At 40.6% G+C, this 54,193-nt stretch overlaps 4 protein-coding genes across 4 annotated transcripts; 3 read left to right on the forward strand and 1 right to left on the reverse strand.

The window, feature by feature from the left end:
• Positions 1–451: 451 nt before the first annotated feature.
• tubb1 (tubulin, beta 1 class VI) lies at positions 452–3,991 on the forward strand. Its single transcript, XM_085354684.1, has 4 exons — positions 452–533; positions 1,870–1,978; positions 2,119–2,229; positions 2,700–3,991. Exons 1-4 carry the CDS (start codon positions 477–479, stop codon positions 3,842–3,844), a joined length of 1,422 nt encoding a protein of 473 aa, XP_085210810.1. The 5' UTR covers positions 452–476; the 3' UTR covers positions 3,845–3,991.
• Positions 3,992–5,773: 1,782 nt separating this feature from the next.
• prelid3b (PRELI domain containing 3) lies at positions 5,774–11,223 on the forward strand. Its single transcript, XM_085354685.1, has 6 exons — positions 5,774–5,899; positions 7,009–7,177; positions 8,302–8,391; positions 9,115–9,185; positions 9,295–9,397; positions 9,796–11,223. The coding sequence occupies exons 1-6, from the start codon at positions 5,868–5,870 to the stop codon at positions 9,910–9,912; spliced, it is 582 nt and encodes a 193-aa protein (XP_085210811.1). The 5' UTR covers positions 5,774–5,867; the 3' UTR covers positions 9,913–11,223.
• A 4,016-nt stretch (positions 11,224–15,239) lies between these two features.
• On the forward strand, positions 15,240–21,422 carry aurka (aurora kinase A). Its single transcript, XM_085354687.1, has 8 exons — positions 15,240–15,302; positions 17,542–17,881; positions 17,968–18,010; positions 18,111–18,302; positions 20,365–20,503; positions 20,687–20,835; positions 20,964–21,138; positions 21,225–21,422. The coding sequence occupies exons 1-8, from the start codon at positions 15,240–15,242 to the stop codon at positions 21,405–21,407; spliced, it is 1,284 nt and encodes a 427-aa protein (XP_085210813.1). The 3' UTR covers positions 21,408–21,422.
• Positions 21,423–26,425: 5,003 nt separating this feature from the next.
• slc32a1 (solute carrier family 32 member 1) lies at positions 26,426–29,150 on the reverse strand. The gene is made up of 2 exons (XM_085354688.1): positions 28,758–29,150; positions 26,426–27,613 (listed from the first exon to the last, which is right to left on the reverse strand). The coding sequence occupies exons 1-2, from the start codon at positions 29,148–29,150 to the stop codon at positions 26,426–26,428; spliced, it is 1,581 nt and encodes a 526-aa protein (XP_085210814.1).
• Between the last annotated feature and the right edge of the window lie 25,043 nt (positions 29,151–54,193).

Below are 54,193 nucleotides of genomic sequence, written 5' to 3' on the forward strand. Positions count from 1 at the left end.
TGCCTTTTATCAACACAAAATGCACAGGTTTATTGAATATGAACAAGTTGTGTTGATTTAACTCAGTTGTTTAAGTTTCTGCCAATGTCCACTATTGAAATAAATAAATCCAACTTGGCCTTTTTTTCAGTGTAGAGGTGTTTTGCAAGTCTACAAAGTTTTATACAAAAGGAAATATGCCATGCCTTTTTCATAATTAGCTATTTATATTTGCATATGTGAAACATACAGATATAAAAACAAATCTAAAGCAGACATGCTATGTCTACTTACTAATGGAAGCATAAACAATGAATGGTAAACGCTGCTATTCTGTGCACAGTTTCCATTGTGTATCATGGGTCTCTCACATATTATCAGCAGGGGTGACTCCCCGACACTGCTGGTGACATCATTTCTTGTCCTATAAAAGCTGACAGGAGGACTGAAGACTATCACAGACCACCAGCTGTTCTGCGTACTGTAGCCCGACCATCATGCGTGAAATTGTACATCTGCAAATTGGACAGTGTGGCAACCAGATCGGCTCAAAGGTAAAATAAATAAAATATATAGACAAATGCATTAGCATCGTTAAAACTTCTTATGTAATTCTTAAAAAGATTATTTAAAGATGCGTCAGTTTGACTATAAACCACTTTTTACTCTAATTGTGGTTGAGATAAAATGACAGAAAATACTTTTCTTTACTGGCCGCATTATTTTGCTTTTTTCTATTTCGGTGTATATTGTCACATGCAATTTTTCTTTGCATATCAAAAACAGTTTTGAGTGACACAGGGTGTTCCCTGTCAGGCATTCAGGCTAAAGATAAGAGCTAAAATGAGAACTGCAGTGCGAGCACTGGGTGTGACATTTTTATCGTCGCTGACACAAAAAAGAGAGTGAAACTACAAGATAATAAAGCTGAAAACATAACACTTTTAGATACTTTTAAAGTTGACTCAAGATGCTGACTTTAAATAACTTTACCATTTGTACAACTCGAGATCTGAGCTTGAGGAATCTGTTATTAATTCTGTATTGTTTATGTAAAGATTTCCATTTGTACAACCTGATGTGTCTAATACGTAAAACTAAAAAAATGTTAAAAGATAAAGTCAATTATTGTAGCAGTCAGCGCAACTTAATTAAAGTCATTTCGAATATATTGCATACGTGGGAAGTTAAACAAACTTGTTGATTTTTGCAGTTGAGACAATTTTTAAAAAAAATCTAATTTTATGTCCAATAGCAAATTCTGCACATCGTGTGTGTAAATAAACTCCAGTTTAATCCAATTTACATGCAACAGAAGAAAGCTTTAAAAATCATAAATGAACCAACCACTTCCTTATTTGTTAAACTACACACCCTAAATTTTTTTATTAATCTTAATGCTATACTCACAAAACACAAAGCACAAAATAATCTAAATCTAAAGTGTATTCAGAGGCTGTTTGAAATTAGAGAGTAACAGTTTGAACTCAGGGCGGAAAAGTAGGGGTCCGGACAAATATTGAGGGATTAACTGGTGGAACATTCAATATGAAAATGTAAAATAAATGTTTAAAAGTAATGTGGTAACCAACTTTAGTGCTGATGTATGGTTTTCATTTTTTTTATTATCTATTAATTTGGTGAGATGTTATAAATTTCTTGTTATTTAGAAAAAAACAGTAGATTTAACAGCCTGATATTTTAGCCTACACCTTTTTGTTTTAATGGTCATTAGGGTTGTAAATACTGCAAACAGTGATCAAAATATATTTTTAAAGAAACCATTTAAAGACCTTAACATCAAAAGTGTTAAATGAAGTATTAATTTTCTGCATCTGCAAACATTTTTGCTTCTGCTTATGTTATACTGATGCTTTTATTTCTTGGCAGTTTTGGGAAGTGATAAGTGAAGAACATGGGATCAACGCAACAGGCATTTATGAAGGAGACAGCAACATCCAACTGGAGAGGGTCAACGTCTACTTCAACGAGGCGCACGGTGCGTTATTAACTTGAGCTGCTTTATCTGGCTTGATAAATTTCAAATTTTTATTTATAAATTCCAGCTGTTTACAAATTTACAAATAAACAATATTAAAATTAATTAAGTCTTTTTTAAAACTTCAACTGTGTTTGCAGGTGGTAAATATGTCCCCAGGGCCCTACTGGTGGACCTGGAGCCTGGCACCATGGACAGTGTAAGAGGAAGCCGCATTGGGGCCCTTTTTAGACCAGACAACTTCATCCATGGTGAGATAATCAATAATATGCAAACTCTGAAACTCTGAAACTTTCTGTCTCACATTTCACTGCTTTTGATTTTCATGACTTTTTGAGAAAGGAGGCTATATGCAGTTTACTATATTATACACTACATGTTGTGCTTTGGATTTAGAAAGCTCTTGGATAGAGTTGTACAGTGTAAATGCTATATTATTTTTATAATATTAGCCTTGCAGTAAGAAAATAATAAGGTTTCCATCTTGGCTTTATTAAAAAAAAAAAACCCAACTGAATTTGACTTATTGAATTTCAAAAAGTAAAACTGGTAAAACTGATAAAAAATTATTGCAAAATAGCTGTGCTAAGCATTTAACCTGTGAAAAGTTGATACATTTACTGCCCTAGAACTGAAAAATGTCACAATTTCTTTTCTTTTTAAAATTGTGATGCATGTTATCAGTATCCTTGACCTACATACATTTATTCTGGCATTACAGGAAACTCAGGAGCTGGGAACAACTGGGCAAAAGGCCACTATACAGAGGGCGCAGAGCTGGTGGAGCAGGTGATCGACAGGGTGAGGCACGAGAGTGAAAGCTGCGACTGCCTGCAGGGATTCCAGCTGGTTCACTCACTCGGGGGCGGCACTGGTTCTGGAATGGGAACCCTCATCATCAACAAAATCCGTGAGGAGTACCCCGACCGCATCATGAACAGCTTCAGTGTCATGCCGTCGCCTAAAGTCTCTGACACGGTGGTGGAGCCCTACAACGCTACGCTGTCAGTCCACCAACTTCTGGAGAACACTGACGAGACCTACTGCATTGACAACGAGGCCCTCTATGACATCTGTTTCCGCACGTTAAAACTGACCACGCCGACTTACGGGGACCTCAACCACTTGGTTTCCATGACCATGAGCGGGGTCACGACTTCTCTGAGATTCCCTGGACAGCTCAACGCCGACTTGAGGAAGCTCGCCGTCAACATGGTGCCCTTCCCTCGCCTTCATTTCTTCATGCCAGGCTTTGCCCCTCTGACGCCACGTGGCAGCCAACAGTACAGAGCTCTCACTGTACCGGAGCTCACCCAGCAGATGTTTGACGCCCGCAACATGATGACAGCGTGCGACCCGAGGAGAGGCCGCTACCTCACGGTCGCTGGCGTCTTCCGTGGTAGGATGTCCACCAAAGAAGTGGATGAGCAAATGCTTGCCATCCAGCAGAAAAACAGCAACTACTTTGTGGATTGGATCCCCCATAACGTGAAGGTCGCCGTGTGTGACATCCCACCTAGAGGCCTCAGAATGGCCTCCACGTTCATTGGCAACAACACAGCCATTCAGGAAGTGTTTCGAAGAGTGGGCGAGCAGTTCGTCATGATGTTCAGACGGAAGGCGTTTCTCCACTGGTATACGGGGGAAGGTATGGATGAATTGGAGTTTACGGAGGCAGAGAGCAACCTCAATGATCTGGTCTCAGAGTACCAGCAGTACCAAGATGCCACTGCTGATCTAGATTGGGAACCAGAAGAGGAAGAAGAGGAGGGACCCTCACCATCAGCAACAAGAAAGGCACAGTCTAAGGTGGAGGTTACGTTGGAAACAGTGACTGAAATGAGCAAAGAAGCCAAAGATGAGTAGAAGATAGAAGAAATGTTGGAATATTGGTATTAAAATGAACTCTTACTCTGTAGTTTGCCGCATCTGTTGTTGGTGTAAGTGATAAAAGGTGCTGCAACATATTTGCAACAATAATGGTGATTGTCTGCTTTGTATTCTTAAACTGATCATGTGCTTGAATGTGCGTTTTCGATTTTTTTTTAATTTCACAGTAAATTTGTTAAATACTATTTTTGCATGTATATATGAAAAGTAATGTTTTGGCAGCAATATATATCCATCAGCTTTAAACATGAAGTGTCACCTTTACACTGCTTGACCAGTATCGTTTGCATTTTGCATAAGTTGTGATAGCAATTAAAAACAGTAAAACAAGAGTGAAATTTTGTTCCAACAATGAAAAAGGAAAACCATATTTTTACTTTTAATTCAGTGACACAATTTTAAGCTAAACTGGACTAAACTCAGCTCTACTGATGGACGTTCCTCTGACAGCACACTGACACTGATACCGGCTAAGGCTGTCGCACAGTTTCCTCCCACTTTCACGAGCCTGGGGTATAGAGATTACTCATAACTCGAACAAACTAGCTGCACTCTGAGATAAGTACACATGCTGCCAAGATGTCCAAGTTCAACCGCAATAAAGCCACACTGCACTGGGATTAAAGAAAAGCCTGTAAATCACACGGGGGTATAGGTTATGGTGACAAGTGCAGTATTGCCCCACAGAGGACAAATTCTACAATGTAGCAACAAAGCTAGGAAGGAAAAACAGCTGTCATGTTTACCAAAAAGCAAGCAGGGTTAATATCACTCAAAAAAGAAAAGGACTGACTAAAGAGAGATATTACTTCTCATTCTCAATAGTTTGAGTATTCAGTAATAACTCAAAAGCTATGTAAATGTTAAAAAAATAACTTTATTTCACATAATCCTGTCCAGCAGCATTAACATTTATTGTAATTTTATTGAATAATTATGTAATTAACCACAAGATATCACACTCAGCTTGAAAAAATTACTTGGAACTGTCTTGCACTGGAAGAGATAAGGACACCAGTTTTTACTTGACACAGCACTCACAGTACTAGCAGTTCCCAAACTCGTCCAGTAGCTCATCTTCCCATTGACAAGGACGACCATTTACCCCAAGGTTGTTACTCTGAGCCAGAACTAGGTATGACAAAACACTTTCAAAGAACACTTTTGAAGAAGCAAAACTTGACTGAAAAAACACTGCACACAAAAAAACTAAAATATATTTTTTAAAGGAAATGTGAGTATTGCTGTTTTCTTTGTAACGCATATTGCAAATTTTCTAAAATATTGCTCCTGAAAAATACCGCCCACAGTTGTATATATATTAAAACAATTTTTTAAAGATCTGCCAATAAAGATTTGTTTTTTGAGGGGTGGGGGTAACTTTTTTTTGCTATATAAACTAAACTAAACCTAACTGAAAACTGAGCAAAAGGGGGGGAAAGTGAAAATAAATCCTGTTTTCACTCAGTAAAACAAGTCTGTCACTTCATAATTGCGCAGAGAAAATTAAGAACGTAATAAAGACTCGGGATCTACAGAGCCTGCACACTTATAACCAAGTGCTGAACCATTACATGAAGATTTGATCTGTGACTCCGTCCTGTTGCATCAGCTGAGTAGGTCTTAACCTTCAGCTGAGTTGTGTAACAGACAAGGGCGATATTCACAGAGCCTGCCAAGCCTGATGGGAAAAAACGTATTATGCATACTTAAGGTGATATGTTATAATCACGCTTTTGTTACATCGGTTAAGTGAATTGTCCATGGACATTTACGATAAACTATTTCTTATCCTTCTATTCCAGGGTCAGCGGACTTGTACGGCATGTGCCACAGTAGCGGAAGTGCGTCACGCACCCGTGACTTGCTCTGGTATGAAGGGAGGAGACATGCGGTTGTCTTTGAACGTGGTTCACCCCGGTCTGTCAGTGCGTCTGTGCCAGTCTACCGGCTCTTTAAATTACCCCCCTTTCACCAGCAGCGATCAGCTACCTAAACCATGAAGATCTGGACCTCAGAGCACATATTCAAGTGAGTAAATTACCCCTGCAAAGCGTTTTTATGTCCGGCCTGCAGGAACTCGGTGTGTGGTTCAGCACTTAAGTAACGCTAGTTTTAATCCGCTGAACAACACACGTAGGGTTTATAACACAAAACTGTAACCAGACGATGTTCCTAACTATAACTAACGGACTATGTAAGTGAAATATAACCTGTCTACGGTATAACTTTACTGTCGCTAGCTTGTATGCTAAAATGACATGCTAAGGAGAAGTACCAGACGTATTCTATTCGTTGTCAGTCTGTGTGTAATTTTAAAAACAATGTAATGCTTAAAAGAAGTCACGCAAGTTCATAGGTGATTGTAAAAGTATTAACATAGCCATGGTGTGTGCGGAACTGCCGGTTTCTGGTTACAGATGCTTTTGTCATTGCATAATCAGCCAGCCAGGTCAAGCCCTTGGTGCGTAACCTTTCCCCTACATCTCCGTGTGCGTCACTACGCAACGGGCCAGTGCATGGCAACCACTCAAAACAACATTTTTACTCAATGAGCGCTCTTTACTGATGTTTTGTTCAAACATTATATATCTACTTAACTAACTTTGGATGGATATTTTGAAAAATTGGAAAGTGGGAAATTGTTTAGACTCATTAAAATATTTTGACACATTAAATGCTTTAAACACAAGTTCGAATCTTTTTTTTTTTTTAAATGAGCACATAACAAAACATTTTTTTTTGTTACTAAGTAGTGGTTAATTCACTAGTCATTTAATTGTTAAATGTGTGTATTGTTAGCAAACTCGCTTTAGCAGTGTTGGAAAATATATTCATACAGCCAAAAAAGAAGAAAAACATGACACAAATTGCTTAAATGAAATAGAATAGCTACCAAAATGTAACGCAAAGGACTAGTTTGAGATATTATACAAAGGAAAGAGAATAAATTAATAGATGTGAGATAAAATGAGTGCTGATATTGGATTTAATGTTGATAGCCAACATAAAATGGTAATTTATAAAGAATTATTTTAGCTCTGTATTCAGTTTGTGTAAATATAATGTATAAGACATAAAAATGTGTATTTGGCAGTTTTTATTTGTTACAATATTAATATTTTTCTTTGCTTCAACAGCCACCCTTGGGAGATGGTGATTAAAGCTGCTATGCAGAAGTACCCAAACCCCATGAACCCCAGTGTGGTTGGGGTGGATGTTCTGGACAGAAAAATTGACACACAAGGATGCCTCCACAGTAAAAGACTGCTCAGCACAGAGTGGGGGCTTCCATCTATAGTGAAATCTGTGAGTATCAAAACCCAGCTGTGCATCACTGACAAACGCACAATCTTATCAAATGATAGAAAAAGCAGATAGAAGCGTGGCAATGGTGAGAGGTTAAGGCTTTCCGTTCAACAAGTGCAGCGATAACCTAACAGGTTATCAGGCTATTTCTGTCCAGGAATAGTAGCAACAGCTGACCTGTCTGCCCAGGCGGGTTCATGGCTGCGTGCCATGACTCGTGCTGTACAGGACACCGTAGTGACATTTCTGTCATTGCTCAGATGTAACCCTTTACGCCATGTGATGTAACTTTCCGTCTTTGTATGTCAGCCCAGTTAAAACTAGCAGTCTCCTGAATCGGAGCAGTGACGGAAGCCTCTGAATATCTGTCATGTCATTGAACTTTTCCTTCTGACCCTCACTTTTTGAAGCCAGTAATGATAAGACTGCAGAAAGCTGATATGCTACATACTGTTTAACTGTTTAAATATTAGGAAATCAGGTGCTGTTCGTCAGCACTGACCTTTGCTTGGATTTCTTCGGGTGAAGGAATGCTCACTCACTACATCTATGACTAGCCTCTGTAATTCCAAGGACAGACTATGACCCGGTGATTGATAGTGTATTAATGTAATCTTTAATCAGATTGCCTCAGTCTCTGCGTATGAACTAGATCCATCTTATGGATGATGCCCTGTGACAAAGGTCTCCTAGGAGAGTTGTAGTTGTGGCAAACTAAATCATCAATTTGAAGCTCAAGCAAGTGGAATCAGCCTTTTCTTACTGCAGTCTATTTTGCCTCTTGTACTCTGGAAAATATGGCATATGAGTTACAAGAAGTTAAATTATCACATGGTGCAAATGTTAACTCGCATTAAGGTGTCGTGGTATCAAAAAGCCTCTTTTGGAAGTAATCCATGGAAGTAGTAATTTAGTGAAAACACAAAGTGTTTACTCAGCTGCAGCCTTCATGTTTCTACTTAAAACACAGATTAAGTAACACTTCTTCACATGAACTTTAGAGTCATTAGAAGGTCAATTATGATTTCTAACCTCACTTTTTTGAATTATCTTTGAATTATCTGCTCCATTTCTGAAATATCTTTTAAGGTTTGTGTAAAATGTATCTCTCTCTTTGTCCTCAGCTCGTTGGTAACGCACGAACATACACTTATGTTCAGGAACAATCAGTTATTGATCCCAAAGAGCAGACTTTTGAACTTCAGTCTTCAAATGTGAGTACTAAAAAGTTTTAAAAAATTACAAATATTGTATAAACACCTCCTGTTTTTTGGCTCACAGTGGGTGAAAAACCAGATTACCGAGCACGGATCAAAGCACACTTTTACAGTCGTACCTCGTTGTGCTGCCAGCTGAATATAGACCATGATGCTGGCAAGCAGGAGCAAATCTGATTTCATTTCTGACTGCTAAGAATGGGAGAATTTTTCTTACATGTTCTTATGAGACCTGTTTGACATGCACACATCTGAAGAGTTTCTGTGACTTAATCCTGGAATCAAGTCCAACTTGTTAAACTGCGTGAGAAGTCACTTCTTAGCAGAGTGCATTTTAACTTTAGAGGCACATGTAGAGTATTTTGGAACTAAAAAAGAACTTCAACTTTGTGATTCAATCAACTCGTTAAGAGCATGAAAATCTTCAAGTCTGATACGTTTTTGATTTAGTTCAGTCTCTTACTGTTCTTATTGTCTTGGAGACACCATATAATCTGCACATAATTTTTTTTAATGGATTAATAAGTATTCTGATTTGTAACTAGTCTGTTGTGAACTTGCTTCACCGCACCTGCAATAATGGAAGAATTTGAGTTCTTTCTTTTTTTCTTTTTGTTAATGCCTTTTCTGGTGTTTTAACAATTGACTTATGGTTATTGTCCTATTGCTGTAAGGCATGATCTCTCCATAATCTCACAATTTGCATTTCCCTCTCTCCAGATCACATTCACAAACATGGTATCTGTGGATGAAAAATTAACATATAAACCACACCCTGAAGATCCAGAAAAGTAAGTTTTAACACTGTTACACTGATGTAACATGTGTTATAAACACTCTGAGCTTGAAGTGTCAGATTGTTCAATGCACACCATAACTTTGATTTCACGATTTTTTTAGAACAATATTGACCCAGGAGGCTATCATCTCTGTGAAAGGGGTCAGTCTCAGCAGCTACCTGGAGGGAGTTATGGCCAGCACCATCTCTACTAATGCTGGAAAGGTAAGAGGTTCCTTCAAACTGTACTGAGATTGGTAAAGTTTTAAGTAGTTTTGCATGTGACTAGTGTTGGTTAAATAACTAAAACCTAGCTGTAATTACATATAGGCAGAAGTGTTTATAGCCATTGCAAATCGCAAGAAAAGAAGGGAGATGATAACTGTTATGCTAGGGCAGTAGCAGCAGGTTTGTGGCATTTCACTTGTACGTCCAAAAGTACTTGTGTGGAAAAATCTTTAAAAACTACGAGATGACTAGTCAACAGCTTAACGTTCTCTCCAGACCAGTCGCTGCATGAAGTGGGTTTACGTGTTTCAGGCACGCCGTCTCTTCTGTTCTTGTATTCTACTTGATGCAACTCATTTTCCCGTGAACTAACATTTCACTTTGTTCTCGAACAGGGCCGTGAGGCCGTGGAGTGGGTTATCAGGCGGCTGAATACAGAAATCGAGGAGCTGGCAGCCACAGCACGTGGGACCATACGCACCCCGATGGCTGCTGCAGTCACAGAGAAATGACACCCAACTCTGGTGTTCAGCTAAGTTTCAGATTGGACTGCACAGCAGAACAGCCAGCCTCCTTCTATGATACTCTGGTCCTGTTTGGTGCTTTGGGGATTTTTGTATTATTTAAGGGTACAATTTGGCATGTTGTGTACTTTTACCAGTTATATTCTAAGCCGGAGACTGCTGCCTAAAGGAGGTCTGAGTGGTTTCTAGTGATGCGGCCTGGCGAGACTGCTTTGATAGGGCGCTGAAAAGTTGGTGGCTCACTCAGGGACATTTAAACACTACTGCCATTTGTGTCTTTGAAAAAAGGTGCAATGTGGAAGGACTGGAAACACAAGAAATGTGCCAATGCAGACGCTGCTGTTTGTCTTTACAAATGCCTTCTCCAGGTGTGTATTCATCTGGCAGAAATGTGTCAGAATGCCAGCATATCGTCTCTGGTCCGAGCTTCACGTTTACAGCAGAAAAACAGGTCATGGTGAGACGTATAGGAGTGACTGTAACAAATGCGTACACTGAGAAATGATGGCTGATATTAGCCATGGAGGCGGCATGTCAAGCGCACTGAATGTCACAAATGCATGCAAGCAGGTCAGATTAAACGGTTTGGGTTATCCACAGTGACCACAGTAAGGTTTATTTGTGTAAGAGAGCCACCTCAACAGTGTTTTCGTATGGGACCTCAGTTACAACAACAGACTGTACTAGGTACGAATGCAAGCCTGATACTAAACTGTACTGATGTAATGTAATAACTTATGTCATTGAGGTATTTAAGTGAAATGAAGGGATCAAAGTACTTGCCATATTTATACTTTTAAAAAGGTATAGTAGACCTTCTCAAATGCTGCTTTAATGTAACATAAACATGAATCTGTTTACTGTGTAGAAACAAGGGTCAGACTTCTTTTTACATACTAAACATGAGGTCGTTTCAACTGAAGTAGTTTTATCAGCACGTGCATAATCCTGTAAGCATGATCACTGAATGCCGGGGCCGAAAGCTTCACAATTATTACCAGTAAAAGCTGCTACATGTGCTAAGCAAGCTTTTTGATAAAACTGTTTCAGTGGATACTCTGTGTTTGAGATAGTCTCATAGTGGGAATCTGTGTGGCGATGGTAAACGCACAACTTTCTGTCTATAACATATTTATAAATATTTTTTATCTATGTCAGGGATATTTATTTTTGGAAAAAGAACAATTTGGAAGAGCAAACTATGAGTTTGGTTGATTTTTAAAGGAAAACAACATGTTCACGTAATAATTTTTGTTTTCTGAATGGGTTATTGTGTAAAAGATTCTCACCAAATGCAGAATGTGTGAATAAAATATTTGAACCCTTTTTATTTAAGAGCTTTTGTCAGATATTCTTTCTTTTCTGGTTTCTTGCTGGAGGCAATGGTTGTATATTTTAAACACAGAGGGAGTTACCTGACATAAACGGGAAACGCTGCACATTTGACAGGATGATTGAAGTTCTGACTTCATCATGCAGGCGCCACATGCTGCCACGTAGTGGACAAATGTCACAGTTACAATTTCTGGGAAAAAATGAAGGAAATGAAATGATGCTAATTAAAAAGAATTATTTAAAATGTTTGTGGAAGAGGAAATGATTCATATTTTATATATTTTGGGTGACATATTTCTACAGGACTATTGAAATTTAAAAAATACTGAACCCCAAGTCAGACTGATTTATTTTGAACCAGTGTATGAGCAGCTGTGTTACATATCTGCAGTGTTGGGAAGGTTACTTTTAAAATGTATTCCATTACAGAATACATGCCCCAAAATGTATTTTGTAACGTATTCCGTGAGTAACGTATTCTGAATACTTTGGATTACTTAATATATTATCATGCTGCTTATAACTACATGAATGTGATTTATTACTATTACTGAAGGTCCGCGGCTCATAGCCGAAAACTAGCTTTACTTTGTTGTCTGGGTCAGGTTTGCTAGCGAGAGACCAAGAAAGGCTGCTCCAAGGAACTTATTGTTTCAGAGGAAAACACGAACACAGTGTACAGTCGAGTCTTAATCGCTTACGTACAACTGGGCTCATCAGGCACTCTTCTTGGCTGCAGTGGTTATTATTATATTAACATGCTTCCAGCTCCCGTTTCTGCTCGGTGACAGCTCGCACTTTTTTTCTCCCTCCTCGCGCTCACAGACACATAACGGATATGGCAGTCCATTCTCCCCGCAGCACGGACTACACTGCCCATGAGGCTACATTCTGTAGCATTCAGCTTAGCACAACAACAACAACAACAACAACAACAACAACAAAAAGGCGCTCTCTCACCCAGGAAACACACAGTCGCAGAGAGAGCGACACCCTGTAACCATGGCAACCGTAACGCTGCCACCATAACGCTGGAACAACAGAACATAGCTGTCAAACAAAACCGTCCTGACCCGTGACAATATGAATCAGGCAAATACCACCGTGTAATCCATTTATTTCAACACAGTATCTGTATTCTAAATACCACCTTTTTAAACGGTAACTGTAACGGAATACAGTTACTCATATTTTGTATTTTAAATACGTAACGGCGGTACATGTATTCCGTTACTCCCCTTCCAACACTGTATATCTGGTATGGAAAAAGTACACAATAATAAAAAAGCAAATACACTTCAAAGAAGCATGGGCCTTATGGTTTGCCAGGTAGGATGGATTCCCAGAACACCTGCTCTCAAACTTAGCTGAGATCTCTTACAGGTGTTGAAATTTTCAAAAATTACTTGAGCTCCCCTTGGCTATGGGTCACACACTCATGTGGTTTGAGAAATACTGTTCTAAGGAACAGTTTTACACCATCATACACACATTTTTATACCAAACCAGTTTGAACAGTGTGAATGGAAACGTATGCAAGTCACTGAAATTGTTTAATTAAGTACTGTTTTATTACGTTTTTAGTATTTTTTTCTCAACATGGTGCAATTTTTTTGATAGATTTTTACATATTATTTTTCAGTATACATTGTTTTCTTGTAGTTGTTCTTCTTTTATAATGTATTACTTTTTATTCTAATTAAGCATATAAATACATAAATAGCATATAAAAAGCTCTTCAGTTCAAACGGAATAAACAGATAGTTTATTCTCAGTGTTATCCTTACAAAAGGTGATGCACACCAAAAATGGCATCACCACTGCAGGTGCATGGTGCACTTTGGTGTCACTTGTCTTGCAGCCCTGATTACTGCAATAAATCATATTTAACCTCGGCTGATCTAACCTCACACCCATCACATCTGCATGCCCCTGCTCTCTTATTTACATATACTTCCAGGGACATAATGAGATTTCTTTCAATACATTTTCTGGCCAGTTAGCTGCTAATGGTTAGATAGTTAATGGTCACTGAAGTGCAACAGTGATATTGAAGAATGTAAGCTGCCCTTGCACAACATAAAATTCTCATAGTATCTTTGAAAACAGAGAAAATGTCCTTATCGTCTGTGTCTGAGTCATTAGCACAATTCAATAAAACACCACAAATGGGATATAAGTTCTTTTCTTAATCCACAAAAATCATAACAGTATCCTATGATTATTCTGAATCTCTTGGAAGCCTGTTTTGCTGGATATATCTGACCCTACGGTACTGATAAAACTGGATTCATCACCACGTAATTAGATTAATTACCCACCAAGAGATGCCCAAAGATATCTTGCAAAGGAAATCACTTAATTAATGTTTATTTCTCCCTGGATGTAGTTTCTCATATATTAGTAATACACATCTTAGCAAAGGTTTGAAGACATGTAATTAAAAAAAATTCCACGTAGTTTTCTAATAAATCATTTGCTGTTCGGTTATATAAGCCTTTCGGTTATATAAGCCTTTAGTTTGTGTAATAATTATCTGTGAGGGGGTCAGAAGTTGTTTTTCTTACATTTTCCAGCCAAAGTTTTAAAACTAGCAAAAACAAAAAGAAACATAAAATAAATAAAAGGCTTTATTTGTTTGTGTTATTTAGACAACACAAACAAATAAAAGGAGGGCTCTAAACTCGCTTTATAATTTGCAGTTGATTATGTAATTTGCATTTTTTATTTACTTAAGCATTGCATTTATTCCTTATATTTGTTGCTGATTTAACTTTTTTTCTTTTTAAAGAAAGTCGTCCAATAATAATTATAATAATATAAAGACAAATAAATGCGTTTTGTAATTTCTGATCTACTGGGAATCAAAAATAATAAATTTAAATAGATTTCAAAAGCGATATCATTGATAGTAATAAAAAGAAAGAAAATACTATGAAACTATGATTAACTCTTGTTTTTCTGAGTTTATATTTGGGAAGAAACTTTTTTTTCAAGCAGCTGAAGTAATAATAAAATCATTAAGTGTAATAGCATGTGGTATGGAAGAGTTCCTGTACTGACAGTGTCTGTGGACTGCCCCCTAGTGTTTTGGAAGATTCACTTCGACGTTAGTACGTCACTCTCCACCGGCCGCCGCGATAGCCTCAGCCAATGGAGAGTGAGTACTGAGCATTCCCTCAGCCAATAGCAGCCTGTGTTGTATTTAAAGGTTTTAAACCGAGGGCCGTTTGAAATTAAACGAGCAGTGTTCGGAGAGTTAGCCAATCTCAGTACTGCTACAGCTTTGTGTTTCGACTTTATTGTTTTATTAGCACTCATGTAGTATTTTTCAGAAAAAAGAAGTGATACTAAGGTAGACTCGTCGTAACGTCTTCGTGGATAGTCCTTATGTTTGTAGCGAGCCACAAACGCCAGCTGTGGTCTACTGGCCGATGTAGCTGTTAGCTAGCCTCCCTTGGAGCTGTTTTCGACCTGTTTATGTTCTAGAAAAATTATCGTTTAGCGCTGAATCGGGTCATTGCAATAATATATTTAGGTAAGTGGTTTTATACAACTAGCTTGTTGCAAAAAGGTGATGTTTAACGTGGTGTTATGGTGTGGATGCTAATTTAACTTTACCTGATCGGCAACAACGTGACGATGATGGCTACTGTTAATCTTCCTGACAGAATAAACATTGTAAATTGTATATACATTTTTAAACAGTTATTTCAGACATGAATACAAGAGCGTCTATATCCAAACAGGATTGTTATTGGGTTTGTTTGGTTTTTTTAAGCTAGAAGAAATGTCTTGAAGGTTCTCGGTCATCGTAGTCTAAGGAGGTTGAAAAGAAAAGCGTCTCTTCCAACCTCCTTAGCTAGAAGAAATGTGACAGACTAAAGAGTTAAACAAACTGCATGTTTTTCTTAATTCCAATCACGTTTTTAACAATTTCTTTGAATAAAACCTGTCTCCGTTTACTTCTTTATTAGATTATGGACTCTACTGCTATGCACAAGATGCCAAAAGGCACGAAACTTCAAAGGCCTGAAATTAAGGTAACTCATCATAAACCCGGGGCTGGTTAAAAATTTTATTAAATGTGTGTTTTTGTTTCTTGTTTTGTTTTGGTAAATATCCTTGATTACTGTGTATGGCATTAGATTTGCGCTTCCAAGCATACCAGTGTCTTTGGACACTTTTCTATATGGCTTATTAAGAAGATCTAGTGTATATAGAGACTCGGCATATGCATCACCAAAAACGGACCTAAGAGAGAATTTACCCACAAAGCTGGATGGGTGAAAATGAACATGGCCAGAACTAAGCACTTGTATGTGATCATAGGAGTATTGATCCACTGATTAAAATAGAATTGGTGTTTGTTAATTTAGATAACCTTGTCTTTTGAGGTAAAAGATAAATGCTGTTGTTAAAACTTGTTTGTTTGGGGTTTTTTTTTCTTCTTCAGATTAGGGAACTCACAAAGGTAAACAGATTTCAAAGTTTCAGATTTTTAGAGTCCTGACTTTTCAGGTGACAGTCTGTCACTATTACCCTGACTGCAACTGGTCCAAAATGCTGCAGCTTGACTTTTAACTGGCATGTGCAAGACAGACCACATATCATTTTTAAGGCATTGCATGCGTTTGCACCTTCTTGCTTCCATATAACTTTGCCTACTTCCATTAGATCACTGAGATCTGCTTAGCAGGTTCTCCTAGATTAAAACAGCTGATCAGGGTTTTTGCTCCTAAATAGTGGAACAAACTGCATCTGCACATCTGGACCCCTCCAGCATTAGACATTTTCAAAACCTGTTTTCATCATTGGCTTTTAACTCTAATTGGATTACTTTTTCTCAATCTTGCTTTACTCATGTTCTCATTTTTTCTTTTTAAAATCTATTTTATTTTTATTACCTATGTATTTTACCCGTCCAGTTGTACGGGATGGTAGCCAGCAGTTATTTTTTTTAAATGAGCTTATAAATAAACTAAACTGACCATATTGACTACACCACAAAAAGCATTGTTAATCTTGATAATATGAGCAGAATTGATGACCTTAAATTGGACGTTGGCAAGAGCATATGGTTGTCTCCGTCTCTGTTAGCCATGTGACACACCAGCGACCTGTCCAGGATGTGCTCAGTGAGAGACTAGGTTGAATAGATGGTTAAGAAAATTTAGAAATGAAATGAATTTCAAATTACAATTTTTTTTTTAATTTTTTTTTTCAAGGTAAAGCTAATTTATAATACCGTATTTCCCGGACTACAAAGCGCACCTGAATATTAGCCGCACAAGCTAAAATCAGGGGAAAATCCTGTTTTGTACATACATTAGCCGCACCTGACTAAAAGCCGCAGGTGTTTCAATGTTGACTTATCATATGTAAGAGAATATGCACAAAGGGAATTGTCAGGAAAGAGATGGCTGTTTGGAGACACACCCCTTTTATTAATATTTTGAAAATCAAGTTATGGGTACATATTTGCACATGTAGTACATAACAGTAACCTACAGCACACCAGAAAAATAGATTCGGACTACCTTTTAGGCTCAGGTGCAGTGACACGGCTGTAACAAGAAGAAAAGTCAGTCATTCACCATCTTTCTCTTCTTCCTGCGCTCTAAAACCACCAAAGTCCTCTTCTCCAATGTCGGATACAAACAGGCTCAGGATGGCTTCGTCATCCACTCTCCGCTTCTCTCCTTCGTTATCACTTTCAAAACCAAAGAAATCCTCGTTGTCAGTGTCAGAGTCGAACACCCTCAGAAGGGCCGTGGCGGTGTCCTCCTCTCCATCATGCAGCAGTCCAGCCCTTCAAAATCCGTTGGTGATCGTGGATGTTTTCGCACTTTTCCACGCTGTCAGAATCCACCGGTGGAGTTGGGCATAACTTGCTTTTCGCAAGTTTATCGCCGCTCGTCATCCACGCCTCCCGCTGAATGCGTAGCGCTACTTTGAAGTTTGTTTTTCGCGCTACTTCGTACGGCACTACGTTGCCTGGCGGACGGACATGTGACTAACATACCACTCTTGAACCCCGATCCTTCCGCCAGGCAACGTAGTGCCGTACAACAGCGGAACAAACAAAACAAATCGTCTTACGATATCACAAAAATCATGGACAATCCATAGAAAAGCCGCACCTGACTAAAAGCCGCAGGGTTCAAAGCTTGTGCAAAAAGTAGTGGCTTATAGCCCGACAATTACGGTACTTTAAAAAAAAAAGTAAAAAGCTTGAAGCTTTTTTCAATTATTATTATTGTTTATCTTGTTTGTTTGCAGTCAACCAGTGATGGGCCCAAGCGGATTCCTGTATTGCAGCAGTCACAGCCCATTCAGAAGGCTGTAGTCACACCAACCCCGCATCAGCGAGTTCTAGGTGTATCAAATGGACCTCAGCGCGTTCAGAGGCCTATGAGTCACCAGAAACCAGTGTCAAACCTGCCCGCTACTGTCAAGTCGACACACCCTGCTGATCAGAATGTGAACCCCGCTACTCAGAATGTAAATGCAGCAACACAGCTCAAACCCAGCACCCAGCAAAAGCAGCTGAAAACGCAAGCTCCTAAACCAAACCTGACCAAACCCCAGTTGGAACCACAAAAGCCAGAGAAGCCACAGGGTAAGTGTAATACTAAACTGGGAAAACAATGGTGTTTGTGTCTGTGTTTTGGGTGCTAAAATGTATCCTCCTCTTTCTTTGTCCAGACAAACCTGCCAAGAACGATCATGCACAAACCTCTACATCAAAGTACGTTTAAGAGTAGTTCCTTGTCTCATCCATATACTTTTATGACAGGTTAAAGTTTATGTCGCTCTTGCTGTAACCGTGTGCTGGTTTGCTCACACAGGACACGATGGAGTCTGGAAAATTTTGACATTGGTCGTCCTTTGGGAAAGGGGAAGTTCGGGAATGTCTACCTCGCCAGGGAGCGACAGACTAAGTTCATCCTGGCCCTGAAGGTGCTCTTCAAAAAGCAGCTGGAGAAGGCTGGGGTGGAGCACCAGCTGAGGAGAGAAGTGGAGATCCAGTCTCACCTCAGGTAACATCTGTCGAATTATATTTTACTGTTAATTGTAATTAACTACTCCCCAGACTAGCGTTTCTCAAACTGTGGTGAGTAGACAATATAAAGCGCCTTGAGGTGACTTTTGTTGTGATTTGGCGCTATATAAATAAAATTGAATTGAAAAAATTGAATAGACCCACTGCAGGCGAGCTACAGATGAGGGAAAAGAGATGGGGTCAAACTGAAGTGACTGATTATTGTAGGGAAAGTAAGCAAAAATGACTTTGGTAGTCAGCACAACAGCATTATTCTACTGAAATTATCTTGGATCCTTGTCTGATTTTTCAAAACTGTCTTGAGTAGGAGTGAGTTTTAAAAAATCTATTTTCTGGTCCAAAATATTTTAATATGTTCCCTCTTACTTTGGCTGTTTTGCTTCCACCACAACAAAATCACACCACAAAATCAGCCAGCAGTGGCTTTCTGCTATAAAAAGCCAGGCCAGGAAATTCTCCTTCATATTTTTCTGTGATTAATCATTAGCTACTTTGACACAAAGGCATCAGCTGTGAGGCTTGCACTTCTGATGAAGTTTCACAGGTGTCAGCTTTGTTTTTATGCCTAGATAATTTACACTGAGTTTGTAATTGCAGAGAAATTTTCAAGTAATTTGAAATGAAATATTTTTAATTTACCATTTTTAGAGCATTCTTTGGACAGTACGAATCAAAGATAAATGATTATAATATTTCTGACTCTTAAGTTGAATTGAATGGAATGGAGTCGGGACCTTGCGAATCAGAATAGAATCAGTTGTAGATGTTGGTGACGATGCCCAGTCCTGGTCTTGAGTCTCATACAAATGGTATAAAACAGTCATAGATTCCAGGTCAGAAAAATTAAGCAGATGTAGAAGTACCTACAAACCCTGCACTCCTGAAGGCCAGCAGACTGTGATGGATGTGGTTGCAAAAAGTCCTTTAGAAGTCTATGGAAAAACAGCTTTCTGACTCCAACTCTTTAAATGCTGCTTCTGAGTTTGTGCACGGGCTCAGACACTCGTTTTGGGTCAAAAATAATAAAGTCTGTTTTTTAAGTCTAGGACACATGTTCCAAAATGGAAGATTATCTGTGGCTTGTGCTCATTGTTCATATTAGATATAACTGCATTGAATTAGTTTCTTCGTAATTGTAATGACTGTAAATGTGTCTGTGGGGTTCTTGCTCAAATATTCAGACCTTTAAATTTTAAATTTGGGAAAATAAAGTATTAAAATGTCGTTTGAATCTCAATTGCAGGAATTTTTTTTTTTTTTTTTTTACGACTGGTAAAAATGCAAATAAGTGAGCCAAGAAGAAGTGGGCAGATGAGGTGAACACCTCAAAGTAAACATTATTAGCCCATAACTAATATCTGCTTGGTTTTATGTTGCTGATTGATGATTTTAAGTCTTTACGAGCAACAGCGTATGGTTTTAGAGTTTAACCTGTGAATGCCTTTTGTCTCTTGTATGAATGGGTCCATCGCTTTAATGTGGCTCATCACATATGAAAGTGTGTAAATGTGGTTTGTGTTCTGTTTGGCTGTGTTGGTATGCTCCTGCTGTACGGCTGGGAAGACCTGTGTTAGTATGATAACTTATTTTTTTGATTATTATATATTTTTTATTTATTTTAATCTGTGGAAATCAGACTCTTCTTCATGTCACTGTCAGACAAATGTTCAGATGCTGTGGGGTTTTCACGTTTATCTAAATGTTAACACTGTCAGGTTTAAAACCTTTTCCCTCAGTGATTGGATTTTACTTCAGATATGGAGAACGTCACAGGCACGCTATGGTTTCTGAATCTCAACAAATCTGATCATCAGACAGCGAGTGTGAGACTCTGTGGACTTCCATATGCCCAACTTTTTTTTTTAATATGACCACATGGATTCATTTACAGAAAAATGGCACTAAAATATGCCAACTACACATTCCCTTCAGTAAAATTACCCCTTACCATAGTAATGAATAGCAGTTTAGTTTGGGGAGTCCATACATATTGGAAATGATGATTGTCAAAATATCTAATGGTCCTGATTTTCCTACAGGCATCCGAACATCCTGCGACTCTATGGCTACTTCCACGATGCCTCTCGTGTGTACCTCATCCTGGAGTTTGCACCCAGGGGAGAGCTGTACAGTGAGCTCCAGCGCTGTGGGCATTTTCCCGAGAACATAAGCGCCACGGTAAGAGTGCAGAGTTAAGACCTTTTCGGCACTCTTGTTGTTCTATAATCTAAGGAGCTTCCCTAGTTTTACCCTTTATTTGTAGAGAATCCTGTTTCCAGGATGTTTTACGTTCACTTAAAGCATCTCTTCTGTGATGCGTGTTGTGTGCTTAATACTTGTGTGCTTAATGTGTTGTTCTAGTACATCATGGAGTTAGCAGATGCCCTCAACTATTGCCACACCAAAAAGGTGATCCACAGGGACATCAAACCAGAGAACCTGTTACTGGGGGCCAATGGGGAGCTCAAGATCGCGGATTTCGGCTGGTCTGTTCACACCCCGTCCTCCAGGTATGTTCATGCAACTTTTTCGCTTTTAATCATGTTGAAGGTGAAACTATGGAAATGATTTAGCCTACACAGGTAAGAAATTGTATATCATTAAAGAGAACAAACATTTTTTTTTCTCTTTTCTTCAGGAGGTCCACTCTGTGTGGGACACTGGACTACTTACCTCCAGAGATGATTGAGGGGAAAACTCATGACGAGAAAGTGGACCTGTGGAGTCTCGGGGTCCTTTGCTACGAGTTCCTGGTTGGAAAACCCCCATTTGAAGCAAAAACCCACGAGGAGACCTACCGCAGGATTTCAAGGGTATGACACCACCACAGTACAGAAATGCTCTACGGCTTCTCTCAAAAGTTGAATATTTATTCCCATTTTCTGTCTTTGACCTCCAGGTGGAGTACTCTTACCCACCACAGGCCACTATCAGTGCTGGAGCTAAAGACTTGGTTGCCAGGCTGCTGAAGCACAACCCTATGCACAGACTGCCCATCCAGGGAGTCCTGTCCCACCCCTGGGTGGTCGAGTACTCGACCAAGAAGCCAACAACCTTAAACAGTGAAGAGCCCAGCCAGTGACTGGTCTCTATGTACGACCGCACGTCTGATGGAGACTGTACAAGATAAACACGAGGGTGTAGCTGATGTATGAAAATCTGCTTCTATCTCTGACTTTAAAACCACTTGGTGGAACAGTATTTTGGTTTGCAAATATTTTGAGCCACTTAGCTATATTTGTTATCTTTTTTTTTTTTTTAAACTTAATGTTTTCTGTCTTACCTGAACTTTCTTTCTGTGGCATTCTGTTTCCTGTAAATATTTTACTGTCTGCAGAATTATGAGAGTTTTACTGAGCTTTTCTAAAACGTCGTTACTTGAAATTGAAAAATAAATTATCATCAAAGACTCTCACTCTGGAATTTGTCCAGTGTGTATTTAACAGTTTTTGTGTTTCAGGCTCAGTTATTTTACTCAGTAACCTGTCTTCACACTGACGTTTGAGTGAGGCGCTCTCATCGACTTCATACACCTCCAGCTGTGTCCAGGCTGCACAGGGAGCTGGTAGAAGAATTTGTCATTTATGAAAAGTTCCTGTTTCATTTATTTGTAATGTAAGTGTGACTTGTGGGTCTGTGGTAACTGGATTGGTTAGATATTTGTTTTGAGGGAGTGTGTGTGAGTCCTAAATAAGTGGAATTGACTTTAATTTCAATAAGTCACAGATTAAAACTGCATGTGCCAAATATGAAAAACATGTTAAAGGTTTGCTGACCTGTCTTGACCATGATGTTTTGTTCTTTCCTGTTGTGAAATTCACACTTTTATTTAGGATTCTCTGACACAGTCTGTAGAGCTTTTCTACTCAATAAGCAACCAACTTTTTACTACATGCTGCCTTCAGTGGGCCTGCAAGCAATTTGGAATTCAGTTATACAGTGGGGCAAAAAAGTATTTAGTCAGCCACCGATTGTGCAAGTTCCCCCACCTAAAATGATGACAGAGGTCAGTAATTTGCACCAGAGGTACACTTCAACTGTGAGAGACAGAATGTGAAAAAACAATCCATGAATCCACATGGTAGGATTTGTAAAGAATTTATTCGTAAATCAGGGTGGAAAATAAGTATTTGGTCACCTCAAACAAGGAAAATCTCTGGCTCTCACAGACCTGTAACGTCTTCTGTAAGAAGCTTTTCTGTCCCCCACTCGTTACCTGTATGAATGGCACCTGTTTGAACTCATCATCTGTATAAAAGACACCTGTCCACAGCCTCAAACAGTCAGACTCCAAACTCCGCCATGGCCAAGACCAAAGAGCCTTCGAAGGACACCAGGAAAAGTATTGTAGACCTGCACCAGACTGGGAAGAGTGAATCTACAATAGGCAAGCAGCTTGGTGTGAAAAAATCAACTGTGGGAGCAATCATCAGAAAATGGAAGACATACAAGACCACTGATAATCTCCCTCGATCTGGGGCTCCACGCAAGATCTCATCCCGTGGGGTCAAAATGATCATGAGAACGGTGAGCAAAGATCCCAGAACCACACGGGGGGACCTGGTGAATGACCTGCAGAGAGCTGGGACCAAAGTAACAAAGGTCACCATCAGTAACACACTACAACGGCAGGGAATCAAATCCCGCAGTGCCAGACGTGTTCCGCTGCTGAAGCCAGTGCATGTCCAGGCCCGTCTGAAGTTTGCCAGAGAGCACATGGATGATACAGCAGAGGATTGGGAGAATGTCATGTGGTCAGATGAAACCAAAGTAGAACTTTTTGGTATAAACTCAACTCGTCGTGTTTGGAGGAAGAAGAATACGGAGTTGCATCCCAAGAACACCATACCTACTGTGAAGCATGGGGGTGGAAACATCATGCTATGGGGCTGTTTTTCTGCCAAGGGGACAGGACGACTGATCCGTGTTAAGGACAGAATGAATGGGGCCATGTATCGTGAGATTTTGAGCCAAAACCTCCTTCCATCAGTGAGAACTTTGAAGATGAAACGAGGCTGGGTCTTCCAACATGACAATGATCCAAAACACACCGCCCGGGCAACAAAGGAGTGGCTCCGTAAGAAGCATTTGAAAGTCCTGGAGTGGCCTAGCCAGTCTCCAGACCTCAACCCCATAGAAAATCTGTGGCGGGAGTTGAAAGTCCGTGTTGCTCGGCGACAGCCCCAAAACATCACTGCTCTCGAGAAGATCTGCATGGAGGAATGGGCCAAAATACCAGCTACTGTGTGTGCAAACCTGGTAAAGACCTATAGTAAACATTTGACCTCTGTTATTGCCAACAAAGGTTATGTTACAAAGTATTGAGTTGTATTTTTGTTATTGACCAAATACTTATTTTCCACCCTGATTTACGAATAAATTCTTTACAAATCCTACCATGTGGATTCATGGATTTTTTTTTTTCACATTCTGTCTCTCACAGTTGAAGTGTACCTCTGGTGCAAATTACTGACCTCTGTCATCATTTTAGGTGGGGGAACTTGCACAATCGGTGGCTGACTAAATACTTTTTTGCCCCACTGTACTTTTGGCCAAAGACCATCTGACAAGCATAATGTAAGAGCTGGGACTGAATCTGTAGATAATTTGCCTCCTGAGCCACAGCTGTGGATGGAGTGCCTCAGCATGGTTATACAGCTTATTTCAAAGTTGTATTTAATAAAGCATCAAGAACAACTGTGACCTGCTGTCTTTTAATGTTTACAGTAAAAATAATGTAGTTTTGTCCCGGAATGGTCACGAAAGAACTCGTGCTATTGTGAAAAGATTTTAAGAAATGGAGTCAATAAGTCTCTCTGCTTCCAGCTAGTATTTTCAGTTTGTGTCCACTAGGGGGCTCCCCTGCCATGTGTCACTGAGATCATCACGGGACGATCAGACTCATTTTTAGTAACAAAATTCGTTGTTTTCGTTAATATTTTCAACCCATACATTCCGTAAATTCTGGTTCTATAATGTCATGCTCTCTAGGGTGGCTCACTTAAAATACTGATGCGTGATGGAGTTTTGTTTGTTTTCTATTACACCTTGAAACCAAACTAAGCCTTTTTTTTTCATTTTTGTTTTTGTCTGCAGTTAAACCTGTGAAGCATCTCCACCTTTTGAGAGCCGTAAATCACATTCAAGCTAGTGAGCTTTGTAAAACCTGTTTTCTGCAGTAACCCCGCCTTTAAATGCGCACTCATTTTGATGGGTTCCGCGCTATAAGGAAAACCTGACTGACTAGTATGGCGCACTTGGTAAAGTTGAAACTTGACAGCTTGAGAGGAGGCGGGATAAAATCAACAGAGTGGATAAACAGGTCGGCCATGAGGCCCTGATGAGTGCCTGCAGCAGAAAATCTGTCGACATTTTATGTGAACACGCAGGAATGTGAGGCCTGGTGGAAAACGTGCGCGCTGTGGATGTCTCTGCAGACTCAGGTCTATGACGGGTGGAGCTGAAACGGTAATCGGATTGTGTAGTAGTAGTAGTATGACCACATACCCTCCTCTCACTCACTCGCACACACATTATATGGTTATTTTTCTAAGTCACGGGCCTGCGCAGTCTTAACTCTGCGCGTTGAACCTCAGTTTGAATTTAACAAATATGAATGCGACTAACCATCGTTTTCTATCTTTTATTATAGAGAAAAAAAATACATGTTCTGACCGATTCTCGTTTTACATAAAACCACACACATTTTTACAATATAATTTCACTTATTTCTTTATTCTTTAATATTAATTTTCACGATATATGATAACGACTTTGAGATATACATTCCATCTTTTTGAAACCACAATAACACACTACACATACGGTTTTATAACATTTCCACAGGACCCATTGGATTGCACAGAATGAAAAATGTCTGTATGCACATTTTCCTCTTTAACGATCTCTCTCTTTTAGATTTTCAGACACCGAATTTTTTTTTCCGAGACATGAGATTTTCAAAATTAATTAGAAATAAAAAACGAACAGGCCGCGTGTGTGTGCGTGCATGTGCGTGTTTTCGTTCTATTTCTTATGTGTGTGTATTATTTCATTTAATACTCCCCGTGTTGCTGAGATCTGTGGGGCTGGACGTTATTGCCGATTGAAAAGTGAATTAAAGTAAATATCGAAGAAAAAAAACAAACCAGGCCTATCAACAAAGCGTTACTATTACACGAGGATGAACCGAAAATTAAAGGATTCTTAAATTTCCACTTCCCAGTTTCAATGTATTTGTGTCTAAAATATCATACATTCAATGCATAGTTTGTTTAGCTGCTGTGTACTCTCTGATATTTTGCATTGCCAGAATATTAAATAATCGGGGAAAGTCAATTTTTGCGTATTTCTCAGGAAACTTCACAATTACTTTTTATCGTCTTTACGCCGTCGTGTGTTTCTATCTCTTATTGCCGTTGTCTTATTTTATCTTTTAGATGCACAGGCGTTCGATTTTGGGTTTAATGCCACACTCAAAGCCCGCAGTCAAATTGCGAATCACCTAAAAAAAAGAAGTGGTGTTGCGTGTGTGCGCGCGCGTGTGTTTTAATCCCTTTAAAACATCTTAAACATCATTAAATCATAACAAGTCCGTCCATCACAAACTCGAGCGTTACATGAAGTGAAGTCTCGTGTGGGGAAGCACCACAAGAGCGACGAAAAGGCGAACTGCCCTTTTTGCAATTTTGTTTTAAGGTCGATATTGTAAACGTTCACTCCACTGGAAAATATGTATATGTACTCTTGTTGGCATATTTATACAACATGTATTGTCCGTAGGCTAAAGTGTGTCGTGGATGCATTAGATTCCCTCACTGCCACCAACTGTGTGTGTGTGTGTGTGTGTGTGTGTGTGTGTGTGTGTGTGTGTGTGTGTGTGTGTGTGTGTGTGTGTGTGTGTGTGTAGACTGATGCAAGCACTGTATGAGTGCGAAAATGTCCGCGTGTGCTCTGTGCGCACTTTTACGCATGAATTAAGCAGAAGGGACTGCGCTCGCCAGGAAGTCATGTGTTTTTTAAATTTTATTTTATTTTATTTTATTTTTTTCACTAAATGGAGACTTGCAGTTAACATCTAGTTCCAGCAATGGCTTGCAATTATTCTTGTATGTTATATCTAAAAGCCTCTATGAGCCCCTCCATTGAGTGGATGAAACCAGATATGCTGCATATACCTCCTATTACAAAGATGGCGACATCAAAGAAAACCTGGTGCCATAGCAGCTTTCTCCATAAAAGCTTGAGGTGGAAGAGACTGGGAAGCAGAAAGCAAAGGCCTGCGCCCGTCAGGCTGCCGGTGAGGCCCATGAGGAGGGCGAAATGTGGCACATAGATCGCCATGAGCAGGGTGAACACAACAAGGCTACATCGGAGAGTGAGTCCCCAGGACTTTAGGCGTCCATCGCCTCCGTAGCAATCTGGAAAGTAGGCGCGTCCCCCTTCGTTGAAAAATGTTTTCTCTAATACCTCGACAGCAGCGAAAAACGGCAGCGGATACGACAGCAAAGCTTTGGACACGAGGAAGAGGTTGACGACAGCTCGGATGGTTGGGGGCAGGTTGTCTGTGATGACCTCCTTGGTTTCATCAGCCCAGGTCAGGTAGGCCACCAGGGCGAATAGACCCTTGAGGATGCAGGCAGCGATGTGAGTCCAGTTCATCATGCAGTGAAACTCGCTCGGTTTCTGCATGTTCCCCTCCAGAGACGGCAAGAAGATCTGCGAGGTGTAGCTGAACACAATAATCCCAATGGAGATGGGGAATTTCTTGACATCGATGTAAAACTTCACCTTGTCCCAGGCCCAGTCCCTCGCTCTGGAGAGGCAGTACGCTATAACGAGGACGTTAATGACAAAGTGGGCTAACGTGCAAAGCAAGCTGAACTTGGAGACGGCTTTCAGGTTCTTGAGAAAGGCGCAGGGGAGGAGAGCAGCGGTGGCGATGATGGCCCAGGACTTCTGGGAAATTGGCATGTTGGGGAAGCTGTTGTACATGAGATTACCGCTGACCACCACGTACAGGATGCAAGTCATCACTAGCTCTATGATTTGGGCTACATTCACGATATGGCCACCTAGAGACGGGAATCTGGGCGCGCAGCAAGCGTTGGCAATGTCCACATAAGAATCCCTCACACGGACGAGCTGTCCGTCTTCGTCCTCCTCGTACAGGCAGGCAATGAGGATTTTCCCCGTGTAGCAGCACACCACAGCGGCGAAAATAATGAGAAAGAGTCCGAGGTATCCTCCGTGCAGGATGGCGTAGGGCAGGCCCAGAACGAACATCCCCTACAAACACAGACAAATAAAGCATCGCTAATATTAGGCTGTGCGCTATATTAAGTTGTTAAATGAAAAGTATTAATTTAATCATTAATTATTTTTCTTATCATAGTATTTTTTATTCGTGTAACTAGATGATGTTTTAATGTGTGCTTTGAGGCTGCTCTGCCCGACCCTTCAGTGAATCTCACTCCCCTTTTCATGTTGTGGGTTTTCCACTTGGCTTTGAGCGCATCTGCCCGCTTCTGACGTCATCACGAGCTGGAGGAGACACACTCTGACGTCAGGGTGACTGCCGCGACCACAGCCCCGATAAAGCATAAAAAGGATTGCGTCTAGAGGGATTTTTGTCGCATAGCCTCCACACACACGCGCGCACGCGTACACACAGGCTCTCTCGAGTAAATGCTCCACTTTAAAGTGGTGATTTTTTTCCCCACATGAAAAGATAAAATAAAAAATAAATACTTTTTCGAAATGCAGCTTTTTGCACACACACTGATCTCTGTAATTTGAAATTTCATATTTTTCAGCCGCGTCTTTATGGGTTTAGTCTAAAATGTCACTTGGACTTGATCATAAAACCAATTTTCCTGCATAACTACAGTGTTATTCTTACTTTTAACTTAGCTGGATTTAGATTTTAATATAAACAAAATTATAAAACATTTTTAAAATGCAGGTTTTGGTTTTCTTTTTATTCTAGAGTCTACACAAAAATTCCTCCATCCACTTATTTATTCCCACGCGGAGTATTGTGAGAGCATTTATCGGGGACGTGCAACAGCTACACAGCACATTACTCCAGACAAAGAATGTGCATGTCGAGAAAAGGAGGGGGCCAGGGCATCAACTATCCCCCCCCTTTATAGCGCATAAACGTCTAAAAAATCTCTGCACTGTTGTGATCAGAGATCATGAGAACGCACTTAAAAGGTTTAAAGAAAGTGGATATTTGCCAGACTTTAATTTAAAAACCAGCCACTTCACAAAGTTGCTTCAAAGGGAAAAGCCTGCTGATTTTTTTTCTTTGTGTATAATTATTTTGATGTGTTCGTAGATATTTATTTATCTCGAATTTCTCGGATGCTTCGGAAGCGGCTCAACCATTTGGAACCCAGAACAATCCGTGGAGGGGGTGCGTTTTTACCTGGATTGCGTTCGTGACGTTCCAGCCCGCCTCCCAAGCGGTGATTTTTGGTCTGACTTCGGTCAACTCGTTCGTCGGATCTCCGTCCTTTGAGGCAGAGTGCGGTGGACCGGTGCCGTCCCTCTGGTAGTGGCTGTCCCCATCCAGTGCGCCTCCATCTCCGCTCCCCTCTCCCCCCATTTCATCGGATGTTAAAATGTCCATCTGCATGCCTTGCCGGTGGTCGTAGTCCAGGTCATCGCAGGCGGCGAAACCCAGAGCCTCTTCGTCGGTGGCGGCCTGAAACCCCATCCTGGCGAACATCCCGCTCACCTTTGCCTGGGATTTGTTGGACACAGCCGTGGCTGCATTTGTCAGTTTATTGGAAAGCTTGCTTCTGATTAACGTCGCCATTTTTCGAACCTCTCCGGATTCCGAACTGTCTGCAGCTTAATTAGTGTTTGTCTCCTCCAGTCAGTAAAAAAAATGAGGCTACTTTGGATTGCAGCTCTTGATTCTCTGCATTAGATAAAGCCACGAAGGAAAGCGCAAATGTTGGTTGAAGACACCGTCGGTTTTCAGTTGCTATCTCCACTTTTTAGTCACTGCTCGTCTGCAGCCTGTCGTTATCCCCAGGTTCATGTCACCTTCAGACGTCGCTGCTCCGTTTCTGCATCTTGGCACTGCGCTCTTGCCTTGATGCTCGACGCGTAGCGCACCTTCTCAGTCTCTGAGGCAGTTCAGCGGCGTGCGCAAAAGCTTTACGCACGACAAAAGGCGAGCCACAGGTTCTTGCAGGCCTGTAAGATCGCTTTCTTTTGGGTTATAAGGTGGCAGGCAGCGCTTCCAGGAGTTACTTCTCGTCTTTCAGGTGCCTTTACTGATGCCAATGCGGTACCGTGGAGCCCGGGGGGGAGGCAGGGAGGAGACACGTGTCCTCACCAGCCTGCCAATGCAAAGCACGTCTCCAGCCCTCCCAGTGCCCCACCAGGAGAAAACGGGAGAGATTTGCTGCATTTCTAGGGGAGGTGCTTGCAGTACCCCCACCACCCCCAACCCATAATCTATAATACCTCATCCCAACAACCAATGGCATTCCGGGGGCCTCAAACCTTGCATAACTTTACCCATATAAAAGGAAGCTGAAATTTGACGAAACCCCAAGCTCTCCGGACCAGATTGTATGATGTAGGAATAAAAGGTGTAATTATTTCTTCTTTTATCAAATGTCATTTCTTTTTAAGAAGAAGAGGACGCGGAGCAGCGTAATAGTTAACTTAATTGTTTCTGGGATTACCTGGATCGGGGTTTCAAACATCGCTTTGGGGTTGATTAATTGATCAGGGGATGTGATCTCGCGCGTTTTGTCTTTGCTAAAAGGTGGTAAGACGTAGAATTTGAGCTTGTGTTTGAAACCCGCAGCTCATTTAGTGGCTCTATTGCAGGCTGAAGCCTTCATTCAGCATACTCATTCATTCACTCACATTCACTCATTCATGATTTTGCATCTGTGATGTTACAGTCTGACCCGTGGCGATGCTCCCTTTAAGAAAACTATATTTCGCTGCGAGATTTATTCATTAAGAAAATAAAATACGTAGTTTGAACATAAAAAACGTGACAGGGGATTAGTGATATGTCAGCCTGAATTAAACCCAGATGATTGGGTCTGATATTTTATTTGGGTGCCAACAAACTATCTTCTAAACATACCGTAAGTAGAATTAATAAATATCCTTATTTTAACTTTTGGCTGATCTGAGTTCTCCTCATCTTTACAAAAAATGCTTGAAATCCTTCGGCTTTTATTTGTTTTTGTAAATGTAGGTTAAGTGAGGCGGTAACAAAGGCTCAAATTGCTGTAAACGGTTTGTTGACATTGCCTTGTCACTAGCACTTTGTGCGATGTGCACACCATGCTCAGTGTTTCCCCAGGCTGCAGTATCAGAGTTCATCGCCGTAACACAAAGCCGGGGCCTTGCTCGGTACGAGAAAAAAGCAAAAAAGAAGCCTGAACTAACAGACAGTGTGCTGCATTGCTGTCTGTGTGAGTTCCATTGGGAGAGCATTTACTTGGACCTGAGAATAAATAATGCGGCCTATTAAAAGCTTTCACGTTGGGTTCTTCAATAGCTTGTAACCCGATAAGACCAGAAATGCATCTCCCTAGAAATACAGCTGACTCATCTCCAGTTGGCCATCAGCAAACAGCAACCACAAAATCAGACAATATCAAACTGTTTTTTCCCAGTATTTTTTAACACTCCATAACTATTAAGAGCCATTATATTAAACTATAATTAACCATTTTGCTTCAAATGAAACGCGTGATGTAAACCTTTTAGCAAAATAGCTAGAAAGATGTATTTTTCTTCTCTCTGTAGCAGAATTGAACGGTGTCAAGCCAAATCCACCCCGGAGCCAAACTGCATCACGACGATCGCGCTGACTGGCTCAGACTGGAGTGCAGGCCTGCTCTTTATCGGGCCTGTGCATCAGCATTAAAAGCTTAAATCAGTGCGTTTGAATCAGAAAATACGAGGCAAACGCGCCTTTGTGTGCCTTTTTTCCCTTTAAACTTCCAGCTGTGGGAACGAAAATGGCCGCTTTCCCTTGGCCTGAATGAAGGAGTTAATGACAGAGGCTGTTATCAGCGGGCTGCAGCCCTCCTCTGATCTGCGCTCCGCACTGTCTGATGAAGTGTGCTGCGAGATGAAAAGAGCAGCCGTGACACCACCAGCCAGCAGGTTACAGCGGCTGCAGACCTCCTCACGACCTGCTGTACACATAATAATAATAATAATAATAATAATAATAATAATAATAATAATAATACATTTGTGGATATTTGGTCTGACTCTGCAGTAAAAGTTTGGTTTTATGGTCATGTGATGAGTCCCACACATGCATGGGGACGCAAAATCGTGCACAAGGATAACAAACAACTTTCAAACAAATAAGAGCCCTTTTTCTGTCATGTCACATTATTATTATTGTTATTATTATTATTATTATTATTATTGTTGTTGTTGTTGTTGTTGTTATTATTGTTATTATTGTTATTATTATTAATAATAAAATGATAAACTGGCAGAATGAGCTAGTATTCGTTGTGTTTGTATCCGAGCACGCTGCTGTGATATCCTTGCAAGAAAGTGATTCCCCCCCACCCCCCAGTTTATCACCCATCCCGAGAGTCGTCAGAGGGTCAGGGTGCCACGTCCCAGGAGGATCCACATCTCTGTCGACACAGATATGGCCGATCAAAGCTCTTTGTCTAGTTTGCGCTGCTTTTGTATGTTGACTCACATGTTCGAGTCATCTACGTTGCCATTCGGCCTTTTTTGTGGTGGAAGAATCCAAAATTGCATCGTGATCTCAGTTTGTCCTCAGATTCATTTTATTTCAGTATTTCAGCCCACGCACCCCCACCGCATGCACAGCTTTCCCTCCCTCCCATCTCTCTCCTCAGTGTCTCAGCCCCCTCCCGGCCCTACATTTTTTTTCTTTAAAAATTTCGCATTACACACATGGGTGAGCTGGCACAAGACCCCCACCCACCCCGCCCCTCCCCATTTCTCGATTCATAAAATAATTTTCAATTGCAGGAAACATTTTCTCTCAGAAAGATCATTCCGAGAACAAGGCCGAACAAATAAATAACCGAATAAACCGGGGCGGCAGTTTGCTTTTGTTGGCCACCATAAACCAGACTATTGGATCAAAAGGAAAATTATACTTAGGCTAATGTTGGGCTTCTGACGTCTTTACGCCGGTGCAGTGTCAAAGATTAACAGTGGTTTTATGTTACCATGGCATCGCTGAATACAATTATAGTCAACTTTTGCTTTTGCAGCGTCTGCAGTTCAGCCATGAATGTTTTCAATGAAACAATAGAAAGATATGGCACTGTGCCACTATTTGTGTGTTTGTGTGTTTGGCGCACGAACCAAGCCGAGCCGACACGAGACAGTGATGCCAACAAAACGCGCACATGCGGCCGTTTTAATGTGGGGGTTTTTGGTTAAGATTTCTGGATCCTGTGCCATATTACCTTCCATTTAACCCACGACTGTCCGGCTGCTGCGCCTGCTCAGCGAGGCAGAAAATACCACCCCAACACTCCTCAATTAATAAGGGACGGTGAAATGGCACTCTTCGCTCTCTGGGGATTAGAGCAGGGAAATTAGCCCACATCAGGCTAATCAGAGGACCTCAGAGTCCATTAACATTTGCATCACAATCACAGGTAGCGCTCTGCCTGTCCTATCGACTGGATTGTGTGTTGTCTGCTGTGAATCGTTTGGAAAGCAGAGAGAAAAGAATATTTCTCTGTGCCACGTGAACCACGCATCACTTTCAGCCGAGTGTTTTTGTCTTTTTTATATATATTCCTGCAGGATTTGGGTTCAGGGAACTTTATTATAAGTTATACCTGAAATCTAAACTTTAGATTAGGCCAGAAAAAAGCGTGAGATTAACTTTATGGGTATTACCGCTTAAACCTCGCATTACAAAAAAACACTTAAGTCAAACTGACACCAGCAGTCAGCACAGCTGAGACAGGTGTCCCTCAAAGTGGGCTACCGGTGCCTTCTGTAGGAGGAGGTCCTCGTCAAAATGTGTTCATATGAATGCGTAATTTTGCCGTATCAGCCACGTCGTCTGTGCGTAATTTCCCTAGTTTAAACATTTTAATTACAAATCAAGCATTTAAAGCTTGTATAGATATGCAGAGTAGAGCTCACATTATCATATTTTTTCTGACCTCACTGTGCTGCAGCCGAGCCGTTAGACAACCACAGCCGCCGCCCACTTCCACGAAGAGTAATCCAGGTGGCCTGCAGTGGTAAACCACTAAGAGCCTTTTCATTACTCCTAATGCGCCTGTTTAATGGCTTATTATGGGCTCCCGTGAGACTTCCACATTGATGGGTTTGTATTAGTCCTGCTTGGTGGCTTCTGTCTGCACGACAACAATGACAAATAGCAAGAGGAATTCTTCTACTCTATCTATCTATCTATCTATCTGTCTGTCTGTCTGTCTGTCTGTCTGTCTATCTGTCTGTCTGTCTATCTGTCTGTCTGTCTGTCTGTCTGTCTATCTATCTATCTATCTATTATATTATATTATATTATATTATATCATTAATATAAACTGAAAGCATTGGTGAGTGTACTCCTTCTCCTCCTGCTTGTGTATTTGATATAAAACGCTCCCCAGACGCTGTTTTGCTGTTAACCCACAGTGACTCCGCTCTCTCCATCACCTTCTGACGTCCCCCTTGCTGGATCGGCTCGGGTTCACTCTCCTGCTGTGACACATTAACATTGTAATTGCCTTTTTTTGAGCACAATAAACGGAGCCAATCCGCTGGGACCTGCACGGCCCGGGGCTGGCACAAAGCTATACCATCGATTTTTCACACACTGCCAGCATAAAAAAAAAAAAAAAAAAAAAAAAAAAAATCTCAGCCATCACCAGACACAGTTCTGACCTGGGCATGCGTGTTTTTCTCTCAGCTCAAATGATGTAGGGTATCTGGTGTATATCTGACACTTGAGATCATGTATTTTGCCCTCGGGTAAAATACATGAGTAGTCTATTAACAGAGCTAATTATTATTTTAAAATGCTCCATTAATCAGTTAAAAATGATTCTAGCCATTCATTTCCATTTTTGTCAGACATAATGTTTGTATGAAGGTGAATAGCACAGCAAGAACCATAAATATCTATCTCACCTAATCTCCAACCTCCAACACAGTTAGAACTCCTACTCGTGTGTGTTTGTTGTCTAACAGTGTGTGTGTGTGTGGTCTTGTCACCCAGAGTCAAGTCAATAAAGGAGCAGACCTCAGTGGCTGCTTAACGGATGTGTAACAGTTTTGTTCTCATTAAAGTTTTATGCCATGAAAGCAGCGACGTCTTGTCGCTCTCACAGGGATTCCCACGCTTGAATCAGGCTGCACTTTGACTGAGAGAGCTGAAAGGCTCACACGTGTTTCATACTGAAGCACAACACACTCCCTGAGTGAGAGCCTGATAAGCTCAGTGCATGTCAAGCTTTCTGTTCATCTTTTAAAGCACTTATAATGTACATGGCTTCATGTAGCCACCTTATAGAAAAACAGGGTATCTGGTTTAAGAGTCTCACCTTCTGATGTCAGAGATGGGATCTGGTGGCTTGGAGGGATACAGCTGGTGTCCACTTGTCTTACTGGAGGAAAGATTCACTCACAATCAATAGTTATTCTAAATGATCATTTTTATCCCATGGTCTCTGTTTATATAAAAAAGTGGTCACTGAATGGTTTGATGAGTAAAAAATATGTGAAGCGTATCACCAGATCTCAACTCAGCTAAACACTTATTGATAAGCGTATTAGTCGTCTCAACCATCATCACCAAAAGACCAAATCAGGGAACATCTGTAGCAAGATTGGTGTTCACTTCTTCCTTTGATTTGTAGAAACGTAAATAATTATAGCTGTTCTGGTGGTTTACTAAGACACTTTATGTTGGCTTTTTATTGAAATCGTCACATTATTATATAAACATACATTAAATATGAACAATAGCATGGCTACCTTAGCATAAACACTATTTAAACACAGTCTGAATGTCCAACCAACCCTCTAAACTTTGTTACTTAGTTATGTACTCAGTGAACTTTAGGTGTGAACCAATCTAAACAAATATTGGCATATAAAAATACAAATCATATCTGAGCAAGCTTTGGTCGTGTGCAGGTTCAACACTTTATATGGAGAAGAAAACAGAAATTAAATTAAATTTATTGGCTGGAGACAGTCTTTATTTTTTTATTAGAATTTTAAAACATACCTTCTTCCATAAATGATTACTCGCTATAACAGAAATTCCTCCAAATAGCCAATACCTGAATGTTAAGGCATAGATTATAGTTGGTTATTGTGTGTGGTGACTGTATCATCACCACAGTCCCACAAAGGCCTGTTTATACCCGATGCTACCTTCACCAACAGCAGCACACAGCAAAAGTGATGTCACTACTCCTGGTGCTAGCCAGGCTTTGATTTGGTTCAGCTTGTAACCTGGCTAAGGTGGCTTAGGTGGGGTTGCTGGGTAGAAGATGCAATTGTACAAAAAGTTTTCTTCCATTTTAATTATATATCAGAATCGGAATCGTGTTTATTGGCCAAGTATATGTGCAGACACATACAAGGAATTTGGTTCTTAGAAGGGAGATGGCGAGGGGAAAGAAACTGTTCCTATGTCGGTTGGTCCTGGTCTGCAGGCTTCTGTACCGTCTGCCAGAAGAACACAAGTTCAGATATTTCCAAATTATACAGAGGGAGATGCTGCAATGATGTGAAAAGAAGAGACTTTCTAAAGAAACTGCAAAAACCCCACACAAACAAACAAACAACACAAACTCACACCAGCACTGATGTGGAAGTTCTAACTGAGTGGCGACAACTATCATGTCACAGGACATCTCCGAGTTTTCTCTTGAAAGCCTCATCTTTAAAAACTGTTAGCATCTCCCGCTGTATAATCGTCACTGAAATGGCGGGAAAGTGCAACACAGTCGTGCCAGCAGCTGTGAAGTGACTTGTGACAGCATAGAGTACACGCTACTTTTAAACCAGCTGTAAATTAACAGATAGTTTGCTCATAGGTTCCCTTATCAAGTATGCGCAGGAAGCTTTTGATAGTTTCTCTGATGTCAATATTTATGCTAAACTAAGCTAAGATATGCTAACTACAGATTCCTGTTTATCACACAGACAGCATCACCAGGTCACTTGTTTAACTGTGGGTACAGAGATCATAAGAGTACTTTTCAGATTTTGATTTCGTTATCAAAATATGTTACACACACAAAAAAGCACAAGTAAGGCTGTAGCTGACAAATCATTGTGACCGTCTAGTCAGACAAAGACTTTTTTTTTGTCAGCAGATAATATTTCCTTCCCAATAATGCTATTTTTGATTAACATTCTCTAAAGTCATGTACCGTATGTTATTTTAGTTAAACATTATCGCTAAAAAGTCGTTGGACCCAGATGGACTCAAAATGTTTATTCAAGGTGTACTTCAATCAGATTTTCACAACCCATATACCTTCTTCTGGTTCCATGACTAGATTTGACTTCCTGAGACATAGGTTTTCTTTCTCATTTTTGTACCCTACCTTCCACCTTTTTCAGTTTTCAAGCCTCTCATTAGTACCCAGGGCTTTGCCGAGCTCAAGAGCTGCTGCTAGGCCTTTCACTAAACCGTAGTCGCAGGCAAAAAGCTAACTTTACTCCATCTGCCATTCAAGAAACACTGTCCATCTAACAGAGGATGTGATCTCTTCTAGTAATTAATGTAACCATAGTTTATTCAGTACAGAAGCATCTTAAAATCAGCTAAGATTGTACAGAAGAAAAACATGAATTGTAGGTTTTGTATCCATAAGCAAAAAAAACGAACAAAAAAACCCCACTGGAATATTTTGTTATTTCTTTTGTCCTGAAGTTATTTGCATTTGCTAACCTTTATGTTTAAAAAAAAATATGCCAAGTGCTTCTTCTGATAGCGTAAATTGCTATATTTCTTTTAACAAGAGACTGGATCAAAAGATTAGATGAAACAAATTCAGGTGAGTGATACAGGGAATCCCTTATTTTTAAATTAGCAGCGATGCTTTGTTTATTCTAATGCATCCCAGTGTTTTTATTAGCGTAACCCCTCCATTTCCTCTCCCATCCACTCTGAATGAGTCATTGAAATGCACATCTTGTTTGCAATTGACTACATTCACAACCTGCTGAAAGCTTTTTGTTCAGCCCCTGTGATGTCGGCAGGCCTTCAAACAGCTTTGATTTAATGGAAACTCGCCGTGCTCGTGGAGAGTGCTTGCAGTCTAATAGAGGCAACCGCTGGCCATGTTGCATACAGGTTTAGGAACAAAAACCATGTATGCTTTTGAAAATGGGTTTTTCCCCTCCGTGTCCTCCCCTCCCCCAGCAGTCGAACCGTGCAGCCACTCTGGGCTGTCATTAACTGCTATTGTCAGCAGCACAATCAAGTGCAGGAGCAAAAAAAAAAAAATACTCCAGCACTTATCATGAGCTCAGCCACAGGAGTCACGCACATACAGGAACACACAAAAATGCACAACACACAGCAGGAGAATGGGTGTTACTATTGATTTCTGCGCTGATGTGCGAGACATCGCACAAATACTGAGGCCGGGCTACAAAAGGTGTTTTGTCTTTCGAGAGCTATGATTGTTCTGCGACACCAGGCCAATGACTGAGCTATGTTTAGACTTTAGGTCAGTAAAGCTGTGGACTGCTTCAATCTTCAGTCCGATCTCAGCCACTTTCACCTTCTTATAGAGATAAGTGGCAGCTTAAATATTTTTAAAAAACAATCGCAAATTCAAGAAAGCTCCAAATAGCCCAGAGTTCAGACTGCTCTAAATTTAGTTTTCTACCCTTGGATCTGTATCATGTCAGTGAGAGCGGCCATGCTTAATATGGCCATCTGTGGATGGGAACACACCAGCCCCACCCCTCTGCTATTTAAACCTTCTGTTTGCAAAGGTCAGCCAATGAGGAGAAAGTTGGTTTAAGGTGGAGCTAAAGCATCTTGTTTCAAACAGAGGATGAATTTCGGGCCTGCCGAAATTGAATAAGGATTGTTGTGAATTATGCTAAGCTACACAAGTAGAGTCTAGTAGGAATGAACATTTTTGATATGTTAAATATCTACTAATTTCCAGTTGATGCTAGCCTCGAAAAATTCAGTAACATTTGCAAAAAATTACCGTGCACAACTGTCTAATCTAACACTTGTTTAGTGTTTTTGTGGTATTTTCTGTCAGTAAGCAACTGAAATATATAAAACCAAAGGTTTGTTTATTCAAACATAATAATCCAGTATACAAGCTGTCTCTGAGTCCTAAAAAGTGGCTTTAAATCAAAGTTCTTAAAGTAAAAAAAATAGCTGTGATTGGGCAGGATTTAAGATGATTCAGATAATCTGCTCTTCATGACTCTTTGGGTGTCATCCGATCAGATTTTAAATGTGACAGTGACCAAAGCAGTCAAGGCAGTGCAAAAATAACGTAAAAAACGTTGATTTATCGATTTAAACATCATTTAATGTAAGCAGCTGACTGAGAGTGCAATCAAAAGACTGTAAAAACGGTACCGATCCGCAAGTCACTCAAGTGTGTTTCTGTTATTCCCTCGAGTCCATCTTTCATTCACTTTCATCGACACACAGAGGTTAATCTCTCCAGTTGGTTTCTGCCTTACTTGTTCTATAGTGAGCTGCATCCCCGAGGGTGACTGCAGTAACACATCTCATACAAACCTGTCAATAAGCCCAACTTCTCCGACCCCGCTTCACGCTGACCCTCAGGCTCCCTCGTCCTGTGTCTCTACATTTCACCGCCGATTGCTTTTTGATCTCCCTCTTGTCCTGTTTGAGCAGAACATAAAGGAGCACATGCACGACTGCAGAGGGCAAATAGACACAGAACGTGGAGAACCATTCTAAGGTATTGAAAAGCCTATAATATGTGAAATTGTGTGCTTGTTCTGTGTCTATTTGCCCTCTGCAGTCGTGCATGTAATACTATCTTTTCTCTTTGGTTGGTTTACATTCCCAAATTCATTAACCTTTGTGTTTTGACAGCAACACAAATCAGGTCCTGTCAGCAGTCTCTCTCCCTGCCGTCTGACCACGGCTTCTTGTTTTCATGTGAAGTGGACATTTTGTTCATGTCTAACAAACACGATGTTACAATCCCAGGTTTTTGTTGTGTATGTTTTGCATCTGAACCCTTTAATGCCCAGTGTATCATATTTCAGATATTTGAGTTTTTAAGAGCGCTACATCATCAGTGTGATTTTTTCCCCCAACTGAAAAACATCAATAAATAGCACAATACATTTTAAAGCAACAAACTGTAAGCAAATGTAAGCAAATAGCCCATCCGGCTACACATCCATTCGCTTCTGCTTATCCTTTTCAGGGTCACGGGGGGCGCTGGAGCGCTTGGACAATTTCAATAAACACTAAATTTTCAAAGAAATTGAATTTTATGGTGATTATTTAATGGTTTAGGCTTTAAAGGGTTAATCCCAAATTTGTTGACGTTGTGTGTCTTTGTATATCTAGTTTCTCCAGCATTCTGGATAATCCCGTCTCTGTTGTCATTTTTAAGGTTAGCCTTCATGTGAAGGCTAACTAGACTAGATTGGAGCCAAACTAGACTTCCTTTTTGGTCCGTGAAGACATTTCAGCTCTCATACCAAAGACTTCTCTGTCTTATTCATTTATATAGCACCGATTTACAACAGGGGCAGCACGGTGGCATGGTGGTTAGCACTGTTGCCGCATAGCAAGAAGGCCCTGAGTTCATCATTCTGGGGTCTTTCTGTGTGGAGTTTGCATGTTCTCCCTGTGTTTGCGTGGGTTCCCTCCGGTTACTCCAGCTTCCTCCCACCGTCCAAAGACATGCAGTTTGTGGGGATAGGTTAATTGATTAATCCAAATTGTCCATTGGTGTGAGTGTGAGCGCGAATGGTTGTCTGCCCCTGTGTGTTAGCCCTGCAACAGACTGGCGACTTGTCCAGGGTGTACCCCACCTCTCGCCTTATGATAGCTGGGATAGGCTCCAGCGCCCCCCGCGGCCTTGAAAAGGACAAGGGGAAGTGAATGGATGGATTTACAACAGGAGTCACCTTAAGGTGCTTTACATTGAAAGATACCCCAAAAATCACAGGACCCTCTATGAACCACTAGGCAACAGCGGGAAGGAAAAACTCCCTTTTAACAGGAAGAAACGACCAGCAGAACCAGGCTTGGGGAGGGGCGACCATCTGCTGTGAGAAGGTGAGAGGAAGGAGACAGGACAAAAGACACCGTCTGGAAGAGAGCCAGAGATTATTAATAACTAATTATTATTAAACACATAGTGAGTGAAAAGAGGTGATTGAAGAAGAAACACTCAATGGATCATGGGAAACCCCGAGCAGCCAACGTAACTAAGAGAGGATACAGGGTCACCTGATCTAGCCCTAACTATTTTTTTTTTTAAAAAGGAAAGTTTTAAGTTTAATCTTAAAAGAAGCGAATGTGTTTGTTCCCCCAATCCAAACCCTTGAGCTGGTTCCACAGAAGAGGGGCCCGAAAGCTGAAGGCTCAGCCTCCCATTCTACTTTTAAACACTCTAAGAACCACTGATAAACCAGTCTGAGAGTGAAGTGCTCTACTGGGATGATACTATGAGGCCTTTAAGATACGATGGGGTCTGATTACTCAGGATTTTCTATGTGAGGAGTCCATTTAAGTCCAGCCTAGAAGTAATAAATGCATGAACTAGTTTTTCACCATCACTCTGAAATAGGATGCTTCTAATTTTAGGGATATTGCGTAAATGAATGAAGGCAGTCCTACATATTTGTTCATGGTCTCACTGAAAGACATGCCCTAGACTCCAAGATGCTACTGGAGGCAAAGGTAATACCATCCAGATTAAGCATGTAGTCAAAGATTTTTAAGATAGAGTAAAATAACCTCAATTTTATTTCTAACCAGGAAATTAGAGATTCTAAAAACCGATGTTCGAGGTACTGCAAAGTTATTGACCTACATGATTACAGGGTGACATGAGCCCAGGTTACCTCAGCATGTGACCCAAGAGGAAAATGTCACTGGGTTTAAATATCAGATTTTAGAAGAAGCCTCTTCAATGAGATGTGAAATATCTTCAAGAAGTCCAGTTGTCTTCATTTCCATGACAGACACTGTTCATGTGGCAGTGTTAGGTTTTTACTTTCAAGGGTAATGTTCTCATGTGTTTTGTTGTGTTCTTACTTCCTGCTTTGCTTCTTTTCCCCTCATTTGTGGCTTTTTGTCTCTCCCTTGTTAGTTTCATCAGCCAGTGTGAGCATTATCCAATTGTGCTCCAATTGTACTCCAAACCCTAATCCCATGGTTCCTCACATTTCCGGTGCTTAAATATTTGGATTCTTGTTTTGTTTTAGTGACATGATCGTTTTCTTTCTTGGTTATTTTGCTTGTTGTGCATTGTCCTGACTCTATGTCTTGCCATTTTTGGTCCCTATCCCACTTCCGTGACACACTTCATGCGGCCAAAATAGCTACTAAAAAAGTAGCAGACATTATCTGAGGTAACCACATATTCAGTCACAGGACTGGAAAGTTGAATCCATTTGCATAACCACAAGGACCTGATGCTCCCACATTATTTAATCCTGTGTTTTACATTCCTATAAAAACAAGATCTGGCCATTTATGCAGCAACAGAATTCAGACTATCAGCATGCACCTCTCCCTAATTCAATCTTGAATGTGGCATATCACGGTTCCACCGTTTTTCACCCTCAGGTGGACGTGATACCATCTCGATCGTGCGCTTCTGTTTAGTTGAGATAAACAGCAAACAATATTAAACAGCTCCATATCTGCTCCTTACCCGTTCCCTCTTCTCACACGATCCAGATATGACTCTCACTGCTGACTTATTGCATTTCAATCTCACCACTCTCTGTATTGTCCTCTAATGCCCCCTCACCCCCACCTCTTCTGAATGTATTAGTCTCAACACCACCACCATTAGTGTAGTTGAGCCAGGACCACTTATAGTCAAAAGAAGATTGCCATTTGTGTCTGCACTTATTTATGTTAGATGTTATGGCTTTGCTGGGAGACCTGCATGCCTTTCTGTGTACATATGTAGACTGGATGCAGAAGAGAAACGGACATCAATATCAACAGAAATGGCCCCGTTTAAGAGAGAAACAGTGGAGAAGGAGGAACTATGTGAAGGTGGGTTGCAAAGAGGCTTGCAAATATGAAACAACTGTGAGCAGGCTTAAGCAGCTTATGTAATGTAGTCAGTCCTTTATGACATTTACTCACTTTATATACAAAAGGGTGTCAGCTCAGCCATCAGCTAAAGTGGACTAGACCTGAAATCAGCTGATCTGCCAGGATTGTGGTTGAACTTCACTTCATGGCCTGGCTGGATTAGCACTATGCTCAATGGTTGTGTGTTCAGCCTGTTTCCAGATCTTCTGTAGCGGCTTTAACACCTTGGTCTGGTAAGTGAAATATATAAATAGTAGTGCTGTCTGCGTTAAAATGTTGTTAAAATGACGTTAACGCCATAACCGCATTAACGCGGCAAATCTCTGTTAGCAAGTTAGGGCGGATCGCCCCATGCGTGGGGCTTGATGGCGCTAACACATTAACGAGCTAACTGTGCTAACGCGTTGATGGGGTGCAGCCCAACACACAGGGCAATCCGTGATTGAAGCAATCTGTGCTGAGTTTATCCTTTATTATATTTATGCGTAAAGCACAGAAAACTCAGTTAATAGAACTGTTAAAAGGTCGAACAGGCTGATTGGTGAGTCACAGCTAGGGACTCTGAACTGGACACGGTGTACCCTGCCTCTCACCTATGGCACCTGGGACAAACTTCAGTCCTTCAGTTCTGCACAATTTGTTTATTATAAAATGCTCCCAGATAAACTACAGTATCATTTGTGTCTCTTTTTCTCTAAAACACACAAAAGTTACAGTATAATTATTTCTTCGTGTCGTGTAAAAATGACTTGTTACTTCCTCGTGTGCATACCTTTAAGAATTTAAAGGTACATATAATTCAATACATTCAAATTCCATTTAATTAGAGGAGTCACAGACTGCATCACAAGGTGCTACCTTTGAAGTAAATGTATCAAGATATAGGGTCAATATTCTCCCACGTCTTGTCCTCAATAGTAATAAAAGTATTATAATTACTTGTAACATTGGAGCATTATAATTGAATCTTTGACTCAAAATGTCTAATGCTCTCTGGTTATATGAAAGTTCAAATCATCACTTTCAAATTTAGCTGATGTTTTTGGACCAAATTGTTTGGTGGTTCATTTGGAAATTGGGTTTCTTATTAGCCACTAACACAATAATAATTGTTTAAAGCTCTGAAATTGTTGAGTATGTTTGACTGTGTCTGTCTCTTTGTTATTGGTCGTCATTAACAGTTCTGCCTTCTCTTTGTTTCCTTCATATCTCCTGCTTTCTTCTCTACAAGCCTTTCGTTTTCCTCGTTCATTGTCTTATTATTTAATCTTTATCCTCCCTTATCCCTCACTTGCCCTTGCTCCTGTCCCTCTCCTCCCTTCGTGCAAGCGCTCTCTTTCTCTTTCTTTGTTGTGATCATACCTCCATCCAGGCACCTGACTGCAGATAATCACCCAAGAAGAAGAAAGAGAAAAGCTCAGTTTTTATCTGCAGCCACAGCTGCAATTCATTGTAGAATTGTGAATGACAGAGATTAATAGCACCCCCTCACTCTCTCCATCTCTCCCTTTTTCCCCCTCCTTTCCTCCACTTTCAGTCAGTGCTTTCTCCTACAGCTGGTGCTTTCTGAAGGGTGAAAAGACCCAGCTTCATTTGAATGCCCCATTTTGAATTTGCTGCACAGCAGCTGTAAATTATGGGCTTTTGTAGGAGGAGATGATGATCATGTCACACATGAAGTTGCACATTATGAAAGTAGAAATATCCCCTCCTCGTTTTTTACATATAGGAACACATTTCATAACATTTTAACTTCTATTAGCTATTTAGTTTAAATAAGTTTGTTTACAGGGAAATTAAAGTGACTTATCATCAAAGCCAGTTTAAATGATGGAGGGAGAAGGGAGGTGCTATTAAAAGACTCGTTTGCTCTTGCAATTAGAAAAAGGACAATTTTGACCCAAGGCAGCATAGCCCAGTGTGATTTAAATGGCAGAGGGGAGGAGTGGTTTGCAGAGCTCTGTGTAAATGGCACACTGGCAGGTTGAACAAAAACACTTTGCTGCGGCTGAGACGAGAGGGGAGACGGAACAGATCCGGGCTACAACCTGCACTGACTCCCTGTCCTTTTCTATAAACGTCATACTGGAGCTTCATCTTTTTGATTTTTCCTCTTCTAAACCCTAAAAACAATGCAAATTTCTTTAAAAACGTATTTATTTTTTTGCCAAAGCTTGGTATACGAAAATCGCAGCACCCTGATGAAAATCTGCCATCAGTGTGTTACGTTGTACCTCAATCTTTTCCTTTTAGGAACATTTAAATAAATTCATTTTATTCTCCTGTCCTAAGTGTACATGCTTAAAGACCCTCTTTACTCAAAAATGAAACTAATAATTAATCAGTGTTGTTGCTCCTCACCGAGACCGTTTGAATGATGGCTTCTTCCTGTTTAAATGGAGTTCCTTCTCCAAATCCGCCATCAAATGATTGCTTTTAACCTTAGTGGGTTTCTAAATGTTTGATTCTACAAAACTGGACTGCATAAAATCCTTGTTTTCAGATAACTTTCTCTGGTTGAAAGTGGATAAAGCTGAAGTCCTTATTTGTGTCCCAGCCCGCTTCAAATCTGGGTTTGCGCTCTTCTATATCAAAACAACTTTTAGAAACCTGGGAGAGAAACTTCACGGGGGAACTGTTACTCTGTTTTGCATATCAAAGAACTGCTTCTGTTCTGTTTTCATCAGTTGAGAAAAATCAGTAAAATCTCATCTGGACATTTTTGTTCAGGCTTTTATCTCATCTCACCTGGGCTGTTGTAACTCAGTCTTCGCCTGGCTCAGTAATCCCGCCCTACATCATCTACAACTGTTAAAAAATGCTGCTGCAAATATTTCCTGCCTCACATCTCTGTTGATCTCACTGAACCAGCTTCCCACTAAATAGAAAATTCAATTTAAAGTTTTCAGATCACAGTCTGCATGGTGAATCACATGCCTACATCAGTGAACTTTTGCTGCATTATGCCATCAGCAGGAATCTTAGATGTTCAGATCCCAAAATTCAAAACATATTTGCTCTCTGGCCTTCAGTGTGAAATCTCAGTGGAAGACTCACCTTTTCAAACTCAGATTCATGTAGCATTTTATTTTGTTTCTGTCTTATTTCACCTGTATTTTGCTGTCCTGGTGTCATTTAAATCTTGGTCTTATGTCTGTAAAGCTCCTTGTGATTTGGATACTGAAAGGATACAAACAGATATTTACTTATGAAATAAACCAGATAAAAGTTATATTCAAGAAGCAAAAAATTGTAAGATTTTAGTCTTAAAATGTAGGTGCTGATTATTCTCTCTGTGTGTAGGCTAATTATTTATTCAACTAATAATTGAATAATGGTCTGTGTAGCATATGCCCCGCAGTTTTTTGCTTTTCTCCTCAAAGTACGTTAAATGTGTCAGTCCCCATCCAACAACACAGTGCCTCTCATTGTGTTCAGATTACAGTGCTGTCGCTCCTGTCTGCAGTCAGAGGGGGGGGGAAACAGCAGATGACTCACTGATGTGAAATGATTACACAACTGTTGTGTGATTTTCTTCTGCTCCTGACTAAATGTGTAACATCTGATGGTTGAATTCGTGCTCATGGGAATCAGTTTGCCCTCCATATTGCACCTGCATCACTCAACAAGAGAGCGGAAGGAGGTGTGAATGAGGTCTGTTTGCAGCGTGCACACAGTCTAAAGCTGCCAGTTATTCTCTTCTCACTCAGTCACAGAAACTGAGTCAGTGTGGCAGATTTATTTCACAGGTTTGGTTTCATAAATGAGAAAAAAAAAAACAGTTGCTGCCCAATTTTAAGAGACAAAGCTAACTGAGATTTTCCCTTGACAGAAAGTTGCAAAAATATAACTCGGCCTCATAAATTGATTTGATGACATTGATTTTAGGAAATGAAGTCATACACAAGACATCACATGCATTAATGGTCAGATGGTGGTTCAGCCTGATATCTTGAAGCAATCTGTGCTGAGTTTATCCTTTTTCTGTGTTGTGGTTTGGATATTTATGTGTAAAGCACAGAAAAATCAGTTAATAGAATTGTTAAAAGGTCGAACAGGCTGATTGGTGAGTCACAGCTGAATCCAGTTACAGAGGCTTGCTGTAAGTAACCTGAACCTGAACTAATAAAGGCAGCATGTCTTTGAAACCATGTCAGACAAATACGCACAAAAAAATTCCCTTGCAGCCTTCAATTTTTTGAATTTTTTTGAATCTCACTCTCCAATATTTCCAGAATTCTGAACTTTTCTTTTTTTCCCCACAAAGGAATCACGTACCATGAAAAACCCCAAACCAAAATGCTTTTTTAAGATTAATAAATAACTTCCATGTCTGGTTAAGTATAATTTATCTCAGTTACACTGCCGTGCTGCTCTTTGCATCATCTGAGATCTGTTCTGTTCTCAAACAATCTGAGATTATTTCCGCCCCATGAAGTGGCGTGGCTCTCCACTCCACTGTGTGAAGGGGTGTCTGGGGACGTGGACACGGGTCGCAGGCAGCACCACATCAGGGCATCGAGCTCCAGCCGAGTGGGAATTCATGTTGATTTTCATGCTTGGCTAAGCCTGTTTTGCCAGCTGCCATTTATGTTCAGACATTCATTCTGTATGAGTGACAGTGTGTGTGTGCGTTCATGTGTGTGTGTGTGTGTGTGTCCTATTTTGGCCAGTATAATGTAGCATCCAGATTAAAATAGAAACAGTGTCATCATCACAGCAGAGCGTTATCATCAGACCATCTCTGAAAACAAATTAAAACTCGTTTTCTCAAATAAAGCTGCAACCGTACAAACACGGCCTCTGCAGCATCTTCTTATTCCTATTGCTTCAAAAGAAGAGCTGAGAGCTTTTTCTTTCCTCCCCGACATAATTCAGCCTGGCATCTAATTCATATTATTACTGAAATTGCCTCAAATTTGTTGCCATGGTTATTTTTCTCTCCTCTCTCTTTTAAGCTTTGTGCCTCCTCGGTGGCCAATGATTGGAGCCGACAGCAGCTAGAAGGAGTTTGTGTGTGTGTGTGTGTGTGTGTGTGTGTGTGTGTGTGTGTGTGTGTGTGTGTGTGTGTGTGTGTGTGTGTGTGTGTCTGAGTGTGTCAATAGGACGGCAGATAGGCTGCAAGGCAGTGACCTGGTAATAGTGAATGTATCCACAGGCCATATTCCAAGATAGTTGCCATGGTCACAATAATTGGGAAGCAGAGCAATGAGAGAGAGGACCGTGTGTGTGTGTGTGTGTGTGTGTGTGTGTGTGTGTGTGTGTGTGTGTGTGTGTGTGTGTGTGTGATGTTTTCGTTATGTCTTCAGACAGAGGGAAAGACAAAGAAAAAAAAAGAGAGTGACAACAATTGACTTTAAGAAAAAGAGGCTTGAGGCAACACTGCAGACTAGCAGCAAGACATGGTACTACATTAGCTGCTGATGAGTGCTGATAAAGACACACTGTACAGTTATACAATACAATATAATTGTATTGTAATTCAGTAGAAGTCCACCGGTTATAGCCTAAATCTGCCCTGACAGCCAGAAAGATGACAAACTTCAAAAAGATTAAAAAATGTGCTGTTGGTTTTCAAGTCCTGTCTATGTTGATATTAGAACTGATTAAAGTTCAAATCCCAAAAAGATTAGAAACCTGTGAATCTTGTATCTATTAATAATTATTGTTTTTTGCCTCAAAATAAGCAGGAACGAGCCAGAAAATTCACATTTAGGCCAAGAACTGGAAAGTTTAAATATCAATTTGGCCTCATGGTGATGATGTCATGTAAATGCATCAAATAGACCACGCCCTTCACCCAATGAGTCTGACTCTAAATTTAACACATATATCCAGCTCGATGTACGGATGCTTGTTTCTTAATCCCCGTAAGTCAAAACTTTAGGTTAATCTTTTTAAAATTTAACACAAAATGCTGAAAAAATGACACAAAATTAGCAATTGTGACAATTTTTTTTCACTACTAAGCACAGCATGGTGGTGTGGTGGTTAGCACTGTTGCCTCACAGCAAGAAGGTCCTGGATTAAAATCCAGCATCTGGCCAGGCTGTGTGTTTCTTTTACATGTTCTTCCTTTGTCTGCGTGGGTCTCTCTGTGTTAGTCCTCGGCAACAGACTGGTGACCTGTCTGGGTGTACTCTGACTCCAACACTATGGCAGCTGGGATAGGCTCTAGTTCTTCTGCCACTGTGAATAAGAGAAATGAAGAAAAATGGACAGCTGGAGTTATTAAGCTAAAATTTAAATATGGAAATAGCAAAAAAAATTGTTTTCAGTCTCACAATGGTTACGTCAGTTTTTAAAACTGTGTATGATAAGAATATTAAAAGATTACATGTTTTAATACTGCTCACTGGGATACAGTGTTCTCACATTTATGTGGTGCTTTTCTAATCTCATCACAATCACCTTTGACAAGTCACATTTTAATAGCATTTAAAAAACACTTTATTAAATACATTTCAAGCACTTTATCTACCTTAAATCCTCAGCCAATTTGAAATTGCCAGTTAGCCTAACAGAAACTGGAGGACCTGGAAAGAACACGCCAACTCCATGCAGAAACACTCCACCCTTGTACCACCTGAAAACCAAAAGTCTCCCAGGACCTCCTTGCTGATGCTCCCACAGAGCTGTGGAGTAGAGACTGATGCTGCCACAATGTGTATAAGCTGAACATTAATACACATATGTCTTGAGCTGCCTGACTCTGAAGCTAAAATATCTTTGAAACGGTGGCTGATTTTTTTTTGTTGTCTAAGTTTCTTCCAGTGTGTGTGAAACATCGCACTACAATGTGGTCCTGAGGATGCCTGCTGCTACAGGAGCTGCCACAAACAGCTTTGTTGACAGGTGTTTATATGTCTGTCTGTCTGATTTGGTTAACCCAGTAGTGCAAGTTAAAACCTTTGGATTGTGGATGAGACCAGCATGAAGGTTGAAACCAAAGAGGCGTGGAGTCTGACCCATGAGTAGAGAGTATAGAGCCCAGACGTTACACCCACCCTCGGGCCCTGTATTCTTTATTGGTGTCTGTATCTGGTGTATAAACATCATATTTTTAAATATGTGTGCTCCAAGTCCTCATTGGTGTTTTGGCCTCTCGCTACTTTTGCGTTAGCTTGAGATTGTGTAAAAACTGAAATCCTCCAGCTGTGTTTTCTGGCTGTGCCTCTCAGCATTGTGTGTAACCCTCTCTGTATGGCTGTTATCAGGCTTGCCACAGTCAGTCTGCAGCTGAATGAAGCGCTCTGTCCCGTCTCTCTGTCATAACAGAACAGCACAACATCATCCTCTCACACACTGTCATCACAGGGGTGTTCCCCACACACACACACACACACACACACACACACACACACACACACACACACACACACACACACACACACACACACATATTTGAGACTGGTTTGTTAACCTCCGGCATCCAGCTGTCATCATTACTACTGTCCACCCACATGTCTTCCCCTCTCCCCTCCTTCCCCATGCCGTGGCCAGGAAAAGCCCCCTGGAGGGAGTCGTGCAGCGTGGGTGCTTCTCTACTCTACACATGCAGCATAAAGTGAAGTGACAGCCGGGACAATGAGGCGATGACGTGGTAGGTGCGTGTTGAGGTTGTGGTTTTTCATTGGATGACGGATTTGCGTTGCACGATCACGACTGTGGTGCAAGGAGGTGCTGGACATTTGAGGGCAAACCTGAAGGACAGAGCTGCATGTTCAGCTGTTCCACTTCTGCTTGCTTTTAAAACTTGTATTTTCTTTCATTTCTACAGTCTATTCATCCATTTTCCTAAACGCTCTTTCCTTTCCTTTCCTTTCCTTTCCTTTCAATGTCAAGGGTACAGTATTTGAAGTGTGGGGGCATTTGATGTGTATATTTATATGTGATGGTAGTGACACATTGTGTGTGTGTGTGTGTCGGGGGTGGAGGGTGTGGTGGTCATGAGTCATGAGTCATGTTGAGGAGGAGAAGCACAGCCCCCCCTCCTCTCTCGTGGGGTTTTGGAAATGAGGAACGATGCACCAACATCATGCTTCAGGGTGAAAGCTCTCTATTGTTACTGTGCTGTACCGATAAGGTGTGTGTGTGTGTGTGTGTGTGTGTGTGTGTGTGTGTGTGTGTGTGTGTGTGTGTGTGTGTGCGTGCCAGCCTATGCAAAGACATGCAGAAGCCCTCCTTTTATTCTTTGAAGTGTGAATGCATGAGCTCATGTATACATACAGTACGATTTGTTCAGATTGAGAAGTGCTGCCAGTCTGAAGTGTCACTGTGTGTCTCCCTGTGCGTGTGTGGTGTGTGTGTGTGTGGTGTGTACATGTTTAGACATCTTTGTGAGGACAGAAAATTAGCATGCTACTTTACCAGACCAGCAGTCACTTATAGGGACAAAATGCCCGTCCCCACGAGTTTGAAGGCATTTTTGAGGCTAAAAATGTGGTTTGTGGTGTACATGTGTTTGTGTGTGTGTCCATTGGAGGCAGTGAAAGGTTATCAGATGTGTAAAAATGGCCCCAGTAACCCCAGTAAAGGCCACAAACTGAAACACACTGATCTGTAAATTAAGCTGTTTTATAAACCCCTTTTTATGTTTTGGCAATTTTAACACAGATGAGCTGTAATGTGAAAACAGATATATGAGGCATTAACCTCTATTCAAAAAAAATTGTCTGTTCAACACACTTTTTTTAGACCTGGGACTTCAATCAATTCATCCCAGTGTACTCTTGTCCTTTCTACGGCTCAAGATGGTAGAATGGGTTGGAGTGGGTCCATCCCCGGCTCCTCTAATCTGCATATCAAAGATACTTAATACTCAACTCTGAGTTCGTGCATCCATCTGAGTGGGAATTTGTGAATGTTAAGCTAAAAGCACTTAGACATCGTGAAAAAAAGCGCTTATGTGAATGTGTGTGTGAGTGGGTGAATGAGGGTTGTAGTAAGAAAGCACTTTGGGTGCTCAGAGTAGAAAAGCGCTATGTAAGTACCAGTCTGTTTATCTTTATTTAACACACACGCTGGGGAGCCCGGAGTGATGTGCTGACTCTTCTCCAAACTATTTTACTTGCTTTGGAGTCTTCTGGATAATTTTAACTGGACATGTTGATGGTATTGTGGCATTTGCAAAGACTCAAATTGTCCAGTCTTGGTCTAGAAAAAAAAACCTCCTACAAAAAATTCATAGATCTGGGATTGACTTCAAAAGATGAGCCAAGCTCCAGGTTAAACAAACAGCTAATGGAGGTAATAATGGCATCTATGAATCACAGGCAGTGTTGGGGAGTAACGGAATACATGTACCGCCGTTACGTATTTAAAATACAAAATATGAGTAACTGTATTCCGTTACAGTTACTGTTTAAAAAGGTGGTATTCAGAATATAGTTACTTTGTTGAAATAAATGGATTACACTGCGGTACTTTCCTGTTCCATTTTGTTGCGGGTCAGGACTGTTTGGGTTTTGTTTGACAGCTACGTTCTGTTGTTCCAGGCGGCAGCGCTACGGTTTCCATGGTTACAGGGCGACGCTCTCTCTCTCTCTCTCTCTGCGACTGTGTGTTTCCTGGGTGAGAGAGCGCCTTTTCGTTGTTGTTGTTGTTGTGCTAAGCTAACAGGCAGAATGCTACAAGCATAGCTCTAAAGAATGTAGCATCATGGGCAGTGTAGTCCGTGTTGCAGGGAGAATGGACTGCCATACACGTTATGGGTCTGTGAGCGCGAGGAGGGAGAGAGAAAAAGGGGAGTGGAAAGGTACGAGTTGTCATCGAGGAAAAACGGGAGCTGGAAGCATGTAAATATAATAATAACCACTTCAGCCAAGAAGAGTGCCTGACGAGCCCAGTTGTAAGTAAGCTATTAAGACTCGACTGTACACCGTGTTCGTGTTTTCCTCCGAAACAATAAGTTCCGTTGGAGCAGCCTTTCAACGCCTCTCTCTGTCTCTCGCAAGAAAAGTTGACCCACACAACAAAGTAAAGCTATTTTTCGGCTACGAGCCGACAGGGACCCCGCCTTATTAGTCAGAGGTCCCTTTACTACAGTTCGGAGTCGCGGACCTTCAGTAATAGTAATAAATCACACAGCAATAGCACATTCACGTTGTTGTAAAAAGCATGATAATATATTAAGTAATCCAAAGTATTCAGAATACGTTACTGTCATTGAGTAACGTAACGGAATACGTTACAGAATACATTTTGGGGCATGTATTCTGTATTCTGTAATGGAATACATTTTAAAAGTAACCTTCCCAACACTGATCACAGGCTATATGAGCGATAAACATTCAGCTGATGTAAATAATTCAACTCTATTTGTTTTATTTTTCAAGTCAAATTCTTCTTGGTTCATTTTCCTTAGCATGTAATTATTTTCCCCCATTTACCTCACAACGTTTCCTTGCTTTCACATATAGTTGCAAAGTGGGAGGGAAGATTTATTGTGCCCCTGTTTCTGCTAATAAAACTCCCATTTATTTTCTTTGTGGGCCATGTTCTGTGACTTAAAGCTGGAAGACTTTTATGTCCCAAATCGGCTTGAAACTCTGAATCTGACTCATCAGTACAAAGGCTCAACAACTGCAACATGGCACATTGCAGGCTTATGTATTTACTTAGTTTTGGGTCTGTGCTTTTGCATTACTTATGGTGCAAAGATGAAAACATCTGACCCCACTCAGAGTTGTTATATAGGGAAAATCTATGCATCAAGTCTAAAAATGTTTTTAGTGCCAGGGTGGAAATATGCGCTTCAATGCTATAAAGTTGGACAGTCTATGGGGATTTACTCCCTTTTGGAGCCAGCCTCAAGAGGCCAGTAGAGGAACTGCAGTTTTCAGAGGTTTCTCTGCAAACCACATTTTTCTTCTCTATCTGAACAGAGATCTTGGAAAAGCTTCCTTTGTTTAATTAAATGTATTATTTTTTATGTGAATGTAATTTGAAAATCATAATCTTGGCCTATTTTCTAACTTTTTGCTATTTTGTAGTGACTCACCTGTTATTCTATTAATATTGTGGGGTTTTTATTTTAAATTTTTTAAAACTTGAATATATTCCCATAGAAGAACACGTTTCAAACAGAATGAACTCACATTCCTGTCTGCCTGAATAAATCAGTCAGCATTATCTTCACCGGAGGCAGCCTCCTTTAAGCATATTTGCACTGATGAATATTGAAAGATAAAAATGGGCTTTTCCATGTAATCATTTCATCTTTAATTATGTGTTTTATTAATGGCACTTTTTATATGGAAATGTGATTATATTACCACTGCATACATAGTGCAGGTTTATTTAAAGCCGCTCTTCTTTTAATTTGGCACATTTCCTTCAAAAAATAAGGGCCAAAGTGTCCATTTGAATATCTTTGATGTTCCTTTCAGTGCGTCTTCCTGATGCAGATTCACAATCAGCCTTCCGCCTGTCTGTCGGCTGTCTGCAGGAGTGATAGCACTCTCTTCATTACGCGCTTCATTAATTTAAATGCTAATTGATTCTGCGAGGGCCTTTCAGACCGAGGGCCAAGCCCTGTCTTCTCACATTGATTGTGCATGTGTGTGTGTGTG

The sequence above is a fragment of the Diplotaxodon limnothrissa genome, linkage group LG5 (genome assembly GCF_057381915.1).
Source record: "Diplotaxodon limnothrissa isolate DT_005_m linkage group LG5, D_limnothrissa_male_GT1.1, whole genome shotgun sequence".
Classification (NCBI taxonomy): domain Eukaryota; kingdom Metazoa; phylum Chordata; class Actinopteri; order Cichliformes; family Cichlidae; genus Diplotaxodon; species Diplotaxodon limnothrissa.

What these genes read in the sequence shown, in the direction of transcription:
- tubb1 (XM_085354684.1), top strand. Translation starts at nt 477, where the DNA reads ATGCGTGAAATTGTACATCTGCAAATTGGACAGTGTGGCAACCAGATC. An exon ending in GCAACCAGATCGGCTCAAAG is followed by an intron (nt 534 to 1,869) that starts GTAAAATAAATA and finishes ATTTCTTGGCAG; the next exon opens with TTTTGGGAAGTGATAAGTGA. An exon ending in ACCAGACAACTTCATCCATG is followed by an intron (nt 2,230 to 2,699) that starts GTGAGATAATCA and finishes CTGGCATTACAG; the next exon opens with GAAACTCAGGAGCTGGGAAC.
- prelid3b (XM_085354685.1), top strand. Translation starts at nt 5,868, where the DNA reads ATGAAGATCTGGACCTCAGAGCACATATTCAA. An exon ending in TTGAACTTCAGTCTTCAAAT is followed by an intron (nt 8,392 to 9,114) that starts GTGAGTACTAAA and finishes CCCTCTCTCCAG; the next exon opens with ATCACATTCACAAACATGGT. An exon ending in TCTCTACTAATGCTGGAAAG is followed by an intron (nt 9,398 to 9,795) that starts GTAAGAGGTTCC and finishes GTTCTCGAACAG; the next exon opens with GGCCGTGAGGCCGTGGAGTG.
- aurka (XM_085354687.1), top strand. Translation starts at nt 15,240, where the DNA reads ATGGACTCTACTGCTATGCACAAGATGCCAAAAGGCACGAAACTTCAA. An exon ending in GCACAAACCTCTACATCAAA is followed by an intron (nt 18,011 to 18,110) that starts GTACGTTTAAGA and finishes TTGCTCACACAG; the next exon opens with GACACGATGGAGTCTGGAAA. An exon ending in CCTACCGCAGGATTTCAAGG is followed by an intron (nt 21,139 to 21,224) that starts GTATGACACCAC and finishes TTTGACCTCCAG; the next exon opens with GTGGAGTACTCTTACCCACC.
- slc32a1 (XM_085354688.1), bottom strand. Translation starts at nt 29,150, where the DNA reads ATGGCGACGTTAATCAGAAGCAAGCTTTCCAATAAACTGACAAATGCA. An exon ending in ACGTCACGAACGCAATCCAG is followed by an intron (nt 27,614 to 28,757) that starts GTAAAAACGCAC and finishes CTGTGTTTGTAG; the next exon opens with GGGATGTTCGTTCTGGGCCT.